The sequence below is a fragment of the Megachile rotundata genome, chromosome 4 (assembly GCF_050947335.1).
Source record: "Megachile rotundata isolate GNS110a chromosome 4, iyMegRotu1, whole genome shotgun sequence".
Lineage (NCBI taxonomy): Eukaryota > Metazoa > Arthropoda > Insecta > Hymenoptera > Megachilidae > Megachile > Megachile rotundata.
Window position 1 is genome coordinate 224641 of NC_134986.1, and position 71840 is coordinate 296480.

A 71840-nucleotide genomic window follows, 5' to 3' on the forward strand; every position below is an offset into this window, starting at 1 on the left:
CCCAAAGGCCGAAATCCCAAATGTCGAAATCCCAAAGGTCAAAATCCCAATAGCCGACATCCCAAAGGCCGAAATCCCAAAGGCTGAAATTCCAAAGACCGATATCCAAAAGACCGAAATCCCAAAGGCCGAAATCCCAAAGGCCGAAATCCCAAAGGCCGAAATCCCAAAGGTGGAAATCCCAATAGCCGACATCCCAAAGGCCGAAATCCCAAAGGCCGAAATCCCAAAGGCCGAAATCCCAAAGGCCGAAATCCCAAAGGCTGAAATCCCAAAGGCCGAAATCCCAAAGGCTGAAATTCCAAAGACCGACATCCAAAAGACCGAAATCCCTAAGCCTGAAATCCCAAAGGCCGTAGTCCCAAAGACCGAAATACTAAAAGCCGATATCTTAAAGGTCGAAATCCTAAAGGCCGAAATCCCAAATACCGAAATCCCAAAGCCCGAAATACCAAAAGCCGAAATACCAAAAGCCGATATCTTAAAGGCCGAAATCCCAAAGGCCGACATCCCAAAGGCCGAAATCCCAAAGGCCGAAATCCCAAAGGCCGAAATCCCAAAGGCCGAAATCCCAAAGGCCGAAATCCCAAAGGCCGAAATCCCAAAGGCCGAAATCCCAAAGGCCGACATCCCAAAGACCGAAATCCTAAAGGCCGAAATCCCAAAGACCGAAATACCAAAAGCCGAAATACCAAAAGCCGATATCTTAAAGGCCGAAATCCTAAAGGTCGACATCCCAAAGGCCGTAATCCCAAAGGCCGAAATCCCAAACTCCGAAAACCCAAAGGCCGAAATCCCAAAGGCCAAAATCCCAAATGTCGAAATCCCAAAGGTCAAAATCCCAATAGCCGACATCCCAAAGGCCGAAATCCCAAAGGCTGAAATTCCAAAGCCCGACATCCAAAAGACCGAAATCCCAAAGGCTGAAATTCCAAAGGCCGACATCCAAAAGACCGAAATCCCAAAGGCCGGATTTCCAAAAGCCGAAATCCCAAAAGCCGAAATCCCAAAGGCCGAAATCCCAAAGACCGAAATCGCAAAAGCCGATATCTTAAAGGTCGAAATCCTAAAGGCCGAAACCCCAAAGGTCGACATTCCAAAGGCCGAAATCCCAAATGTCGAAATCCCCAAGGTCAAAATCCCAAATACCGAAATCCCAAAGGCCGATATCCCAAAAGCCGATATCCTAAAGGCTGAAATTCCAAAGGGCGACATCCCAAATGCCGATATCCCAAAGGCCGAAATCCGAAAGGTCGAAATCCCTAAGGCCGAAATCCCAAAGGCCGAAATCCCAAGGGCCGAAATCCCAAAGGCAGAAATCCCAAAGGCCGAAATACCAAAAGCCGATATCCTAAAGGTCGAAATCCCAAAGGCCGAAATCGCAAAGGCCGAAATCCCAAAATCCGAAATCCCAAATGCGGAAATCCCAAAGGCCGAAATCCGAAAGGCCGAAATCCCAAAGACCGAAATCCCAAAAGCCGAAATCTTAAAGGTCGAAATCCTGAAGGCCGAAATCCCAAAGGCCGAAATCCCAAAGGCCGAAATCCCAATGGCCGAAATCCCAAAGGTCGAAATCCCAAGGCCGATATCCCAAAGTTCGCCATCCCAAAAGCCGATATCCTAAAGGCTGAAATTCCAAAGGGCGACATCACAAATGCCGATATCCCAAAGGCCGAAATCCGAAAGGTCGAAATCCCAAAGGCCGAAATCCCAAAGGCCGAAATCCCAAAGGCTGAAATCCCAAGTGCCGAAATCCAAAAGGCCGAAATACCAAAGGACGATATCCCAAAGGTGCAAATCCCAAAGGCCGAAATCCCAAAGGCCGAATTTCCAAAGGCAGAAATCCCAAAGGCTGAAATCCCAAAGGCCGAAATGCCAAAGGCCGAAATCCCAAAGGCCGAAATCCCAAAGGCCGAAATCCCAAATGTCGAAATCCCAAAGGTCAAAATCCCAAAAGCCGAAATCTTAAAGGTCGAAATCCCTAAGGCCGAAATCCCAAAGGCCGAAATCCCAAGGGCCGAAATCCCAAAGGCCGAAATCCCAAAGGTCGAAATCCCAAGGCCGATATCCCAAAGGTCAAAATCCCAATAGACGACATCCCAAAGACCGAAATCCCAAAGGTCGAAATCCCAAGGCCAATATCCCAAAGTTCGCCATCCCAAAAGCCGATATCCTAAAGGCTGAAATTCCAAAGGCCGACATCCCAAATGCCGATATCCCAAAGGCCGAAATCCGAAAGGTCGAAAACCCAAAGGCCGAAATCCCAAAGGCCGAAATCCCAAATGTCGAAATCCCAAAGGCTGAAATCCCAAAGGCCGAAATCCCAAAGGCCGAAATCCCAAAGGCCGACATCCCAAAGACCGAAATCCCAAAGGCCGAAATCCCAAAGGTCAAAATCCCATAGGTTACAATTCCAAAGACCGACATCCCGATGACCGAAATCACAATGGTCGAAATCCCAAAGGCCGAAATCCTAAAGGCCGAAATCCCAAAGACCGAAATACCAAAAGCCGAAATACCAAAGCCGATATCTTAAAGGCCGAAATCCCAAAGTTCAAAATCCCAATAGCCGACATCCCAAAGGCCGAAATCCCAAAGGCTGAAATTCCAAAGACCGACATCCAAAAGACTGAAATCCCAAAGGCTGAAATTCCAAAGGCCGACATCCAAAAGACCGAAATCCCAAAGGCCGGATTTCCAAAAGCCGAAATCCCAAAAGCCGAAATCCAAAAGGCCGACATCCCAAAGGCCGAAATCCCAAAGACCGAAATCGCAAAAGCCGATATCTTAAAGGTCGAAATCCTAAAGGCCGAAATCCCAAAGGTCGACATTCCAAAGGCCGAAATCCCAAATGTCGAAATCCCCAAGGTCAAAATCCCAAATACCGAAATCCCAAAGGCCGAAATCCTAAAGGCCGAAATCCCAAAGGTCGAAATCCCAAGGCCGATATCCCAGAGTTGGTCATCCCAAAAGCCGATATCCTAAAGGCTGAAATTCCAAAGGCTGACATCCCAAATGCCGATATCCCAAAGGCCGAAATCCAAAAGGCCGAAATACCAAAGGCCGAAATCGCAAATGTCGAAATCCGAAAGGTCAAAATCCCAAATACCGAAATCCCAAAGGCCGAAATCCCAAAGGCCGAAATCCCAAACGCCGAAATTCCAAAGGCCGAAATCCCAAAGGCCGAAATCCCAAAGGCCGAAATCCCAAAGGCCGAAATCCCAAAGGCCGACATCCCAAAGACCGAAATCCCAAAGGCCGAAATCCCAAAGGTCAAAATCCCATAGGTTACAATTCCAAAGACCGACATCCCAATGACCGAAATCACAATGGTCGAAATCCCAAAGGCCGGAATCCTAAAGGCCGAAATAACAAAGACCGAAATACCAAAAGCCGATATCTTAAAGGCCGAAATCCTAAAGGCCGAAATCCCAAAGGCCGTAATCCCAAAGGCCGAAATCCCAAACTCCGAAAACCCAAAGGCCGAAATCCCAAAGGCCGAAATCCCAAATGTCGAAATCCCAAAGTTCAAAATCCCAATAGCCGACATCCCAAAGGCCGAAATCCCAAAGGCTGAAATTCCAAAGACCGACACCCAAAAGACCGAAATCCCAAAGGCCGAAATCCCAAAGGCCGAAATCCCAAAGGCCGAAATCCCAAAGGCCGAAATCCCAAAGGTGGAAATCCCAATAGCCGACATCCCAAAGGCCGAAATCCCAAAGGACGAAATCCCAAAGGCCGAATTCCCAAAGGTGGAAATCCCAATAGCCGACATCCCAAAGGCCGAAATCCCAAAGGACGAAATCCCAAAGGCCGAATTCCCAAAGGCCGAAATCCCAAAGGCCGAAATCCCAAAGGCCGAAATCCCAAAGGCCGAAATCCCAAACGCCGAAATCCCAAAGGCCGAAATCCCAAAGGCCGAAATCCCAAAGGCCGAAATCCCAAAGGCCGACATCCCAAAGACCGAAATCCCAAAGGCCGAAATCCCAAAGGTCAAAATCCCATAGGTTACAATTCCAAAGACCGACATCCCGATGACCGAAATCACAATGGTCGAAATCCCAAAGGCCGAAATCCTAAAGGCCGAAATCCCAAAGACCGAAATACCAAAAGCCGAAATGCCAAAAGCCGATATCTTAAAGGCCGAAATCCTAAAGGCCGAAATCCCAAAGGCCGCAATCCCAAAGGCCGAAATCCCAAACTCCGAAAACCCAAAGGCCGAAATCCCAAAGGCCGAAATCCCAAATGTCGAAATCCCAAAGGTCAAAATCCCAATAGCCGACATCCCAAAGGCCGAAATCCCAAAGGCTGAAATTCCAAAGACCGACATCCAAAAGACCGAAATCCCAAAGGCCGAAATCCCAAAGGCCGAATTTCCAAAGGCCGAAATCCCAAAGGCCGAAATCCCAAAGGCCGAAATACCAAAAGCCGATATCTTAAAGGTCGAATTCCTAAAGGCCGAAATCCCAAATACCGAAATCCCAAAGGCCGAAATACCAAAAGCCGAAATACCAAAAGCCGATATCTTAAAGGCCGAAATCCCAAACGCCGAAATCCCAAAGGCCGAAATCCCAAACGCCGAAATCCCAAAGGTCGAAATCCCAAAGGTCGAAATCCCAAAGGCCGAAATACGAAAAGCCGATATCTTAAAGGTCGAAATCCTAAAAGCCGAAATCCCAAAGGTCGACATTCCAAAGGCCGAAATCCCAAAGACCGAAATCCCAAAGGCCGAAATCCCAAACGCCGAAATCCCAAAGGCCGAAATCCCAAAGGCCGAAATCCAAAAGGCCGACATCCCAAAGACCGAAATCCCAAAGGCCGAAATCCCAAAGGTCAAAATCCCATAGGTTACAATTCCAAAGACCGACATCCCAATGACCGAAATCACAATGGTCGAAATCCCAAAGGCCGAAATCCTAAAGGCCGAAATCCCAAAGGCCGTAATCCCAAAGGCCGAAATCCCAAACTCCGAAAACCCAAAGGCCGAAATCCCAAAGGCCGAAATCCCAAATGTCGAAATCCCAAAGGTCAAAATCCCAATAGCCGACATCCCAAACGCCGAAATCCCAAAGGCTGATATTCCAAAGACCGACATCCAAAAGACCGAAATCCCAAAGGCCGAAATCCCAAAGGCCGAAATCCCACAGGCCGACATCCCAAAGACCGAAATCCCAAAGGCCGAAATCCCAATGGTCAAAATCCCATAGGTTACAATTCCAAAGACCGACATCCCGATGACCGAAATCACAATGGTCGAAAACCCAAAGGCCGAAATCCTAAAGGCCGAAATCCCAAAGACCGAAATACCAAAAGCCGAAATACCAAAAGCCGATATCTTAAAGGCCGAAATCCTAAAGGTCGACATCCCAAAGGCCGTAATCCCAAAGGCCGAAATCCCAAACTCCGAAAACCCAAAGGCCGAAATCCCAAAGGCCGAAATCCAAAAGGCCGAAATACCAAAGGACGATATCCCAAAGGTGGAAATCCCAAAGGCCGAAATCCCAAAGGCCGAATTTCCAAAGGCCGAAATCGCAAATGTCGAAATCCGAAAGGTTAAAATCCCAAATACCGAAATCCCAAAGGCCGAAATCCCAAAGGCCGAAATCCCAAAGGCCGAAATCCCAAAGGCCGAAATCCCAAAGGCCGAAATCCCACAGGCCGAAATCCCAAAGGCCGTAATCCCAAAGGCCGAAATCCCAAACTCCGAAAACCCAAAGGCCGAAATCCCAAAGGCCGAAATCCCAAATCTCGAAATCCCAAAGGTCAAAATCCCAATAGCTGACATCCCAAAGGCCGAAATCCCAAAGGCTGAAATTCCAAAGACCGACATCCAAAAGACCGAAATCCCAAATGTCGAAATCCCCAAGGTCAAAATCCCAAATACCGAAATCCCAAAGGCCGATATCCCAAAAGCCGATATCCTAAAGGCTGAAATTCCAAAGGGCGACATCCCAAATGCCGATATCCCAAAGGCCGAAATCCGAAAGGTCGAAATCCCTAAGGCCGAAATCCCAAAGGCCGAAATCTCTAAGGCCGAAATCCCAAAGGCCGAAATCCCAAAGGCCGAAATCCCAAAGGCAGAAATCCCAAAGGCCGAAATACCAAAAGCCGATATCCTAAAGGTCGAAATCCCAAAGGCCGAAATCGCAAAGGCCGAAATCCCAAAATCCGAAATCCCAAATGCGGAAATCCCAAAGGCCGAAATCCCAAAGGCCGAAATCCCAAAGACCGAAATCCCAAAAGCCGAAATCTTAAAGGTCGAAATCCTGAAGGCCGAAATCCCAAAGGCCGAAATCCCAAAGGCCGAAATCCCAAAGGTCGAAATCCCAAGGCCGATATCCCAAAGTTCGCCATCCCAAAAGCCGATATCCTAAAGGCTGAAATTCCAAAGGGCGACATCACAAATGCCGATATCCCAAAGGCCGAAATCCGAAAGGTCGAAATCCTAAAGGCCGAAATCCCAAAGGCCGAAATCCCAAAGGCCGAAATCCCAAGTGCCGAAATCCAAAAGGCCGAAATACCAAAGGACGATATCCCAAAGGTGCAAATCCCAAAGGCCGAAATCCCAAAGGCCGAATTTCCAAAGGCAGAAATCCCAAAGGCTGAAATCCCAAAGGCCAAAATGCCAAAGGCCGAAATCCCAAAGGCCGAAATCCCAAAGGCCGAAATCCCAAATGTCGAAATCCCAAAGGTCAAAATCCCAATAGCCGACATCCAAAGACCGAAATCCCAAAGGTCGAAATCCCAAGGCCGATATCCCAAAGTTCGCCACCCCAAAAGCAGATATCCTAAAGGCTGAAATTCCAAAGGCCGACATCCCAAATGCCGATATCCCAAAGGCCGAAATCCGAAAGGTCGAAAACCCAAAGGCCGAAATCCCAAAGGCCGAAATCCCAAATGTCGAAATCCCAAAAGTCAAAATCCCAATAGCCGACATCCCAAAGGCCGAAATCCCAAAGGCTGAAATTACAAAGACCGACATCCAAAAGACCGAAATCCCAAAGGCCGAAATCCCAAAGGCCGAAATCCCAAATGCCGAAATCCCAAAGGCCGAAATCCCAAAGGCCGGATTTCCAAAAGCCGAAATCCCAAAAGCCGAAATCCCAAAGGCCGAAATCCCAAATGCCGAAATCCCAAAGACCGAAATCGCAAAAGCCGATATCTTAAAGGTCGAAATCCTAAAGGCCGAAATCCCAAAGGTCGACATTCCAAAGGCCGAAATCCCAAATGTCGAAATCCCCAAGGTCAAAATCCCAAATACCGAAATCCCAAAGGCCGATATCCCAAAAGCCGATATCCTAAAGGCTGAAATCCCAAAGGCCGAAATCCCAAAGGCCGGATTTCCAAAAGCCGAAATCCCAAAAGCCGAAATCCCAAAGGCCGAAATCCCAAAGGCCGAAATCCCAAAGACCGAAATCCCAAAAGCCGAAATCTTAAAGGTCGAAATCCTGAAGGCCGAAATCCCAAAGGCCGAAATCCCAAAGGCCGAAATCCCAAAGGCCGAAATCCCAAAGGTCGAAATCCCAAGGCCAATATCCCAAAGTTCGCCATCCCAAAAGCCGATATCCTAAAGGCTGAAATTCCAAAGGGCGACATCACAAATGCCGATATCCCAAAGGCCGAAATCCGAAAGGTCGAAATCCCAATAGCCGACATCCCAAAGGCTGAAATCCCAAAGGCCGAAATCCCAAAGGCTGAAATTCCAAAGGCCGACATCCAAAAGACCGAAATCCCAAAGGCCGAAATCCCAAAGGCCGGATTTCCAAAAGCCGAAATCCCAAAAGCCGAAATCCCAAAGGCCGAAATCCCAAAGGCCGAAATCCCAAAGACCGAAATCGCAAAAGCCGATATCTTAAAGGCCGAAATCCTAAAGGCCGAAATCCCAAAGGCCGTAATCCCAAAGGCCGAAATCCCAAACTCCGAAAACCCAAAGGCCGAAATCCCAAAGGCCGAAATCCCAAATGTCGAAATCCCAAAGGTCAAAATCCCAATAGCTGACATCCCAAAGGCCGAAATCCCAAAGGCCGAAATCCCAAAGGCCGAAATCCCAAAGGCCGAAATCCCAAAGGTCGAAATCCCAATAGCCGGCATCCCAAAGGCTGAAATCCCAAAGGCTGAAATTCCAAAGGCCGACATCCAAAAGACCGAAATCCCAAAGGCCGAAATCCCAAAATCCGGATTTCCAAAAGCCGAAATCCCAAAAGCCGAAATCCCAAAGGCCGAAATCCCAAAGGCCGAAATCCCAAAGACCGAAATCGCAAAAGCCGATATCTTAAAGGACGAAATCCTAAAGGCCGAAATCCCAAAGGTCGACATTCCAAAGGCCGAAATCCCAAATGTCGAAATCCCCAAGGTCAAAATCCCAAATACCGAAATCCCAAAGGCCGAAATCCTAAAGGCCGAAATCCCAAAGGTCGAAATCCCAAGGCCGATATCCCAGAGTTGGTCATCCCAAAAGCCGATATCCTAAAGGCTGAAATTCCAAAGGCTGACATCCCAACTGCCGATATCCCAAAGGCCGAAATCCAAAAGGTCGAAATACCAAAGGCCGAAATCCCAAAGGCCGAAATCCCAAATGTCGAAATCCCAAAAGTCAAAATCCCAATAGCCGACATCCCAAAGGCCGAAATCCCAAAGGCTGAAATTACAAAGACCGACATCCAAAAGACCGAAATCCCAAAGGCCGAAATCCCAAATGTCGGAATCCCAAAGGTCAAAATCCCAATAGCTGACATCCCAAAGGCCGAAATCCCAAAGGCTGAAATTCCAAAGACCGACATCCAAAAGACCGAAATCCCAAAGGCCGAAATCCCAAAGGTCGAAATCCCAATAGCCGACATCCCAAAGCCTGAAATCCCAAAGGCCGAAATCCCAAAGGCTGAAATTCCAAAGGCCGACATCCAAAAGACCGAAATCCCAAAGGCCGAAATCCCAAAGGCCGAAATCCCAAAGGCCGGATTTCCAAAAGCCGAAATCCCAAAAGCCGAAATCCCAACGGCCGAAATCCCAAAGGCCGAAATCCCAAAGACCGAAATCGCAAAAGCCGATATCTTAAAGGTCGAAATCCTAAAGGCCGAAATCCCAAAGGTCGACATTCCAAAGGCCGAAATCCCAAATGTCGAAATCCCCAATGTCAAAATCCCAAATACCGAAATCCCAAAGGCCGAAATCCTAAAGGCCGAAATCCCAAAGGTCGAAATCCCAAGGCCGATATCCCAGAGTTGGTCATCCCAAAAGCCGATATCCTAAAGGCTGAAATTCCAAAGGCTGACATCCCAAATGCCGATATCCCAAAGGCCGAAATCCAAAAGGCCGAAATACCAAAGGCCGAAATCCCAATAGCCGACATCCCAAAGGCCGAAATCCCAAAGGCCGAAATCCCAAAGGCCGAAATCCCAAAGGCCGAAATCCCAAAGGCTGAAATCCCAAAGGCCGAAATCCCAAAGGCTGAAATTCCAAAGACCGACATCCAAAAGACCGAAATCCCAAAGGCCGAAATCCCAAAGGCCGTAGTCCCAAAGACCGAAATACTAAAAGCCGATATCTTAAAGGTCGAAATCCTAAAGGCCGAAATCCCAAATACCGAAATCCCAAAGCCCGAAATACCAAAAGCCGAAATACCAAAAGCCGATATCTTAAAGGCCGAAAGCCTAAAGGCCGAAATCCCAAAGGCCGTAATCCCGAAGGCCGAAATCCCAAACTCCGAAAACCCAAAGGCCGAAATCCCAAAGGCCGAATTCCCAAATGTCGAAATCCCAAAGGTCAAAATCCCAATAGCCGACATCCCAAAGGCCGAAATCCCAAAGGCTGAAATTCCAAAGACCGACATCCAAAAGACCGAAATCCCAAAGGCCGAAATCCCAAAGGCCGAAATCCCAAAGGCCGACATCCCAAAGACCGAAATCCCAAAGGCCGAAATCCCAATGGTCAAAATCCCACAGGTTACAATTCCAAAGACCGACATCCCGATGACCGAAATCACAATGGTCGAAATCCCAAAGGCCGAAATCCTAAAGGCCGAAATCCCAAAGACCGAAATACCAAAAGCCGAAATACCAAAAGCCGATATCTTAAAGGCCGAAATCCCAAAGGTCAAAATCCCAATAGCCGACATCCCAAAGGCCGAAATCCCAAAGGCTGAAATTCCAAAGACCGACATCCAAAAGACTGAAATCCCAAAGGCTGAAATTCCAAAGGCCGACATCCAAAAGACCGAAATCCCAAAGGCCGGATTTCCAAAAGCCGAAATCCCAAAAGCCGAAATCCAAAAGGCCGACATCCCAAAGGCCGAAATCCCAAAGGCCGAAATCCCAAAGACCGAAATCGCAAAAGCCGATATCTTAAAGGTCGAAATCCTAAAGGCCGAAATCCCAAAGGTCGACATTCCAAAGGCCGAAATCCCAAATGTCGAAATCCCCAAGGTCAAAATCCCAAATACCGAAATCCCAAAGGCCGAAATCCTAAAGGCCGAAATCCCAAAGGTCGAAATCCCAAGGCCGATATCCCAGAGTTGGTCATCCCAAAAGCCGATATCCTAAAGGCTGAAATTCCAAAGGCTGACATCCCAAATGCCGATATCCCAAAGGCCGAAATCCAAAAGGCCGAAATACCAAAGGCCGAACTCGCAAATGTCGAAATCCGAAAGGTCAAAATCCCAAATACCGAAATCCCAAAGGCCGAAATCCCAAAGGCCGAAATCCCAAACGCCGAAATTCCAAAGGCCGAAATCCCAAAGGCCGAAATCCCAAAGGCCGAAATCCCAAAGGCCGAAATCCCAAAGGCCGACATCCCAAAGACCGAAATCCCAAAGGCCGAAATCCCAAAGGTCAAAATCCCATAGGTTACAATTCCAAAGACCGACATCCCAATGACCGAAATCACAATGGTCGAAATCCCAAAGGCCGGAATCCTAAAGGCCGAAATAACAAAGACCGAAATACCAAAAGCCGATATCTTAAAGGCCGAAATCCTAAAGGCCGAAATCCCAAAGGCCGTAATCCCAAAGGCGGAAATCCCAAACTCCGAAAACCCAAAGGCCGAAATCCCAAAGGCCGAAATCCCAAATGTCGAAATCCCAAAGTTGAAATCCCAATAGCCGACATCCCAAAGGCCGAAATCCCAAAGGCTGAAATTCCAAAGACCGACACCCAAAAGACCGAAATCCCAAAGGCCGAAATCCCCAAGGTCAAAATCCCAAATACCGAAATCCCAAAGGCCGATATCCCAAAAGCCGATATCCTAAAGGCTGAAATTCCAAAGGGCGACATCCCAAATGCCGAAATCCGAAAGGTCGAAATCCCTTAGGCCGAAATCCCAAAGGCCGAAATCCCTAAGGCCGAAATCCCAAAGGCCGAAATCCCAAAGGCCGAAATCCCAAAGGCAGAAATCCCAAAGGCCGAAATACCAAAAGCCGATATCCTAAAGGTCGAAATCCCAAAGGCCGAAATCGCAAAGGCCGAAATCCCAAAATCCGAAATCCCAAATGCGGAAATCCCAAAGGCCGAAATCCCAAAGGCCGAAATCCCAAAGACCGAAATCCCAAAAGCCGAAATCTTATAGGTCGAAATCCTGAAGGCCGAAATCCCAAAGGCCGAAATCCCAAAGGTCGAAATCCCAAGGCCGATATCCCAAAGTTCGCCATCCCAAAAGCCGATATCCTAAAGGCTGAAATTCCAAAGGGCGACATCACAAATGCCGATATCCCAAAGGCCGAAATCCGAAAGGTCGAAATCCCAAAGGCCGAAATCCCAAAGGCCGAAATCCCAAAGGCCGAAATCCCAAGTGCCGAAATCCAAAAGGCCGAAATACCAAAGGACGATATCCCAAAGGTGCAAATCCCAAAGGCCGAAATCCCAAAGGCCGAATTTCCAAAGGCAGAAATCCCAAAGGCTGAAATCCCAAACGCCAAAATGCCAAAGGCCGAAATCCCAAAGGCCGAAATCCCAAAGGCCGAAATCCCAAATGTCGAAATCCCAAAGGTCAAAATCCCAATAGCCGACATCCAAAGACCGAAATCCCAAAGGTCGAAATCCCAAGGCCGATATCCCAAAGTTCGCCACCCCAAAAGCAGATATCCTAAAGGCTGAAATTCCAAAGGCCGACATCCAAAAGACCGAAATCCCAAAGGCCGAAATCCCAAAGGCCGAAATCCCAAAGGCCGACATCCCAAAGACCGAAATCCCAAAGGCCGAAATCCCAATGGTCAAAATCCCACAGGTTACAATTCCAAAGACCGACATCCCGATGACCGAAATCACAATGGTCGAAATCCCAAAGGCCGAAATCCTAAAGGCCGAAATCCCAAAGACCGAAATACCAAAAGCCGATATCTTAAAGGCCGAAATCCCAAAGGTCAAAATCCCAATAGCCGACATCCCAAAGGCCGAAATCCCAAAGGCTGAAATTCCAAAGACCGACATCCAAAAGACTGAAATCCCAAAGGCTGAAATTCCAAAGGCCGACATCCAAAAGACCGAAATCCCAAAGGCCGGATTTCCAAAAGCCGAAATCCCAAAAGCCGAAATCCAAAAGGCCGACATCCCAAAGGCCGAAATCCCAAAGGCCGAAATCCCAAAGACCGAAATCGCAAAAGCCGATATCTTAAAGGTCGAAATCCTAAAGGCCGAAATCCCAAAGGTCGACATTCCAAAGGCCGAAATCCCAAATGTCGAAATCCCCAAGGTCAAAATCCCAAATACCGAAATCCCAAAGGCCGAAATCCTAAAGGCCGAAATCCCAAAGGTCGAAATCCCAAGGCCGATATCCCAGAGTTGGTCATCCCAAAAGCCGATATCCTAAAGGCTGAAATTCCAAAGGCTGACATCCCAAATGCCGATATCCCAAAGGCCGAAATCCAAAAGGCCGAAATACCAAAGGCCGAACTCGCAAATGTCGAAATCCGAAAGGTCAAAATCCCAAATACCGAAATCCCAAAGGCCGAAATCCCAAAGGCCGAAATCCCAAACGCCGAAATTCCAAAGGCCGAAATCCCAAAGGCCGAAATCCCAAAGGCCGAAATCCCAAAGGCCGAAATCCCAAAGGCCGACATCCCAAAGACCGAAATCCCAAAGGCCGAAATCCCAAAGGTCAAAATCCCATAGGTTACAATTCCAAAGACCGACATCCCAATGACCGAAATCACAATGGTCGAAATCCCAAAGGCCGGAATCCTAAAGGCCGAAATAACAAAGACCGAAATACCAAAAGCCGATATCTTAAAGGCCGAAATCCTAAAGGCCGAAATCCCAAAGGCCGTAATCCCAAAGGCGGAAATCCCAAACTCCGAAAACCCAAAGGCCGAAATCCCAAAGGCCGAAATCCCAAATGTCGAAATCCCAAAGTTGAAATCCCAATAGCCGACATCCCAAAGGCCGAAATCCCAAAGGCTGAAATTCCAAAGACCGACACCCAAAAGACCGAAATCCCAAAGGCCGAAATCCCCAAGGTCAAAATCCCAAATACCGAAATCCCAAAGGCCGATATCCCAAAAGCCGATATCCTAAAGGCTGAAATTCCAAAGGGCGACATCCCAAATGCCGATATCCCAAAGGCCGAAATCCGAAAGGTCGAAATCCCTAAGGCCGAAATCCCAAAGGCCGAAATCCCTAAGGCCGAAATCCCAAAGGCCGAAATCCCAAAGGCCGAAATCCCAAAGGCAGAAATCCCAAAGGCCGAAATACCAAAAGCCGATATCCTAAAGGTCGAAATCCCAAAGGCCGAAATCGCAAAGGCCGAAATCCCAAAATCCGAAATCCCAAATGCGGAAATCCCAAAGGCCGAAATCCCAAAGGCCGAAATCCCAAAGACCGAAATCCCAAAAGCCGAAATCTTATAGGTCGAAATCCTGAAGGCCGAAATCCCAAAGGCCGAAATCCCAAAGGCCGAAATCCCAAAGGTCGAAATCCCAAGGCCGATATCCCAAAGTTCGCCATCCCAAAAGCCGATATCCTAAAGGCTGAAATTCCAAAGGGCGACATCACAAATGCCGATATCCCAAAGGCCGAAATCCGAAAGGTCGAAATCCCAAAGGCCGAAATCCCAAAGGCCGAAATCCCAAAGGCCGAAATCCCAAGTGCCGAAATCCAAAAGGCCGAAATACCAAAGGACGATATCCCAAAGGTGCAAATCCCAAAGGCCGAAATCCCAAAGGCCGAATTTCCAAAGGCAGAAATCCCAAAGGCTGAAATCCCAAAGGCCAAAATGCCAAAGGCCGAAATCCCAAAGGCCGAAATCCCAAAGGCCGAAATCCCAAATGTCGAAATCCCAAAGGTCAAAATCCCAATAGCCGACATCCAAAGACCGAAATCCCAAAGGTCGAAATCCCAAGGCCGATATCCCAAAGTTCGCCACCCCAAAAGCAGATATCCTAAAGGCTGAAATTCCAAAGGCCGACATCCCAAATGCCGATATCCCAAAGGCCGAAATCCGAAAGGTCGAAAACCCAAAGGCCGAAATCCCAAAGGCCGAAATCCCAAATGTCGAAATCCCAAAAGTCAAAATCCCAATAGCCGACATCCCAAAGGCCGAAATCCCAAAGGCTGAAATTACAAAGACCGACATCCAAAAGACCGAAATCCCAAAGGCCGAAATCCCAAAGGCCGAAATCCCAAATGCCGAAATCCCAAAGGCCGAAATCCCAAAGGCCGGATTTCCAAAAGCCGAAATCCCAAAAGCCGAAATCCCAAAGGCCGAAATCCCAAATGCCGAAATCCCAAAGACCGAAATCGCAAAAGCCGATATCTTAAAGGTCGAAATCCTAAAGGCCGAAATCCCAAAGGTCGACATTCCAAAGGCCGAAATCCCAAATGTCGAAATCCCCAAGGTCAAAATCCCAAATACCGAAATCCCAAAGGCCGATATCCCAAAAGCCGATATCCTAAAGGCTGAAATTCCAAAGGGCGACATCCCAAATGCCGATATCCCAAAGGCCGAAATCCGAAAGGTCGAAATCCCTAAGGCCGAAATCCCAAAGGCCGAAATCCCAAAGGCCGAAATCCCAAAGGCAGAAATCCCAAAGGCCGAAATACCAAAAGCCGATATCCTAAAGGTCGAAATCCCAAAGGCCGAAATCGCAAAGGCCGAAATCCCAAAATCCGAAATCCCAAATGCGGAAATCCCAAAGGCCGAAATCCCAAAGGCCGAAATCCCAAAGACCGAAATCCCAAAAGCCGAAATCTTAAAGGTCGAAATCCTGAAGGCCGAAATCCCAAAGGCCGAAATCCCAAAGGCCGAAATCCCAAAGGCCGAAATCCCAAAGGTCGAAATCCCAAGGCCAATATCCCAAAGTTCGCCATCCCAAAAGCCGATATCCTAAAGGCTGAAATTCCAAAGGGCGACATCACAAATGCCGATATCCCAAAGGCCGAAATCCGAAAGGTCGAAATCCCAATAGCCGACATCCCAAAGGCTGAAATCCCAAAGGCCGAAATCCCAAAGGCTGAAATTCCAAAGGCCGACATCCAAAAGACCGAAATCCCAAAGGCCGAAATCCCAAAGGCCGGATTTCCAAAAGCCGAAATCCCAAAAGCCGAAATCCCAAAGGCCGAAATCCCAAAGGCCGAAATCCCAAAGACCGAAATCGCAAAAGCCGATATCTTAAAGGCCGAAATCCTAAAGGCCGAAATCCCAAAGGCCGTAATCCCAAAGGCCGAAATCCCAAACTCCGAAAACCCAAAGGCCGAAATCCCAAAGGCCGAAATCCCAAATGTCGAAATCCCAAAGGTCAAAATCCCAATAGCTGACATCCCAAAGGCCGAAATCCCAAAGGCTGAAATTCCAAAGACCGACATCCAAAAGACCGAAATCCCAAAGGCCGAAATCCCAAAGGTCGAAATCCCAATAGCCGGCATCCCAAAGGCTGAAATCCCAAAGGCTGAAATTCCAAAGGCCGACATCCAAAAGACCGAAATCCCAAAGGCCGAAATCCCAAAATCCGGATTTCCAAAAGCCGAAATCCCAAAAGCCGAAATCCCAAAGGCCGAAATCCCAAAGGCCGAAATCCCAAAGACCGAAATCGCAAAAGCCGATATCTTAAAGGACGAAATCCTAAAGGCCGAAATCCCAAAGGTCGACATTCCAAAGGCCGAAATCCCAAATGTCGAAATCCCCAAGGTCAAAATCCCAAATACCGAAATCCCAAAGGCCGAAATCCTAAAGGCCGAAATCCCAAAGGTCGAAATCCCAAGGCCGATATCCCAGAGTTGGTCATCCCAAAAGCCGATATCCTAAAGGCTGAAATTCCAAAGGCTGACATCCCAACTGCCGATATCCCAAAGGCCGAAATCCAAAAGGTCGAAATACCAAAGGCCGAAATCCCAAAGGCCGAAATCCCAAATGTCGAAATCCCAAAAGTCAAAATCCCAATAGCCGACATCCCAAAGGCCGAAATCCCAAAGGCTGAAATTACAAAGACCGACATCCAAAAGACCGAAATCCCAAAGGCCGAAATCCCAAATGTCGGAATCCCAAAGGTCAAAATCCCAATAGCTGACATCCCAAAGGCCGAAATCCCAAAGGCTGAAATTCCAAAGACCGACATCCAAAAGACCGAAATCCCAAAGGCCGAAATCCCAAAGGTCGAAATCCCAATAGCCGACATCCCAAAGCCTGAAATCCCAAAGGCCGAAATCCCAAAGGCTGAAATTCCAAAGGCCGACATCCAAAAGACCGAAATCCCAAAGGCCGAAATCCCAAAGGCCGAAATCCCAAAGGCCGGATTTCCAAAAGCCGAAATCCCAAAAGCCGAAATCCCAACGGCCGAAATCCCAAAGGCCGAAATCCCAAAGACCGAAATCGCAAAAGCCGATATCTTAAAGGTCGAAATCCTAAAGGCCGAAATCCCAAAGGTCGACATTCCAAAGGCCGAAATCCCAAATGTCGAAATCCCCAATGTCAAAATCCCAAATACCGAAATCCCAAAGGCCGAAATCCTAAAGGCCGAAATCCCAAAGGTCGAAATCCCAAGGCCGATATCCCAGAGTTGGTCATCCCAAAAGCCGATATCCTAAAGGCTGAAATTCCAAAGGCTGACATCCCAAATGCCGATATCCCAAAGGCCGAAATCCAAAAGGCCGAAATACCAAAGGCCGAAATCCCAATAGCCGACATCCCAAAGGCCGAAATCCCAAAGGCCGAAATCCCAAAGGCCGAAATCCCAAAGGCCGAAATCCCAAAGGCTGAAATCCCAAAGGCCGAAATCCCAAAGGCTGAAATTCCAAAGACCGACATCCAAAAGACCGAAATCCCAAAGGCCGAAATCCCAAAGGCCGTAGTCCCAAAGACCGAAATACTAAAAGCCGATATCTTAAAGGTCGAAATCCTAAAGGCCGAAATCCCAAATACCGAAATCCCAAAGCCCGAAATACCAAACTCCGAAAACCCAAAGGCCGAAATCCCAAAGGCCGAAATCCCAAATGTCGAAATCCCAAAGGTCAAAATCCCAATAGCCGACACCCAAAAGGCCGAAATCCCAAAGGATGAAATTCCAAAGACCGACATCCAAAAGACCGAAATCCCAAAGGCCGAAATCCCAAAGGCCGAAATCCCAAAGGTGGAAATCCCAATAGCCGATATCCCAAAGGCCGAAATCCCAAAGGCCGAAATCCCAAAGGCTGAAATTCCAAAGACCGACATCCAAAAGACCGAAATCCCAAAGGCCGAAATCCCAAAGGCCGAAATCCCAAAGGCCGACATCCCAAAGACCGAAATCCCAAAGGCCGAAATCCCAAAGGTCAAAATCCCATAGGTTACAATTCCAAAGACCGACATCCCGATGACCGAAATCACAATGGCCGAAATCCCAATGGCCGAAATCCCAAAGGTCGAAATCCCAAAAGCCGCATTCCCAAAGGCCGGAATCCCAAAGGCCGAAATCCCAAAGGCCGAAATCCCAAAGGCCGAAATCCCAAAGGCCGAAATCCCAAAGGCCGAAATCCCAAACGCCGAAATCCCAAAAGCCGAAATCCCAAAGGCCGAAATCCCAAAGGCCGAAATCCCAAAGGCCGAAATCCCAAAGGCCGACATCCCAAAGACCGAAATCCCAAAGGCCGAAATCCCAAAGGTCAAAATCCCCTAGGTTACAATTCCAAAGACCGACATCCCGATGACCGAAATCACAATGGTCGAAATCCCAAAGACCGAAATCCTAAAGGCCGAAATCCCAAAGACCGAAACACCAAAGGCCGAAATACCAAAAGCCGATATCTTAAAGGCCGAAATCCTAAAGGCCGAAATCCCAAAGGCCGTAATCCCGAAGGCCGAAATCCCAAACTCCGAAAACCCAAAGGCCGAAATCCCAAAGGCCGAATTCCCAAATGTCGAAATCCCAAAGGTCAAAATCCCAATAGCCGACATCCCAAAGGCCGAAATCCCAAAGGCTGAAATTCCAAAGACCGACATCCAAAAGACCGAAATCCCAAAGGCCGAAATCCCAAAGGCCGAAATCCCAAAGGCCGACATCCCAAAGACCGAAATCCCAAAGGCCGAAATCCCAATGGTCAAAATCCCACAGGTTACAATTCCAAAGACCGACATCCCGATGACCGAAATCACAATGGTCGAAATCCCAAAGGCCGAAATCCTAAAGGCCGAAATCCCAAAGACCGAAATACCAAAAGCCGAAATACCAAAAGCCGATATCTTAAAGGCCGAAATCCCAAAGGTCAAAATCCCAATAGCCGACATCCCAAAGGCCGAAATCCCAAAGGCTGAAATTCCAAAGACCGACATCCAAAAGACTGAAATCCCAAAGGCTGAAATTCCAAAGGCCGACATCCAAAAGACCGAAATCCCAAAGGCCGGATTTCCAAAAGCCGAAATCCCAAAAGCTGAAATCCAAAAGGCCGACATCCCAAAGGCCGAAATCCCAAAGGCCGAAATCCCAAAGACCGAAATCGCAAAAGCCGATATCTTAAAGGTCGAAATCCTAAAGGCCGAAATCCCAAAGGTCGACATTCCAAAGGCCGAAATCCCAAATGTCGAAATCCCCAAGGTCAAAATCCCAAATACCGAAATCCCAAAGGCCGAAATCCTAAAGGCCGAAATCCCAAAGGTCGAAATCCCAAGGCCGATATCCCAGAGTTGGTCATCCCAAAAGCCGATATCCTAAAGGCTGAAATTCCAAAGGCTGACATCCCAAATGCCGATATCCCAAAGGCCGAAATCCAAAAGGCCGAAATACCAAAGGCCGAACTCGCAAATGTCGAAATCCGAAAGGTCAAAATCCCAAATACCGAAATCCCAAAGGCCGAAATCCCAAAGGCCGAAATCCCAAACGCCGAAATTCCAAAGGCCGAAATCCCAAAGGCCGAAATCCCAAAGGCCGAAATCCCAAAGGCCGAAATCCCAAAGGCCGACATCCCAAAGACCGAAATCCCAAAGGCCGAAATCCCAAAGGTCAAAATCCCATAGGTTACAATTCCAAAGACCGACATCCCAATGACCGAAATCACAATGGTCGAAATCCCAAAGGCCGGAATCCTAAAGGCCGAAATAACAAAGACCGAAATACCAAAAGCCGATATCTTAAAGGCCGAAATCCTAAAGGCCGAAATCCCAAAGGCCGTAATCCCAAAGGCCGAAATCCCAAACTCCGAAAACCCAAAGGCCGAAATCCCAAAGGCCGAAATCCCAAATGTCGAAATCCCAAAGTTGAAATCCCAATAGCCGACATCCCAAAGGCCGAAATCCCAAAGGCTGAAATTCCAAAGACCGACACCCAAAAGACCGAAATCCCAAAGGCCGAAATCCCAAAGGCCGAAATCCCAAAGGCCGAAATTCCAAAGGCCGAAATCCCAAAGGTGGAAATCCCAATAGCCGACATCCCAAAGGCCGAAATCCCAAAGGACGAAATCCCAAAGGCCGAATTCCCAAAGGCCGAAATCCCAAAGGCCGAAATCCCAAAGGCCGAAATCCCAAACGCCGAAATCCCAAAGGCCGAAATCCCAAAGGCCGAAATCCCAAAGGCCGAAATCCCAAAGGCCGAAATCCCAAAGGCCGACATCCCAAAGACCGAAATCCCAAAGGCCGAAATCCCAAAGGTCAAAATCCCATAGGTTACAATTCCAAAGACCAACATCCCGATGACCGAAATCACAATGGTCGAAATCCCAAAGGCCGAAATCCTAAAGGCCGAAATCCCAAAGGCCGATATCCCAAAGGCCGACATCCCAAAGACCGAAATCCCAAAGGCCGAAATCCCAAAGGTCAAAATCCCATAGGTTACAATTCCAAAGACCAACATCCCGATGACCGAAATCACAATGGTCGAAATCCCAAAGGCCGAAATCCTAAAGGCCGAAATCCCAAAGACCGAAATACCAAAAGCCGAAATACCAAAAGCCGATATCTTAAAGGCCGAAATCCTAAAGGCCGAAATCCCAAAGGCCGTAATCCCAAAGGCCGAAATCCCAAACTCCGAAAACCCAAAGGCCAAAATCCCAAATGTCGAAATCCAAAAGGTCAAAATCCCAATAGCTGACATCCCAAAGGCCGAAATCCCAAAGGCTGAAATTCCAAAGACCGACATCCAAAAGACCGAAATCCCAAAGGCCGAAATCCCAAAGGTCGAAATCCCAATAGCCGACATCCCAAAGGCTGAAATCCCAAAGGCCGAAATCCCAAAGGCTGAAATTCCAAAGGCCGACATCCAAAAGACCGAAATCCCAAAGGCCGAAATCCAAAAGGCCGGATTTCCAAAAGCCGAAATCCCAAAAGCCGAAATCCCAAAGGCCGAAATCCCAAAGGCCGAAATCCCAAAGACCGAAATCGCAAAAGCCGATATCTTAAAGGACGAAGTCCTAAAGGCCGAAATCCCAAAGGTCGACATTCCCAAGGCCGAAATCCCAAATGTCGAAATCCCCAAGGTCAAAATCCCAAATACCGAAATCCCAAAGGCCGAAATCCTAAAGGCCGAAATCCCAAAGGTCGAAATCCCAAGGCCGATATCCCAGAGTTGGTCATCCCAAAAGCAGATATCCTAAAGGCTGAAATTCCAAAGGCTGACATCCCAACTGCCGATATCCCAAAGGCCGAAATCCAAAAGGCCGAAATACCAAAAGCCGAAATCCCAAAGGCCGAAATCCCAAATTTCGAAATCCCAAAAGTCAAAATCCCAATAGCCGACATCCCAAAGGCCGAAATCCCAAAGGCTGAAATTACAAAGACCGACATCCAAAAGACCGAAATCCCAAAGGCCGAAATCCTAAAGGCCGAAATCCCAAATGTCGAAATCCCAAAGGTCAAAATCCCAATAGCTGACATCCCAAAGGCCGAAATCCCAAGGGCTGAAATTCCAAAGACCGACATCCAAAAGACCGAAATCCCAAAGGCCGAAATCCCAAAGGTCGAAATGCCAATAGCCGACATCCCAAAGCCTGAAATCCCAAAGGCCGAAATCCCAAAGGCTGAAATTCCAAAGGCCGACATCCAAAAGACCGAAATCCCAAAGGCCGAAATCCCAAAGGTCGAAATCCCAATAGCCGACATCCCAAAGGCTGAAATCCCAAAGGCCGAAATCCCAAAGGCTGAAATTCCAAAGGCCGACATCCAAAAGACCGAAATCCCAAAGGCCGAAATCCAAAAGGCCGGATTTCGAAAAGCCGAAATCCCAAAAGCCGAAATCCCAAAGGCCGAAATCCCAAAGGCCGAAATCCCAAAGACCGAAATCGCAAAAGCCGATATCTTAAAGGACGAAGTCCTAAAGGCCGAAATCCCAAAGGTCGACATTCCCAAGGCCGAAATCCCAAATGTCGAAATCCCCAAGGTCAAAATCCCAAATACCGAAATCCCAAAGGCCGAAATCCTAAAGGCCGAAATCCCAAAGGTCGAAATCCCAAGGCCGATATCCCAGAGTTGGTCATTCCAAAAGCCGATATCCTAAAGGCTGAAATTCCAAAGGCTGACATCCCAACTGCCGATATCCCAAAGGCCGAAATCCAAAAGGCCGAAATACCAAAGGCCGAAATCCCAAAGGCCGAAATCCCAAATGTCGAAATCCCAAAAGTCAAAATCCCAATAGCCGACATCCCAAAGGCCGAAATCCCAAAGGCTGAAATTACAAAGACCGACATCCAAAAGACCGAAATCCCAAAGGCCGAAATCCCAAAGGCCGAAATCCCAAATGTCGAAATCCCAAAGGTCAAAATCCCAATAGCTGACATCCCAAAGGCCGAAATCCCAAGGGCTGAAATTCCAAAGACCGACATCCAAAAGACCGAAATCCCAAAGGCCGAAATCCCAAAGGTCGAAATGCCAATAGCCGACATCCCAAAGCCTGAAATCCCAAAGGCCGAAATCCCAAAGGCTGAAATTCCAAAGGCCGACATCCAAAAGACCGAAATCCCAAAGGCCGAAATCCCAAAGGCCGAAATCCCAAAGGCCGGATTTCCAAAAGCCGAAATCCCAAAAGCCGAAATCCCAAAGGCCGAAATCCCAAAGGCCGAAATCCCAAAGACCGAAATCGCAAAAGCCGATATCTTAAAGGTCGAAATCCTAAAGGCCGAATTCCCAAAGGTCGACATTCCAAAGGCCGAAATCCCAAATGTCGAAATCCCCAAGGTCAAAATCCCAAATACCGAAATCCCAAAGGCCGAAATCCTAAAGGCCGAAATCCCAAAGGTCGAAATCCCAAGGCCGATATCCCAGATTTGGTCATCCCAAAAGCCGATATCCTAAAGGCTGAAATTCCAAAGGCTGATATCCCAAATGCCGATATCCCAAAGGCCGAAATCCAAAAGGCCGAAATACCAAAGGCCGAAATCGCAAATGTCGAAATCCGAAAGGTCAAAATCCCAAATACCGAAATCCCAAAGGCCGAAATCCCAAACGCCGAAATCCCAAAGGCCGAAATCCCAAAGGCCGAAATCCCAAAGGCCGAAATCCCAAAGGCCGAAATCCCAAAGGCCGAAATCCCAAAGGCCGAAATCCCAAAGGCCGACATCCCAAAGACCGAAATCCCAAAGGCCGAAATCCCAAAGGTCAAAATCCCATAGGTTACAATTCCAAAGACCGACATCCCAATGACCGAAATCACAATGGTCGAAATCCCAAAGGCCGAAATCCTAAAGGCCGAAATCCCAAAGGCCGTAATCCCAAAGGCCGAAATCCCAAACTCCGAAAACCCAAAGGCCGAAATCCCAAATGTCGAAATCCCAAAGGTCAAAATCCCAATAGCCGACATCCCAAAGGCCGAAATCCCAAAGGCTGAAATTCCAAAGACCGACATCCAAAAGACCGAAATCCCAAAGGCCGAAATCCCAAAGGCCGAAATCCCAAAGGCCGAAATCCCAAAGGCCGAAATCCCAAAGGTGGAAATCCCAATAGCCGAAATCCCAAAGGCCGAAATCCCAAAGGCCGAAATCCCAACGGCCGAAATCCCAAAGGCCGAAATCCCAAAGGCTGAAATCCCAAAGGCCGAAATCCCAAAGGCTGAAATTCCAAAGACCGACATCCAAAAGACCGAAATCCCAAAGGCCGAAATCCCAAAGGCCGAAGTCCCAAAGACCGAAATACTAAAAGCCGATATCTTAAAGGTCGAAATCCTAAAGGCCGAAATCCCAAATACCGAAATCCCAAAGGCCGAAATACCAAAAGCCGAAATACCAAAAGCTGATATCTTAAAGGCCGAAATCCTAAAGGCCGAAATCCTAAAGGCCGACATCCCAAAGACCGAAATCCCAAAGGCCGAAATCCCATAGGTTACAATTCCAAAGACCGACATCCCAAAGACCGAAATCACAATGGCCGAAATCCCGATGGCCGAAATCCCAAAGGTCGAAATCCCAAAAGCCGAATTCCCAAAGGCCGACATCCCAAAGGCCGAAATCCCAAAGGCCGAAATCCCAAAGGCCGAAATCCCAAACGCCGAAATCCCAAAGGCCGAAATCCCAAAGGCCGAAATCCCAAAGGCCGAAATCCCAAAGGCCGAAATCCCAAAGGCCGAAATCCCAAAGGCCGCAATCCCAAAGGCCGACATCCCAAAGACCGAAATCCTAAAGGCCGAAATCCCAAAGACCGAAATACCAAAAGCCGAAATACCAAAAGCCGATATCTTAAAGGCCGAAATCCCAAACTCCGAAAACCCAAAGGCCGAAATCCCAAAGGCAGCAATCCCAAATGGCGAAATCCCAAAGGTCAAAATCCCAATAGCCGACATCCCAAGGGCCGAAATCCCAAAGGCTGAAATTCCAAAGACCGACATCCAAAAGACCGAAATCCCAAAGGCCGAAATCCCAAAGGCCGAAATCCCAAAGGCCGAAATCCCACAGGCCGACATCCCAGAGACCGAAATCCCAAAGGCCGAAATCCCAATGGTCAAAATCCCATAGGTTACAATTCCAAAGACCGACATCCCGATGACCGAAATGACGATGGTCGAAATCCCAAAGGCCGAAATCCTAAAGGCCGAAATCCCAAAGACCGAAATACCAAAAGCCGAAATACCAAAAGCCGATATCTTAAAGGCCGAAATCCTAAAGGTCGACATCCCAAAGGCCGTAATCCCAAAGGCCGAAATCCCAAACTCCGAAAACCCAAAGGCCGAAATCCCAAAGGCCGAAATCCCAAATGTCGAAATCCCAAAGGTCAAAATCCCAATAGCCGACATCCCAAAGGCCGAAATCCCAAAGGCTGAAATTCCAAAGACCGACATCCAAAAGACCGAAATCCCAAAGGCTGAAATTCCAAAGGCCGACATCCAAAAGACCGAAATCCCAAAGGCCGGATTTCCAAAAGCCGAAATCCCAAAAGCCGAAATCCCAAAGGCCGAAATCCCAAAGGCCGAAATCCCAAAGACCGAAATCGCAAAAGCCGATATCTTAAAGGTCGAAATCCTAAAGGCCGAAATCCCAAAGGTCGACATTCCAAAGGCCGAAATCCCAAATGTCGAAATCCCCAAGGTCAAAATCCCAAATACCGAAATCCCAAAGGCCGATATCCCAAAAGCCGATATCCTAAAGGCTGAAATTCCAAAGGGCGACATCCCAAATGCCGATATCCCAAAGGCCGAAATCCGAAAGGTCGAAATCCCTAAGGCGGAAATCCCAAAGGCCGAAATCCCAAAGGCCGAAATCCCAAAGGCAGAAATCCCAAAGGCCGAAATACCAAAAGCCGATATCCTAAAGGTCGAAATCCCAAAGGCCGAAATCGCAAAGGCCGAAATCCCAAAATCCGAAATCCCAAATGCGGAAATCCCAAAGGCCGAAATCCCAAAGGCCGAAATCCCAAAGACCGAAATCCCAAAAGCCGAAATCTTAAAGGTCGAAATCCTGAAGGCCGAAATCCCAAAGGCCGAAATCCCAAAGGCCGAAATCCCAAAGGCCGAAATCCCAAAGGTCGAAATCCCAAGGCCGATATCCCAAAGTTCGCCATCCCAAAAGCCGATATCCTAAAGGCTGAAATTCCAAAGGGCGACATCACAAATGCCGATATCCCAAAGGCCGAAATCCGAAAGGTCGAAATCCCAAGTGCCGAAATCCAAAAGGCCGAAATACCAAAGGACGATATCCCAAAGGTGGAAATCCCAAAGGCCGAAATCCCAAAGGCCGAATTTCCAAAGGCAGAAATCCCAAAGGCTGAAATCCCAAAGGCCGAAATGCCAAAGGCCGAAATCCCAAAGGCCGAAATCCCAAAGGCCGAAATCCCAAATGTCGAAAACCCAAAGGTCAAAATCCCAATAGCCGACATCCCAAAGACCGAAATCCCAAAGGTCGAAATCCCAAGGCCGATATCCCAAAGTTCGCCATCCCAAAAGCCGATATCCTAAAGGCTGAAATTCCAAAGGCCGACATCCCAATTGCCGATATCCCAAAGGCCGAAATCCGAAAGGTCGAAAACCCAAAGGCCGAAATCCCAAAGGCCGAAATCCCAAATGTCGAAATCCCAAAAGTCAAAATCCCAATAGCCGACATCCCAAAGGCCGAAATCCCAAAGGCTGAAATTACAAAGACCGACATCCAAAAGACCGAAATCCCAAAGGCCGAAATCCCAAAGGCCGAAATCCCAAAGGCCGAAATCCCAAAGGCCGAAATCCCAAAGACCGAAATCGCAAAAGCCGATATCTTAAAGGCCGAAATCCCAAAGGCCGAAATCCCAAAGGCCGAAATCCCAAAGGCCGAAATCCCAAAGGTGGAAATCCCAATAGCCGACATCCCAAAGGCCGAAATCCCAAAGGCCGAAATCCCAAAGGCCGAAATCCCAAAGGCCGAAATCCCAAAGGCCGAAATCCCAATGGCCGAAATCCCAAAGGTCGAAATCCCAAAAGCCGAATTCCCAAAGGCCGACATCCCAAAGGCCGAAATCCCAAAGGCCGAAATCCCAAAGGCCGAAATCCCAAACGCCGAAATCCCAAAGGCCGAAATCCCATAGACCGAAATCGCAAAAGCCGATATCTTAAAGGCCGAAATCCCAAAGGCCGAAATCCCAAAGGCCGAAATCCCAAAGGTGGAAATCCCAATAGCCGACATCCCAAAGGCCGAAATCCCAAAGGCCGAAATCCCAAAGGCCGAAATCCCAAAGGCCGAAATCCCAAAGGCCGAAATCCCAAAGGTCGAAATCCCAAAAGCCGAATTCCCAAAGGCCGACATCCCAAAGGCCGAAATCCCAAAGGCCGAAATCCCAAAGGCCGAAATCCCAAACGCCGAAATCCCAAAGGCCGAAATCCCAAAGACCGAAATCGCAAAAGCCGATATCTTAAAGGCCGAAATCCCAAAGGCCGAAATCCCAAAGGCCGAAATCCCAAAGGTGGAAATCACAATAGCCGACATCCCAATGGCCGAAATCCCAAAGGCCGAAATCCCAAAGGCCGAAATCCCAAAGGCCGAAATCCCAATGGCCGAAATCCCAAAGGTCGAAATCCCAAAAGCCGAATTCCCAAAGGCCGACATCCCAAAGGCCGAAATCCCAAAGGCCGAAATCCCAAAGGCCGAAATCCCAAACGCCGAAATCCCAAAGGCCGAAATCCCAAAGGCCGAAATCCCAAAGGCCGAAATCCCAAAGGCCGAAATCCCAAAGGCCGAAATCCCAAAGGCCGACATCCCAAAGACCGAAATCCTAAAGGCCGAAATCCCAAAGACCGAAATACCAAAAGCCGAAATACCAAAAGCCGATATCTTAAAGGCCGAAATCCCAAACTCCGAAAACCCAAAGGCCGAAATCCCAAAGGCAGCAATCCCAAATGGCGAAATCCCAAAGGTCAAAATCCCAATAGCCGACATCCCAAAGGCCGAAATCCCAAAGGCTGAAATTCCAAAGACCGACATCCAAAAGACCGAAATCCCAAAGGCCGAAATCCCAAAGGCCGAAATCCCAAAGGCCGAAATCCCACAGGCCGACATCCCAGAGACCGAAATCCCAAAGGCCGAAATCCCAATGGTCAAAATCCCATAGGTTACAATTCCAAAGACCGACATCCCGATGACCGAAATGACGATGGTCGAAATCCCAAAGGCCGAAATCCTAAAGGCCGAAATCCCAAAGACCGAAATACCAAAAGCCGAAATACCAAAAACCGATATCTTAAAGGCCGAAATCCTAAAGGTCGACATCCCAAAGGCCGTAATCCCAAAGGCCGAAATCCCAAACTCCGAAAACCCAAAGGCCGAAATCCCAAAGGCCGAAATCCCAAATGTCGAAATCCCAAAGGTCAAAATCCCAATAGCCGACATCCCAAAGGCCGAAATCCCAAAGGCTGAAATCCCAAAGGCTGAAGTTCCAAAGACCGACATCCAAAAGACCGAAATCCCAAAGGCTGAAATTCCAAGGGCCGACATCCAAAAGACCGAAATCCCAAAGGCCGGATTTCCAAAAGCCGAAATCCCAAAAGCCGAAATCCCAAAGGCCGAAATCCCAAAGGCCGAAATCCCAAAGACCGAAATCGCAAAAGCCGATATCTTAAAGGTCGAAATCCTAAAGGCCGAAATCCCAAAGGTCGACATTCCAAAGGCCGAAATCCCAAATGTCGAAATCCCCAAGGTCAAAATCCCAAATACCGAAGTCCCAAAGGCCGATATCCCAAAAGCCGATATCCTAAAGGCTGAAATTCCAAAGGGCGACATCCCAAATGCCGATATCCCAAAGGCCGAAATCCGAAAGGTCGAAATCCCTAAGGCCGAAATCCCAAAGGCCGAAATCCCAAAGGCCGAAATCCCAAATGCAGAAATCCCAAAGGCCGAAATACCAAAAGCCGATATCCTAAAGGTCGAAATCCCAAAGGCCGAAATCGCAAAGGCCGAAATCCCAAAATCCGAAATCCCAAATGCGGAAATCCCAAAGGCCGAAATCCCAAAGGCCGAAATCCCAAAGACCGAAATCCTAAAAGCCGAAATCTTAAAGGTCGAAATCCTGAAGGCCGAAATCCCAAAGGCCGAAATCCCAAAGGCCGAAATCCCAAAGGCCGAAATCCCAAAGGCCGAAATCCCAAAGGTCGAAATCCCAAGGCCGATATCCCAAAGTTCGCCATCCCAAAAGCCGATATCCTAAAGGCTGAAATTCCAAAGGGCGACATCACAAATGCCGATATCCCAAAGGCCGAAATCCGAAAGGTCGAAATCCCAAGTGCCGAAATCCAAAAGGCCGAAATACCAAAGGACGATATCCCAAAGGTGGAAATCCCAAAGGCCGAATTTCCAAAGGCAGAAATCCCAAAGGCTGAAATCCCAAAGGCCGAAATGCCAAAGGCCGAAATCCCAAAGGCCGAAATCCCAAAGGCCGAAATCCCAAATGTCGAAAACCCAAAGGTCAAAATCCCAATAGCCGACATCCCAAAGACCGAAATCCCAAAGGCCGAAATCCCAAAGGCCGAAATCCCAAAGGCCGAAATCCCAAAGGCCGAAATCCCAATGGCCGAAATCCCAAAGGTCGAAATCCCAAAAGCCGAATTCCCAAAGGCCGACATCCCAAAGGCCGAAATCCCAAAGGCCGAAATCCCAAAGGCCGAAATCCCAAACGCCGAAATCCCAAAGGCCGAAATCCCAAAGGCCGAAATCCCAAAGGCCGAAATCCCAAAGGCCGAAATCCCAAAGGCCGAAATCCCAAAGGCCGACATCCCAAAGACCGAAATCCTAAAGGCCGAAATCCCAAAGACCGAAATACCAAAAGCCGAAATACCAAAAGCCGATATCTTAAAGGCCGAAATCCCAAACTCCGAAAACCCAAAGGCCGAAATCCCAAAGGCAGCAATCCCAAATGGCGAAATCCCAAAGGTCAAAATCCCAATAGCCGACATCCCAAAGGCCGAAATCCCAAAGGCTGAAATTCCAAAGACCGACATCCAAAAGACCGAAATCCCAAAGGCCGAAATCCCAAAGGCCGAAATCCCAAAGGCCGAAATCCCACAGGCCGACATCCCAGAGACCGAAATCCCAAAGGCCGAAATCCCAATGGTCAAAATCCCATAGGTTACAATTCCAAAGACCGACATCCCGATGACCGAAATGACGATGGTCGAAATCCCAAAGGCCGAAATCCTAAAGGCCGAAATCCCAAAGACCGAAATACCAAAAGCCGAAATACCAAAAACCGATATCTTAAAGGCCGAAATCCTAAAGGTCGACATCCCAAAGGCCGTAATCCCAAAGGCCGAAATCCCAAACTCCGAAAACCCAAAGGCCGAAATCCCAAAGGCCGAAATCCCAAATGTCGAAATCCCAAAGGTCAAAATCCCAATAGCCGACATCCCAAAGGCCGAAATCCCAAAGGCTGAAATCCCAAAGGCTGAAGTTCCAAAGACCGACATCCAAAAGACCGAAATCCCAAAGGCTGAAATTCCAAGGGCCGACATCCAAAAGACCGAAATCCCAAAGGCCGGATTTCCAAAAGCCGAAATCCCAAAAGCCGAAATCCCAAAGGCCGAAATCCCAAAGGCCGAAATCCCAAAGACCGAAATCGCAAAAGCCGATATCTTAAAGGTCGAAATCCTAAAGGCCGAAATCCCAAAGGTCGACATTCCAAAGGCCGAAATCCCAAATGTCGAAATCCCCAAGGTCAAAATCCCAAATACCGAAGTCCCAAAGGCCGATATCCCAAAAGCCGATATCCTAAAGGCTGAAATTCCAAAGGGCGACATCCCAAATGCCGATATCCCAAAGGCCGAAATCCGAAAGGTCGAAATCCCTAAGGCCGAAATCCCAAAGGCCGAAATCCCAAAGGCCGAAATCCCAAATGCAGAAATCCCAAAGGCCGAAATACCAAAAGCCGATATCCTAAAGGTCGAAATCCCAAAGGCCGAAATCGCAAAGGCCGAAATCCCAAAATCCGAAATCCCAAATGCGGAAATCCCAAAGGCCGAAATCCCAAAGGCCGAAATCCCAAAGACCGAAATCCTAAAAGCCGAAATCTTAAAGGTCGAAATCCTGAAGGCCGAAATCCCAAAGGCCGAAATCCCAAAGGCCGAAATCCCAAAGGCCGAAATCCCAAAGGCCGAAATCCCAAAGGTCGAAATCCCAAGGCCGATATCCCAAAGTTCGCCATCCCAAAAGCCGATATCCTAAAGGCTGAAATTCCAAAGGGCGACATCACAAATGCCGATATCCCAAAGGCCGAAATCCGAAAGGTCGAAATCCCAAGTGCCGAAATCCAAAAGGCCGAAATACCAAAGGACGATATCCCAAAGGTGGAAATCCCAAAGGCCGAATTTCCAAAGGCAGAAATCCCAAAGGCTGAAATCCCAAAGGCCGAAATGCCAAAGGCCGAAATCCCAAAGGCCGAAATCCCAAAGGCCGAAATCCCAAATGTCGAAAACCCAAAGGTCAAAATCCCAATAGCCGACATCCCAAAGACCGAAATCCCAAAGGCCGAAATCCCAAAGGCCGAAATCCCAAAGGCCGAAATCCCAAAGGCCGAAATCCCAATGGCCGAAATCCCAAAGGTCGAAATCCCAAAAGCCGAATTCCCAAAGGCCGACATCCCAAAGGCCGAAATCCCAAAGGCCGAAATCCCAAAGGCCGAAATCCCAAACGCCGAAATCCCAAAGGCCGAAATCCCAAAGGCCGAAATCCCAAAGGCCGAAATCCCAAAGGCCGAAATCCCAAAGGCCGAAATCCCAAAGGCCGACATCCCAAAGACCGAAATCCTAAAGGCCGAAATCCCAAAGACCGAAATACCAAAAGCCGAAATACCAAAAGCCGATATCTTAAAGGCCGAAATCCCAAACTCCGAAAACCCAAAGGCCGAAATCCCAAAGGCAGCAATCCCAAATGGCGAAATCCCAAAGGTCAAAATCCCAATAGCCGACATCCCAAAGGCCGAAATCCCAAAGGCTGAAATTCCAAAGACCGACATCCAAAAGACCGAAATCCCAAAGGCCGAAATCCCAAAGGCCGAAATCCCACAGGCCGACATCCCAGAGACCGAAATCCCAAAGGCCGAAATCCCAATGGTCAAAATCCCATAAGTTACAATTCCAAAGACCGACATCCCGATGACCGAAATGACGATGGTCGAAATTCCAAAGGCCGAAATCCTAAAGGCCGAAATCCCAAAGACCGAAATACCAAAAGCCGAAATACCAAAAGCCGATATCTTAAAGGCCGAAATCCTAAAGGTCGACATCCCAAAGGCCGTAATCCCAAAGGCCGAAATCCCAAACTCCGAAAACCCAAAGGCCGAAATCCCAAAGGCCGAAATCCCAAATGTCGAAATCCCAAAGGTCAAAATCCCAATAGCCGACATCCCAAAGGCCGAAATCCCAAAGGCTGAAATTCCAAAGACCGACATCCAAAAGACCGATACCCAAAGGCTGAAATTCCAAAGGCCGACATCCAAAAGACCGAAATCCCAAAGGCCGGATTTCCAAAAGCCGAAATCCCAAAAGCCGAAATCCCAAAGGCCGAAATCCCAAAGGCCGAAATCCCAAAGACCGAAATCGCAAAAGCCGATATCTTAAAGGTCGAAATCCTAAAGGCCGAAATCCCAAAGGTCGACATTCCAAAGGCCGAAATCCCAAATGTCGAAATCCCCAAGGTCAAAATCCCAAATACCGAAATCCCAAAGGCCGATATCCCAAAAGCCGATATCCTAAAGGCTGAAATTCCAAAGGGCGACATCCCAAATGCCGATATCCCAAAGGCCGAAATCCGAAAGGTCGAAATCCCTAAGGCCGAAATCCCAAAGGCCGAAATCCCAAAGGCCGAAATCCCAAAGGCCGAAATCCCAAAGGCAGAAATCCCAAAGGCCGAAATACCAAAAGCCGATATCCTAAAGGTCGAAATCCCAAAGGCCGAAATCGCAAAGGCCGAAATCCCAAAATCCGAAATCCCAAATGCGGAAATCCCAAAGGCCGAAATCCCAAAGGCCGAAATCCCAAAGACCGAAATCCCAAAAGCCGAAATCTTAAAGGTCGAAATCCTGAAGGCCGAAATCCCAAAGGCCGAAATCCCAAAGGCCGAAATCCCAAAGGCCGAAATCTCAAAGGCCGAAATCCCAAAGGCCGAAATCCCAAAGGTCGAAATCCCAAGGCCGATATCCCAAAGTTCGCCATCCCAAAAGCCGATATCCTAAAGGCTGAAATTCCAAAGGGCGACATCACAAATGCCGATATCCCAAAGGCCGAAATCCGAAAGGTCGAAATCCCAAGTGCCGAAATCCAAAAGGCCGAAATACCAAAGGACGATATCCCAAAGGTGGAAATCCCAAAGGCCGAAATCCCAAAGGCCGAATTTCCAAAGGCAGAAATCCCAAAGGCTGAAATCCCAAAGGCCGAAATGCCAAAGGCCGAAATGCCAAAGGCCGAAATCCCAAAGGCCGAAATCCCAAAGGCCGAAATCCCAAATGTCGAAAACCCAAAGGTCAAAATCCCAATAGCCGACATCCCAAAGACCGAAATCCCAAAGGTCGAAATCCCAAGGCCGATATCCCAAAGTTCGCCATCCCAAAAGCCGATATCCTAAAGGCTGAAATTCCAAAGGCCGACATCCCAATTGCCGATATCCCAAAGGCCGAAATCCGAAAGGTCGAAAACCCAAAGGCCGAAATCCCAAAGGCCGAAATCCCAAATGTCGAAATCCCAAAAGTCAAAATCCCAATAGCCGACATCCCAAAGGCCGAAATCCCAAAGGCTGAAATTACAAAGACCGACATCCAAAAGACCGAAATCCCAAAGGCCGAAATCCCAAAGGCCGAAATCCCAAAGGCCGAAATCCCAAAGGCCGAAATCCCAAAGACCGAAATCGCAAAAGCCGATATCTTAAAGGCCGAAATCCCAATGGCCGAAATCCCAAAGGTCGAAATCCGAAAAGCCGAATTCCCAAAGGCCGACATCCCAAAGGCCGAAATCCCAAAGGCCGAAATCCCAAAGGCCGAAATCCCAAACGCCGAAATCCCAAAGGCCGAAATCCCAAAGACCGAAATCGCAAAAGCCGATATCTTAAAGGCCGAAATCCCAAAGGCCGAAATCCCAAAGGTGGAAGTCCCAATAGCCGACATCCCAAAGGCCGAAATCCCAAAGGCCGAAATCCCAAAGGCCGAAATCCCAAAGGCCGAAATCCCAATGGCCGAAATCCCAAAGGTCGAAATCCCAAAAGCCGAATTCCCAAAGGCCGACATCCCAAAGGCCGAAATCCCAAAGGCCGAAATCCCAAAGGCCGAAATCCCAAACGCCGAAATCCCAAACGCCGAAATCCCAAACGCCGAAATCCCAAAGGCCGAAATCCCAAAGGCCGAAATCCCAAAGGCCGAAATCCCAAAGGCCGAAATCCCAAAGGCCGAAATCCCAAAGGCCGACATCCCAAAGACCGAAATCCTAAAGGCCGAAATCCCAAAGACCGAAATACCAAAAGCCGAAATACCAAAAGCCGATATCTTAAAGGCCGAAATCCCAAACTCCGAAAACCCAAAGGCCGAAATCCCAAAGGCCGAAATCCCAAATGTCGAAATCCCAAAGGTCAAAATCCCAATAGCCGACATCCCAAAGGCCGAAATCCCCAAGGCTGAAATTCCAAAGACCGACATCCAAAAGACCGAAATCCCAAAGGCCGAAATCCCAAAGGCCGAAATCCCAAAGGCCGAAATCCCAAAGGCCGAAATCCCAAAGGCCGAAATCCCAAAGGTGGAAATCCCAATAGCCGAAATCCCAAAGGCCGAAATCCCAAAGGCCGAAATCCCAACGGCCGAAATCCCAAAGGCCGAAATCCCAAAGGCTGAAATCCCAAAGGCCGAAATCCCAAAGGCTGAAATTCCAAAGACCGACATCCAAAAGACCGAAATCCCAAAGGCTGAAATTCCAAATGCCGACATCCAAAAGACCGAAATCCCAAAGGCCGGATTTCCAAAAGCCGAAATCCCAAAAGCCGAAATCCCAAAGGCCGGAATCCCAAAGACCGAAATCGCAAAAGCCGATATCTTAAAGGTCGAAATCCTAAAGGCCGAAATCCCAAAGGTCGACATTCCAAAGGCCGAAATCCCAAATGTCGATATCCCCAAGGTCAAAATCCCAAATACCGAAATCCCAAAGGCCGATATCCCAAAAGCCGATATCCTAAAGGCTGAAATTCCAAAGGGCGACATCCCAAATGCCGATATCCCAAAGGCCGAAATCCGAAAGGTCGAAATCCCTAAGGCCGAAATCCCAAAGGCCGAAATCCCAAAGGCCGAAATCCCAAAGGCAGAAATCCCAAAGGCCGAAATACCAAAAGCCGATATCCTGAAGGTCGAAATCCCAAAGGCCGAAATCGCAAAGGCCGAAATCCCAAAATCCGATATCCCAAATGCGGAAATCCCAAAGGCCGAAATCCCAAAGGCCGAAATCCCAAAGACCGAAATCCCAAAAGCCGAAATCTTAAAGGTCGAAATCCTGAAGGCCGAAATCCCAAAGGCCGAAATCCCAAAGGCCGAAATCCCAAAGGCCGAAATCCCAAAGGCCGAAATCCCAAAGGCCGAAATCCCAAAGGTCGAAATCCCAAGGCCGATATCCCAAAGTTCGCCATCCCAAAAGCCGATATCCTAAAGGCTGAAATTCCAAAGGGCGACATCACAAATGCCGATATCCCAAAGGCCGAAATCCGAAAGGTCGAAATCCCAAGTGCCGAAATCCAAAAGGCCGAAATACCAAAGGACGATATCCCAAAGGTGGAAATCCCAAAGGCCGAAATCCCAAAGGCCGAATTTCCAAAGGCAGAAATCCCAAAGGCTGTAATCCCAAAGGCCGAAATGCCAAAGGCCGAAATCCCAAAGGCCGAAATCCCAATGGCCGAAATCCCAAAGGTCGAAATCCCAAAAGCCGAATTCCCAAAGGCCGACATCCCAAAGGCCGAAATCCCAAAGGCCGAAATCCCAAAGGCCGAAATCCCAAACGCCGAAATCCCAAAGGCCGAAATCCCATAGACCGAAATCGCAAAAGCCGATATCTTAAAGGCCGAAATCCCAAAGGCCGAAATCCCAAAGGCCGAAATCCCAAAGGTGGAAATCCCAATAGCCGACATCCCAAAGGCCGAAATCCCAAAGGCCGAAATCCCAAAGGCCGAAATCCCAAAGGCCGAAATCCCAAAGGCCGAAATCCCAAAGGCCGAAATCCCAAAGGTCGAAATCCCAAAAGCCGAATTCCCAAAGGCCGACATCCCAAAGGCCGAAATCCCAAAGGCCGAAATCCCAAAGGCCGAAATCCCAAACGCCGAAATCCCAAAGGCCGAAATCCCAAAGACCGAAATCGCAAAAGCCGATATCTTAAAGGCCGAAATCCCAAAGGCCGAAATCCCAAAGGCCGAAATCCCAAAGGTGGAAATCACAATAGCCGACATCCCAATGGCCGAAATCCCAAAGGCCGAAATCCCAAAGGCCGAAATCCCAAAGGCCGAAATCCCAATGGCCGAAATCCCAAAGGTCGAAATCCCAAAAGCCGAATTCCCAAAGGCCGACATCCCAAAGGCCGAAATCCCAAAGGCCGAAATCCCAAAGGCCGAAATCCCAAACGCCGAAATCCCAAAGGCCGAAATCCCAAAGGCCGAAATCCCAAAGGCCGAAATCCCAAAGGCCGAAATCCCAAAGGCCGAAATCCCAAAGGCCGACATCCCAAAGACCGAAATCCTAAAGGCCGAAATCCCAAAGACCGAAATACCAAAAGCCGAAATACCAAAAGCCGATATCTTAAAAGCCGAAATCCCAAACTCCGAAAACCCAAAGGCCGAAATCCCAAAGGCAGCAATCCCAAATGGCGAAATCCCAAAGGTCAAAATCCCAATAGCCGACATCCCAAAGGCCGAAATCCCAAAGGCTGAAATTCCAAAGACCGACATCCAAAAGACCGAAATCCCAAAGGCCGAAATCCCAAAGGCCGAAATCCCAAAGGCCGAAATCCCACAGGCCGACATCCCAGAGACCGAAATCCCAAAGGCCGAAATCCCAATGGTCAAAATCCCATAGGTTACAATTCCAAAGACCGACATCCCGATGACCGAAATGACGATGGTCGAAATCCCAAAGGCCGAAATCCTAAAGGCCGAAATCCCAAAGACCGAAATACCAAAAGCCGAAATACCAAAAGCCGATATCTTAAAGGCCGAAATCCTAAAGGTCGACATCCCAAAGGCCGTAATCCCAAAGGCCGAAATCCCAAACTCCGAAAACCCAAAGGCCGAAATCCCAAAGGCCGAAATCCCAAATGTCGAAATCCCAAAGGTCAAAATCCCAATAGCCGACATCCCAAAGGCCGAAATCCCAAAGGCTGAAATTCCAAAGACCGACATCCAAAAGACCGAAATCCCAAAGGCTGAAATTCCAAAGGCCGACATCCAAAAGACCGAAATCCCAAAGGCCGGATTTCCAAAAGCCGAAATCCCAAAAGCCGAAATCCCAAAGGCCGAAATCCCAAAGGCCGAAATCCCAAAGACCGAAATCGCAAAAGCCGATATCTTAAAGGTCGAAATCCTAAAGGCCGAAATCCCAAAGGTCGACATTCCAAAGGCCGAAATCCCAAATGTCGAAATCCCCAAGGTCAAAATCCCAAATACCGAAATCCCAAAGGCCGATATCCCAAAAGCCGATATCCTAAAGGCTGAAATTCCAAAGGGCGACATCCCAAATGCCGATATCCCAAAGGCCGAAATCCGAAAGGTCGAAATCCCTAAGGCGGAAATCCCAAAGGCCGAAATCCCAAAGGCCGAAATCCCAAAGGCAGAAATCCCAAAGGCCGAAATACCAAAAGCCGATATCCTAAAGGTCGAAATCCCAAAGGCCGAAATCGCAAAGGCCGAAATCCCAAAATCCGAAATCCCAAATGCGGAAATCCCAAAGGCCGAAATCCCAAAGACCGAAATCCCAAAAGCCGAAATCTTAAAGGTCGAAATCCTGAAGGCCGAAATCCCAAAGGCCGAAATCCCAAAGGCCGAAATCCCAAAGGCCGAAATCCCAAAGGTCGAAATCCCAAGGCCGATATCCCAAAGTTCGCCATCCCAAAAGCCGATATCCTAAAGGCTGAAATTCCAAAGGGCGACATCACAAATGCCGATATCCCAAAGGCCGAAATCCGAAAGGTCGAAATCCCAAGTGCCGAAATCCAAAAGGCCGAAATACCAAAGGACGATATCCCAAAGGTGGAAATCCCAAAGGCCGAAATCCCAAAGGCCGAATTTCCAAAGGCAGAAATCCCAAAGGCTGAAATCCCAAAGGCCGAAATGCCAAAGGCCGAAATCCCAAAGGCCGAAATCCCAAAGGCCGAAATCCCAAATGTCGAAAACCCAAAGGTCAAAATCCCAATAGCCGACATCCCAAAGACCGAAATCCCAAAGGTCGAAATCCCAAGGCCGATATCCCAAAGTTCGCCATCCCAAAAGCCGATATCCTAAAGGCTGAAATTCCAAAGGCCGACATCCCAATTGCCGATATCCCAAAGGCCGAAATCCGAAAGGTCGAAAACCCAAAGGCCGAAATCCCAAAGGCCGAAATCCCAAATGTCGAAATCCCAAAAGTCAAAATCCCAATAGCCGACATCCCAAAGGCCGAAATCCCAAAGGCTGAAATTACAAAGACCGACATCCAAAAGACCGAAATCCCAAAGGCCGAAATCCCAAAGGCCGAAATCCCAAAGGCCGAAATCCCAAAGGCCGAAATCCCAAAGACCGAAATCGCAAAAGCCGATATCTTAAAGGCCGAAATCCCAAAGGCCGAAATCCCAAAGGCCGAAATCCCAAAGGCCGAAATCCCAAAGGTGGAAATCCCAATAGCCGACATCCCAAAGGCCGAAATCCCAAAGGCCGAAATCCCAAAGGCCGAAATCCCAAAGGCCGAAATCCCAAAGGCCGAAATCCCAATGGCCGAAATCCCAAAGGTCGAAATCCCAAAAGCCGAATTCCCAAAGGCCGACATCCCAAAGGCCGAAATCCCAAAGGCCGAAATCCCAAAGGCCGAAATCCCAAACGCCGAAATCCCAAAGGCCGAAATCCCATAGACCGAAATCGCAAAAGCCGATATCTTAAAGGCCGAAATCCCAAAGGCCGAAATCCCAAAGGCCGAAATCCCAAAGGTGGAAATCCCAATAGCCGACATCCCAAAGGCCGAAATCCCAAAGGCCGAAATCCCAAAGGCCGAAATCCCAAAGGCCGAAATCCCAAAGGCCGAAATCCCAAAGGTCGAAATCCCAAAAGCCGAATTCCCAAAGGCCGACATCCCAAAGGCCGAAATCCCAAAGGCCGAAATCCCAAAGGCCGAAATCCCAAACGCCGAAATCCCAAAGGCCGAAATCCCAAAGACCGAAATCGCAAAAGCCGATATCTTAAAGGCCGAAATCCCAAAGGCCGAAATCCCAAAGGCCGAAATCCCAAAGGTGGAAATCACAATAGCCGACATCCCAATGGCCGAAATCCCAAAGGCCGAAATCCCAAAGGCCGAAATCCCAAAGGCCGAAATCCCAATGGCCGAAATCCCAAAGGTCGAAATCCCAAAAGCCGAATTCCCAAAGGCCGACATCCCAAAGGCCGAAATCCCAAAGGCCGAAATCCCAAAGGCCGAAATCCCAAACGCCGAAATCCCAAAGGCCGAAATCCCAAAGGCCGAAATCCCAAAGGCCGAAATCCCAAAGGCCGAAATCCCAAAGGCCGAAATCCCAAAGGCCGACATCCCAAAGACCGAAATCCTAAAGGCCGAAATCCCAAAGACCGAAATACCAAAAGCCGAAATACCAAAAGCCGATATCTTAAAGGCCGAAATCCCAAACTCCGAAAACCCAAAGGCCGAAATCCCAAAGGCAGCAATCCCAAATGGCGAAATCCCAAAGGTCAAAATCCCAATAGCCGACATCCCAAAGGCCGAAATCCCAAAGGCTGAAATTCCAAAGACCGACATCCAAAAGACCGAAATCCCAAAGGCCGAAATCCCAAAGGCCGAAATCCCAAAGGCCGAAATCCCACAGGCCGACATCCCAGAGACCGAAATCCCAAAGGCCGAAATCCCAATGGTCAAAATCCCATAGGTTACAATTCCAAAGACCGACATCCCGATGACCGAAATGACGATGGTCGAAATCCCAAAGGCCGAAATCCTAAAGGCCGAAATCCCAAAGACCGAAATACCAAAAGCCGAAATACCAAAAACCGATATCTTAAAGGCCGAAATCCTAAAGGTCGACATCCCAAAGGCCGTAATCCCAAAGGCCGAAATCCCAAACTCCGAAAACCCAAAGGCCGAAATCCCAAAGGCCGAAATCCCAAATGTCGAAATCCCAAAGGTCAAAATCCCAATAGCCGACATCCCAAAGGCCGAAATCCCAAAGGCTGAAATCCCAAAGGCTGAAGTTCCAAAGACCGACATCCAAAAGACCGAAATCCCAAAGGCTGAAATTCCAAGGGCCGACATCCAAAAGACCGAAATCCCAAAGGCCGGATTTCCAAAAGCCGAAATCCCAAAAGCCGAAATCCCAAAGGCCGAAATCCCAAAGGCCGAAATCCCAAAGACCGAAATCGCAAAAGCCGATATCTTAAAGGTCGAAATCCTAAAGGCCGAAATCCCAAAGGTCGACATTCCAAAGGCCGAAATCCCAAATGTCGAAATCCCCAAGGTCAAAATCCCAAATACCGAAGTCCCAAAGGCCGATATCCCAAAAGCCGATATCCTAAAGGCTGAAATTCCAAAGGGCGACATCCCAAATGCCGATATCCCAAAGGCCGAAATCCGAAAGGTCGAAATCCCTAAGGCCGAAATCCCAAAGGCCGAAATCCCAAAGGCCGAAATCCCAAATGCAGAAATCCCAAAGGCCGAAATACCAAAAGCCGATATCCTAAAGGTCGAAATCCCAAAGGCCGAAATCGCAAAGGCCGAAATCCCAAAATCCGAAATCCCAAATGCGGAAATCCCAAAGGCCGAAATCCCAAAGGCCGAAATCCCAAAGACCGAAATCCTAAAAGCCGAAATCTTAAAGGTCGAAATCCTGAAGGCCGAAATCCCAAAGGCCGAAATCCCAAAGGCCGAAATCCCAAAGGCCGAAATCCCAAAGGCCGAAATCCCAAAGGTCGAAATCCCAAGGCCGATATCCCAAAGTTCGCCATCCCAAAAGCCGATATCCTAAAGGCTGAAATTCCAAAGGGCGACATCACAAATGCCGATATCCCAAAGGCCGAAATCCGAAAGGTCGAAATCCCAAGTGCCGAAATCCAAAAGGCCGAAATACCAAAGGACGATATCCCAAAGGTGGAAATCCCAAAGGCCGAATTTCCAAAGGCAGAAATCCCAAAGGCTGAAATCCCAAAGGCCGAAATGCCAAAGGCCGAAATCCCAAAGGCCGAAATCCCAAAGGCCGAAATCCCAAATGTCGAAAACCCAAAGGTCAAAATCCCAATAGCCGACATCCCAAAGACCGAAATCCCAAAGGCCGAAATCCCAAAGGCCGAAATCCCAAAGGCCGAAATCCCAAAGGCCGAAATCCCAATGGCCGAAATCCCAAAGGTCGAAATCCCAAAAGCCGAATTCCCAAAGGCCGACATCCCAAAGGCCGAAATCCCAAAGGCCGAAATCCCAAAGGCCGAAATCCCAAACGCCGAAATCCCAAAGGCCGAAATCCCAAAGGCCGAAATCCCAAAGGCCGAAATCCCAAAGGCCGAAATCCCAAAGGCCGAAATCCCAAAGGCCGACATCCCAAAGACCGAAATCCTAAAGGCCGAAATCCCAAAGACCGAAATACCAAAAGCCGAAATACCAAAAGCCGATATCTTAAAGGCCGAAATCCCAAACTCCGAAAACCCAAAGGCCGAAATCCCAAAGGCAGCAATCCCAAATGGCGAAATCCCAAAGGTCAAAATCCCAATAGCCGACATCCCAAAGGCCGAAATCCCAAAGGCTGAAATTCCAAAGACCGACATCCAAAAGACCGAAATCCCAAAGGCCGAAATCCCAAAGGCCGAAATCCCACAGGCCGACATCCCAGAGACCGAAATCCCAAAGGCCGAAATCCCAATGGTCAAAATCCCATAAGTTACAATTCCAAAGACCGACATCCCGATGACCGAAATGACGATGGACGAAATTCCAAAGGCCGAAATCCTAAAGGCCGAAATCCCAAAGACCGAAATACCAAAAGCCGAAATACCAAAAGCCGATATCTTAAAGGCCGAAATCCTAAAGGTCGACATCCCAAAGGCCGTAATCCCAAAGGCCGAAATCCCAAACTCCGAAAACCCAAAGGCCGAAATCCCAAAGGCCGAAATCCCAAATGTCGAAATCCCAAAGGTCAAAATCCCAATAGCCGACATCCCAAAGGCCGAAATCCCAAAGGCTGAAATTCCAAAGACCGACATCCAAAAGACCGAAATCCCAAAGGCTGAAATTCCAAAGGCCGACATCCAAAAGACCGAAATCCCAAAGGCCGGATTTCCAAAAGCCGAAATCCCAAAAGCCGAAATCCCAAAGGCCGAAATCCCAAAGGCCGAAATCCCAAAGACCGAAATCGCAAAAGCCGATATCTTAAAGGTCGAAATCCTAAAGGCCGAAATCCCAAAGGTCGACATTCCAAAGGCCGAAATCCCAAATGTCGAAATCCCCAAGGTCAAAATCCCAAATACCGAAATCCCAAAGGCCGATATCCCAAAAGCCGATATCCTAAAGGCTGAAATTCCAAAGGGCGACATCCCAAATGCCGATATCCCAAAGGCCGAAATCCGAAAGGTCGAAATCCCTAAGGCCGAAATCCCAAAGGCCGAAATCCCAAAGGCCGAAATCCCAAAGGCCGAAATCCCAAAGGCAGAAATCCCAAAGGCCGAAATACCAAAAGCCGATATCCTAAAGGTCGAAATCCCAAAGGCCGAAATCGCAAAGGCCGAAATCCCAAAATCCGAAATCCCAAATGCGGAAATCCCAAAGGCCGAAATCCCAAAGGCCGAAATCCCAAAGACCGAAATCCCAAAAGCCGAAATCTTAAAGGTCGAAATCCTGAAGGCCGAAATCCCAAAGGCCGAAATCCCAAAGGCCGAAATCCCAAAGGCCGAAATCTCAAAGGCCGAAATCCCAAAGGCCGAAATCCCAAAGGTCGAAATCCCAAGGCCGATATCCCAAAGTTCGCCATCCCAAAAGCCGATATCCTAAAGGCTGAAATTCCAAAGGGCGACATCACAAATGCCGATATCCCAAAGGCCGAAATCCGAAAGGTCGAAATCCCAAGTGCCGAAATCCAAAAGGCCGAAATACCAAAGGACGATATCCCAAAGGTGGAAATCCCAAAGGCCGAAATCCCAAAGGCCGAATTTCCAAAGGCAGAAATCCCAAAGGCTGAAATCCCAAAGGCCGAAATGCCAAAGGCCGAAATGCCAAAGGCCGAAATCCCAAAGGCCGAAATCCCAAAGGCCGAAATCCCAAATGTCGAAAACCCAAAGGTCAAAATCCCAATAGCCGACATCCCAAAGACCGAAATCCCAAAGGTCGAAATCCCAAGGCCGATATCCCAAAGTTCGCCATCCCAAAAGCCGATATCCTAAAGGCTGAAATTCCAAAGGCCGACATCCCAATTGCCGATATCCCAAAGGCCGAAATCCGAAAGGTCGAAAACCCAAAGGCCGAAATCCCAAAGGCCGAAATCCCAAATGTCGAAATCCCAAAAGTCAAAATCCCAATAGCCGACATCCCAAAGGCCGAAATCCCAAAGGCTGAAATTACAAAGACCGACATCCAAAAGACCGAAATCCCAAAGGCCGAAATCCCAAAGGCCGAAATCCCAAAGGCCGAAATCCCAAAGGCCGAAATCCCAAAGACCGAAATCGCAAAAGCCGATATCTTAAAGGCCGAAATCCCAAAGGCCGAAATCCCAAAGGCCGAAATCCCAAAGGCCGAAATCCCAAAGGCCGAAATCCCAAAGGTGGAAATCCCAATAGCCGACATCCCAAAGGCCGAAATCCCAAAGGCCGAAATCCCAAAGGCCGAAATCCCAAAGGCCGAAATCCCAATGGCCGAAATCCCAAAGGTCGAAATCCGAAAAGCCGAATTCCCAAAGGCCGACATCCCAAAGGCCGAAATCCCAAAGGCCGAAATCCCAAAGGCCGAAATCCCAAACGCCGAAATCCCAAAGGCCGAAATCCCAAAGACCGAAATCGCAAAAGCCGATATCTTAAAGGCCGAAATCCCAAAGGCCGAAATCCCAAAGGTGGAAGTCCCAATAGCCGACATCCCAAAGGCCGAAATCCCAAAGGCCGAAATCCCAAAGGCCGAAATCCCAAAGGCCGAAATCCCAATGGCCGAAATCCCAAAGGTCGAAATCCCAAAAGCCGAATTCCCAAAGGCCGACATCCCAAAGGCCGAAATCCCAAAGGCCGAAATCCCAAAGGCCGAAATCCCAAACGCCGAAATCCCAAACGCCGAAATCCCAAACGCCGAAATCCCAAAGGCCGAAATCCCAAAGGCCGAAATCCCAAAGGCCGAAATCCCAAAGGCCGAAATCCCAAAGGCCGAAATCCCAAAGGCCGACATCCCAAAGACCGAAATCCTAAAGGCCGAAATCCCAAAGACCGAAATACCAAAAGCCGAAATACCAAAAGCCGATATCTTAAAGGCCGAAATCCCAAACTCCGAAAACCCAAAGGCCGAAATCCCAAAGGCCGAAATCCCAAATGTCGAAATCCCAAAGGTCAAAATCCCAATAGCCGACATCCCAAAGGCCGAAATCCCCAAGGCTGAAATTCCAAAGACCGACATCCAAAAGACCGAAATCCCAAAGGCCGAAATCCCAAAGGCCGAAATCCCAAAGGCCGAAATCCCAAAGGCCGAAATCCCAAAGGCCGAAATCCCAAAGGTGGAAATCCCAATAGCCGAAATCCCAAAGGCCGAAATCCCAAAGGCCGAAATCCCAACGGCCGAAATCCCAAAGGCCGAAATCCCAAAGGCTGAAATCCCAAAGGCCGAAATCCCAAAGGCTGAAATTCCAAAGACCGACATCCAAAAGACCGAAATCCCAAAGGCTGAAATTCCAAATGCCGACATCCAAAAGACCGAAATCCCAAAGGCCGGATTTCCAAAAGCCGAAATCCCAAAAGCCGAAATCCCAAAGGCCGAAATCCCAAAGACCGAAATCGCAAAAGCCGATATCTTAAAGGTCGAAATCCTAAAGGCCGAAATCCCAAAGGTCGACATTCCAAAGGCCGAAATCCCAAATGTCGATATCCCCAAGGTCAAAATCCCAAATACCGAAATCCCAAAGGCCGATATCCCAAAAGCCGATATCCTAAAGGCTGAAATTCCAAAGGGCGACATCCCAAATGCCGATATCCCAAAGGCCGAAATCCGAAAGGTCGAAATCCCTAAGGCCGAAATCCCAAAGGCCGAAATCCCAAAGGCCGAAATCCCAAAGGCAGAAATCCCAAAGGCCGAAATACCAAAAGCCGATATCCTAAAGGTCGAAATCCCAAAGGCCGAAATCGCAAAGGCCGAAATCCCAAAATCCGATATCCCAAATGCGGAAATCCCAAAGGCCGAAATCCCAAAGGCCGAAATCCCAAAGACCGAAATCCCAAAAGCCGAAATCTTAAAGGTCGAAATCCTGAAGGCCGAAATCCCAAAGGCCGAAATCCCAAAGGCCGAAATCCCAAAGGCCGAAATCCCAAAGGCCGAAATCCCAAAGGCCGAAATCCCAAAGGTCGAAATCCCAAGGCCGATATCCCAAAGTTCGCCATCCCAAAAGCCGATATCCTAAAGGCTGAAATTCCAAAGGGCGACATCACAAATGCCGATATCCCAAAGGCCGAAATCCGAAAGGTCGAAATCCCAAGTGCCGAAATCCAAAAGGCCGAAATACCAAAGGACGATATCCCAAAGGTGGAAATCCCAAAGGCCGAAATCCCAAAGGCCGAATTTCCAAAGGCAGAAATCCCAAAGGCTGTAATCCCAAAGGCCGAAATGCCAAAGGCCGAAATCCCAAAGGCCGAAATCCCAATGGCCGAAATCCCAAAGGTCGAAATCCCAAAAGCCGAATTCCCAAAGGCCGACATCCCAAAGGCCGAAATCCCAAAGGCCGAAATCCCAAAGGCCGAAATCCCAAACGCCGAAATCCCAAAGGCCGAAATCCCATAGACCGAAATCGCAAAAGCCGATATCTTAAAGGCCGAAATCCCAAAGGCCGAAATCCCAAAGGTGGAAATCCCAATAGCCGACATCCCAAAGGCCGAAATCCCAAAGGCCGAAATCCCAAAGGCCGAAATCCCAAAGGCCGAAATCCCAAAGGCCGAAATCCCAAAGGCCGAAATCCCAAAGGTCGAAATCCCAAAAGCCGAATTCCCAAAGGCCGACATCCCAAAGGCCGAAATCCCAAAGGCCGAAATCCCAAAGGCCGAAATCCCAAACGCCGAAATCCCAAAGGCCGAAATCCCAAAGACCGAAATCGCAAAAGCCGATATCTTAAAGGCCGAAATCCCAAAGGCCGAAATCCCAAAGGCCGAAATCCCAAAGGTGGAAATCACAATAGCCGACATCCCAATGGCCGAAATCCCAAAGGCCGAAATCCCAAAGGCCGAAATCCCAAAGGCCGAAATCCCAATGGCCGAAATCCCAAAGGTCGAAATCCCAAAAGCCGAATTCCCAAAGGCCGACATCCCAAAGGCCGAAATCCCAAAGGCCGAAATCCCAAAGGCCGAAATCCCAAACGCCGAAATCCCAAAGGCCGAAATCCCAAAGGCCGAAATCCCAAAGGCCGAAATCCCAAAGGCCGAAATCCCAAAGGCCGAAATCCCAAAGGCCGACATCCCAAAGACCGAAATCCTAAAGGCCGAAATCCCAAAGACCGAAATACCAAAAGCCGAAATACCAAAAGCCGATATCTTAAAGGCCGAAATCCCAAACTCCGAAAACCCAAAGGCCGAAATCCCAAAGGCAGCAATCCCAAATGGCGAAATCCCAAAGGTCAAAATCCCAATAGCCGACATCCCAAAGGCCGAAATCCCAAAGGCTGAAATTCCAAAGACCGACATCCAAAAGACCGAAATCCCAAAGGCCGAAATCCCAAAGGCCGAAATCCCAAAGGCCGAAATCCCACAGGCCGACATCCCAGAGACCGAAATCCCAAAGGCCGAAATCCCAATGGTCAAAATCCCATAGGTTACAATTCCAAAGACCGACATCCCGATGACCGAAATGACGATGGTCGAAATCCCAAAGGCCGAAATCCTAAAGGCCGAAATCCCAAAGACCGAAATACCAAAAGCCGAAATACCAAAAACCGATATCTTAAAGGCCGAAATCCTAAAGGTCGACATCCCAAAGGCCGTAATCCCAAAGGCCGAAATCCCAAACTCCGAAAACCCAAAGGCCGAAATCCCAAAGGCCGAAATCCCAAATGTCGAAATCCCAAAGGTCAAAATCCCAATAGCCGACATCCCAAAGGCCGAAATCCCAAAGGCTGAAATCCCAAAGGCTGAAGTTCCAAAGACCGACATCCAAAAGACCGAAATCCCAAAGGCTGAAATTCCAAGGGCCGACATCCAAAAGACCGAAATCCCAAAGGCCGGATTTCCAAAAGCCGAAATCCCAAAAGCCGAAATCCCAAAGGCCGAAATCCCAAAGGCCGAAATCCCAAAGACCGAAATCGCAAAAGCCGATATCTTAAAGGTCGAAATCCTAAAGGCCGAAATCCCAAAGGTCGACATTCCAAAGGCCGAAATCCCAAATGTCGAAATCCCCAAGGTCAAAATCCCAAATACCGAAGTCCCAAAGGCCGATATCCCAAAAGCCGATATCCTAAAGGCTGAAATTCCAAAGGGCGACATCCCAAATGCCGATATCCCAAAGGCCGAAATCCGAAAGGTCGAAATCCCTAAGGCCGAAATCCCAAAGGCCGAAATCCCAAAGGCCGAAATCCCAAATGCAGAAATCCCAAAGGCCGAAATACCAAAAGCCGATATCCTAAAGGTCGAAATCCCAAAGGCCGAAATCGCAAAGGCCGAAATCCCAAAATCCGAAATCCCAAATGCGGAAATCCCAAAGGCCGAAATCCCAAAGGCCGAAATCCCAAAGACCGAAATCCCAAAAGCCGAAATCTTAAAGGTCGAAATCCTGAAGGCCGAAATCCCAAAGGCCGAAATCCCAAAGGCCGAAATCCCAAAGGCCGAAATCCCAAAGGCCGAAATCCCAAAGGTCGAAATCCCAAGGCCGATATCCCAAAGTTCGCCATCCCAAAAGCCGATATCCTAAAGGCTGAAATTCCAAAGGGCGACATCACAAATGCCGATATCCCAAAGGCCGAAATCCGAAAGGTCGAAATCCCAAGTGCCGAAATCCAAAAGGCCGAAATACCAAAGGACGATATCCCAAAGGTGGAAATCCCAAAGGCCGAATTTCCAAAGGCAGAAATCCCAAAGGCTGAAATCCCAAAGGCCGAAATGCCAAAGGCCGAAATCCCAAAGGCCGAAATCCCAAAGGCCGAAATCCCAAATGTCGAAAACCCAAAGGTCAAAATCCCAATAGCCGACATCCCAAAGACCGAAATCCCAAAGGCCGAAATCCCAAAGGCCGAAATCCCAAAGGCCGAAATCCCAAAGGCCGAAATCCCAATGGCCGAAATCCCAAAGGTCGAAATCCCAAAAGCCGAATTCCCAAAGGCCGACATCCCAAAGGCCGAAATCCCAAAGGCCGAAATCCCAAAGGCCGAAATCCCAAACGCCGAAGTCCCAAAGGCCGAAATCCCAAAGGCAGCAATCCCAAATGGCGAAATCCCAAAGGTCAAAATCCCAATAGCCGACATCCCAAAGGCCGAAATCCCAAAGGCTGAAATTCCAAAGACCGACATCCAAAAGACCGAAATCCCAAAGGCCGAAATCCCAAAGGCCGAAATCCCACAGGCCGACATCCCAGAGACCGAAATCCCAAAGGCCGAAATCCCAATGGTCAAAATCCCATAAGTTACAATTCCAAAGACCGACATCCCGATGACCGAAATGACGATGGTCGAAATTCCAAAGGCCGAAATCCTAAAGGCCGAAATCCCAAAGACCGAAATACCAAAAGCCGAAATACCAAAAGCCGATATCTTAAAGGCCGAAATCCTAAAGGTCGACATCCCAAAGGCCGTAATCCCAAAGGCCGAAATCCCAAACTCCGAAAACCCAAAGGCCGAAATCCCAAAGGCCGAAATCCCAAATGTCGAAATCCCAAAGGTCAAAATCCCAATAGCCGACATCCCAAAGGCCGAAATCCCAAAGGCTGAAATTCCAAAGACCGACATCCAAAAGACCGAAATCCCAAAGGCTGAAATTCCAAAGGCCGACATCCAAAAGACCGAAATCCCAAAGGCCGGATTTCCAAAAGCCGAAATCCCAAAAGCCGAAATCCCAAAGGCCGAAATCCCAAAGGCCGAAATCCCAAAGACCGAAATCGCAAAAGCCGATATCTTAAAGGTCGAAATCCTAAAGGCCGAAATCCCAAAGGTCGACATTCCAAAGGCCGAAATCCCAAATGTCGAAATCCCCAAGGTCAAAATCCCAAATACCGAAATCCCAAAGGCCGATATCCCAAAAGCCGATATCCTAAAGGCTGAAATTCCAAAGGGCGACATCCCAAATGCCGATATCCCAAAGGCCGAAATCCGAAAGGTCGAAATCCCTAAGGCCGAAATCCCAAAGGCCGAAATCCCAAAGGCCGAAATCCCAAAGGCCGAAATCCCAAAGGCAGAAATCCCAAAGGCCGAAATACCAAAAGCCGATATCCTAAAGGTCGAAATCCCAAAGGCCGAAATCGCAAAGGCCGAAATCCCAAAATCCGAAATCCCAAATGCGGAAATCCCAAAGGCCGAAATCCCAAAGGCCGAAATCCCAAAGACCGAAATCCCAAAAGCCGAAATCTTAAAGGTCGAAATCCTGAAGGCCGAAATCCCAAAGGCCGAAATCCCAAAGGCCGAAATCCCAAAGGCCGAAATCTCAAAGGCCGAAATCCCAAAGGCCGAAATCCCAAAGGTCGAAATCCCAAGGCCGATATCCCAAAGTTCGCCATCCCAAAAGCCGATATCCTAAAGGCTGAAATTCCAAAGGGCGACATCACAAATGCCGATATCCCAAAGGCCGAAATCCGAAAGGTCGAAATCCCAAGTGCCGAAATCCAAAAGGCCGAAATACCAAAGGACGATATCCCAAAGGTGGAAATCCCAAAGGCCGAAATCCCAAAGGCCGAATTTCCAAAGGCAGAAATCCCAAAGGCTGAAATCCCAAAGGCCGAAATGCCAAAGGCCGAAATGCCAAAGGCCGAAATCCCAAAGGCCGAAATCCCAAAGGCCGAAATCCCAAATGTCGAAAACCCAAAGGTCAAAATCCCAATAGCCGACATCCCAAAGACCGAAATCCCAAAGGCCGAAATCCCAAAGACCGAAATACCAAAAGCCGAAATACCAAAAGCCGATATCTTAAAGGCCGAAATCCCAAACTCCGAAAACCCAAAGGCCGAAATCCCAAAGGCAGCAATCCCAAATGGCGAAATCCCAAAGGTCAAAATCCCAATAGCCGACATCCCAAAGGCCGAAATCCCAAAGGCTGAAATTCCAAAGACCGACATCCAAAAGACCGAAATCCCAAAGGCCGAAATCCCAAAGGCCGAAATCCCACAGGCCGACATCCCAGAGACCGAAATCCCAAAGGCCGAAATCCCAATGGTCAAAATCCCATAAGTTACAATTCCAAAGACCGACATCCCGATGACCGAAATGACGATGGTCGAAATTCCAAAGGCCGAAATCCTAAAGGCCGAAATCCCAAAGACCGAAATACCAAAAGCCGAAATACCAAAAGCCGATATCTTAAAGGCCGAAATCCTAAAGGTCGACATCCCAAAGGCCGTAATCCCAAAGGCCGAAATCCCAAACTCCGAAAACCCGAAGGCCGAAATCCCAAAGGCCGAAATCCCAAATGTCGAAATCCCAAAGGTCAAAATCCCAATAGCCGACATCCCAAAGGCCGAAATCCCAAAGGCTGAAATTCCAAAGACCGACATCCAAAAGACCGAAATCCCAAAGGCTGAAATTCCAAAGGCCGACATCCAAAAGACCGAAATCCCAAAGGCCGGATTTCCAAAAGCCGAAATCCCAAAAGCCGAAATCCCAAAGGCCGAAATCCCAAAGGCCGAAATCCCAAAGACCGAAATCGCAAAAGCCGATATCTTAAAGGTCGAAATCCTAAAGGCCGAAATCCCAAAGGTCGACATTCCAAAGGCCGAAATCCCAAATGTCGAAATCCCCAAGGTCAAAATCCCAAATACCGAAATCCCAAAGGCCGATATCCCAAAAGCCGATATCCTAAAGGCTGAAATTCCAAAGGGCGACATCCCAAATGCCGATATCCCAAAGGCCGAAATCCGAAAGGTCGAAATCCCTAAGGCCGAAATCCCAAAGGCCGAAATCCCAAAGGCCGAAATCCCAAAGGCCGAAATCCCAAAGGCCGAAATCCCAAAGGCAGAAATCCCAAAGGCCGAAATACCAAAAGCCGATATCCTAAAGGTCGAAATCCCAAAGGCCGAAATCGCAAAGGCCGAAATCCCAAAATCCGAAATCCCAAATGCGGAAATCCCAAAGGCCGAAATCCCAAAGGCCGAAATCCCAAAGACCGAAATCCCAAAAGCCGAAATCTTAAAGGTCGAAATCCTGAAGGCCGAAATCCCAAAGGCCGAAATCCCAAAGGCCGAAATCCCAAAGGCCGAAATCTCAAAGGCCGAAATCCCAAAGGCCGAAATCCCAAAGGTCGAAATCCCAAGGCCGATATCCCAAAGTTCGCCATCCCAAAAGCCGATATCCTAAAGGCTGAAATTCCAAAGGGCGACATCACAAATGCCGATATCCCAAAGGCCGAAATCCGAAAGGTCGAAATCCCAAGTGCCGAAATCCAAAAGGCCGAAATACCAAAGGACGATATCCCAAAGGTGGAAATCCCAAAGGCCGAAATCCCAAAGGCCGAATTTCCAAAGGCAGAAATCCCAAAGGCTGAAATCCCAAAGGCCGAAATGCCAAAGGCCGAAATGCCAAAGGCCGAAATCCCAAAGGCCGAAATCCCAAAGGCCGAAATCCCAAATGTCGAAAACCCAAAGGTCAAAATCCCAATAGCCGACATCCCAAAGACCGAAATCCCAAAGGTCGAAATCCCAAGGCCGATATCCCAAAGTTCGCCATCCCAAAAGCCGATATCCTAAAGGCTGAAATTCCAAAGGCCGACATCCCAATTGCCGATATCCCAAAGGCCGAAATCCGAAAGGTCGAAAACCCAAAGGCCGAAATCCCAAAGGCCGAAATCCCAAATGTCGAAATCCCAAAAGTCAAAATCCCAATAGCCGACATCCCAAAGGCCGAAATCCCAAAGGCTGAAATTACAAAGACCGACATCCAAAAGACCGAAATCCCAAAGGCCGAAATCCCAAAGGCCGAAATCCCAAAGGCCGAAATCCCAAAGGCCGAAATCCCAAAGACCGAAATCGCAAAAGCCGATATCTTAAAGGCCGAAATCCCAAAGGCCGAAATCCCAAAGGCCGAAATCCCAAAGGCCGAAATCCCAAAGGCCGAAATCCCAAAGGTGGAAATCCCAATAGCCGACATCCCAAAGGCCGAAATCCCAAAGGCCGAAATCCCAAAGGCCGAAATCCCAAAGGCCGAAATCCCAATGGCCGAAATCCCAAAGGTCGAAATCCCAAAAGCCGAATTCCCAAAGGCCGACATCCCAAAGGCCGAAATCCCAAAGGCCGAAATCCCAAAGGCCGAAATCCCAAACGCCGAAATCCCAAAGGCCGAAATCCCAAAGACCGAAATCGCAAAAGCCGATATCTTAAAGGCCGAAATCCCAAAGGCCGAAATCCCAAAGGTGGAAGTCCCAATAGCCGACATCCCAAAGGCCGAAATCCCAAAGGCCGAAATCCCAAAGGCCGAAATCCCAAAGGCCGAAATCCCAATGGCCGAAATCCCAAAGGTCGAAATCCCAAAAGCCGAATTCCCAAAGGCCGACATCCCAAAGGCCGAAATCCCAAAGGCCGAAATCCCAAAGGCCGAAATCCCAAACGCAGAAATCCCAAACGCCGAAATCCCAAACGCCGAAATCCCAAAGGCCGAAATCCCAAAGGCCGAAATCCCAAAGGCCGAAATCCCAAAGGCCGAAATCCCAAAGGCCGAAATCCCAAAGGCCGACATCCCAAAGACCGAAATCCTAAAGGCCGAAATCCCAAAGACCGAAATACCAAAAGCCGAAATACCAAAAGCCGATATCTTAAAGGCCGAAATCCCAAACTCCGAAAACCCAAAGGCCGAAATCCCAAAGGCCGAAATCCCAAATGTCGAAATCCCAAAGGTCAAAATCCCAATAGCCGACATCCCAAAGGCCGAAATCCCCAAGGCTGAAATTCCAAAGACCGACATCCAAAAGACCGAAATCCCAAAGGCCGAAATCCCAAAGGCCGAAATCCCAAAGGCCGAAATCCCAAAGGCCGAAATCCCAAAGGCCGAAATCCCAAAGGTGGAAATCCCAATAGCCGAAATCCCAAAGGCCGAAATCCCAAAGGCCGAAATCCCAACGGCCGAAATCCCAAAGGCCGAAATCCCAAAGGCTGAAATCCCAAAGGCCGAAATCCCAAAGGCTGAAATTCCAAAGACCGACATCCAAAAGACCGAAATCCCAAAGGCTGAAATTCCAAATGCCGACATCCAAAAGACCGAAATCCCAAAGGCCGGATTTCCAAAAGCCGAAATCCCAAAAGCCGAAATCCCAAAGGCCGAAATCCCAAAGACCGAAATCGCAAAAGCCGATATCTTAAAGGTCGAAATCCTAAAGGCCGAAATCCCAAAGGTCGACATTCCAAAGGCCGAAATCCCAAATGTCGATATCCCCAGGGTCAAAATCCCAAATACCGAAATCCCAAAGGCCGATATCCCAAAAGCCGATATCCTAAAGGCTGAAATTCCAAAGGGCGACATCCCAAATGCCGATATCCCAAAGGCCGAAATCCGAAAGGTCGAAATCCCTAAGGCCGAAATCCCAAAGGCCGAAATCCCAAAGGCCGAAATCCCAAAGGCCGAAATCCCAAAGGCAGAAATCCCAAAGGCCGAAATACCAAAAGCCGATATCCTAAAGGTCGAAATCCCAAAGGCCGAAATCGCAAAGGCCGAAATCCCAAAATCCGATATCCCAAATGCGGAAATCCCAAAGGCCGAAATCCCAAAGGCCGAAATCCCAAAGACCGAAATCCCAAAAGCCGAAATCTTAAAGGTCGAAATCCTGAAGGCCGAAATCCCAAAGGCCGAAATCCCAAAGGCCGAAATCCCAAAGGCCGAAATCCCAAAGGCCGAAATCCCAAAGGCCGAAATCCCAAAGGTCGAAATCCCAAGGCCGATATCCCAAAGTTCGCCATCCCAAAAGCCGATATCCTAAAGGCTGAAATTCCAAAGGGCGACATCACAAATGCCGATATCCCAAAGGCCGAAATCCGAAAGGTCGAAATCCCAAGTGCCGAAATCCAAAAGGCCGAAATACCAAAGGACGATATCCCAAAGGTGGAAATCCCAAAGGCCGAAATCCCAAAGGCCGAATTTCCAAAGGCAGAAATCCCAAAGGCTGTAATCCCAAAGGCCGAAATGCCAAAGGCCGAAATCCCAAAGGCCGAAATCCCAAAGGCCGAAATCCCAAATGTCGAAAACCCAAAGGTCAAAATCCCAATAGCCGACATCCCAAAGACCGAAATCCCAAAGGTCGAAATCCCAAGGCCGATATCCCAAAGTTCGCCATCCCAAAAGCCGATATCCTAAAGGCTGAAATTCCAAAGGCCGACATCCCAAATGCCGATATCCCAAAGGCCGAAATCCGAAAGGTCGAAAACCCAAAGGCCGAAATCCCAAAGGCCGAAATCCCAAATGTCGAAATCCCAGAAGTCAAAATCCCAATAGCCGACATCCCAAAGGCCGAAATCCCAAAGGCTGAAATTACAAAGACCGACATCCAAAAGACCGAAATCCCAAAGGCCGAAATCCAAAAGGCCGAAATCCCAAAGGCCGAAATCCCAAAGACCGAAATCGCAAAAGCCGATATCTTAAAGGCCGAAATCCCAAAGGCCGAAATCCCAAAGGCCGAAATCCCAAAGGCCGAAATCCCAAAGGTGGAAATCCCAATAGCCGACATCCCAAAGGCCGAAATCCCAAAGGCCGAAATCCCAAAGGCCGAAATCCCAATGGCCGAAATCCCAATGGCCGAAATCCCAAAGGTCGAAATCCCAAAAGCCGAATTCCCAAAGGCCGACATCCCAAAGGCCGAAATCCCAAAGGCCGAAATCCCAAAGGCCGAAATCCCAAACGCCGAAATCCCAAAGGCCGAAATCCCAAAGACCGAAATCGCAAAAGCCGATATCTTAAAGGCCGAAATCCCAAAGGCCGAAATCCCAAAGGCCGAAATCCCAAAGGCCGAAATCCCAAAGGTGGAAATCCCAATAGCCGACATCCCAAAGGCCGAAATCCCAAAGGCCGAAATCCCAAAGGCCGAAATCCCAAAGGCCGAAATCCCAAAGGCCGAAATCCCAATGGCCGAAATCCCAAAGGTCGAAATCCCAAAAGCCGAATTCCCAAAGGCCGACATCCCAAAGGCCGAAATCCCAAAGGCCGAAATCCCAAAGGCCGAAATCCCAAACGCCGAAATCCCAAAGGCCGAAATCCCAAAGGCCGAAATCCCAAAGGCCGAAATCCCAAAGGCCGAAATCCCAAAGGCCGAAATCCCAAAGGCCGACATCCCAAAGACCGAAATCCTAAAGGCCGAAATCCCAAAGACCGAAATACCAAAAGCCGAAATACCAAAAGCCGATATCTTAAAGGCCGAAATCCCAAACTCCGAAAACCCAAAGGCCGAAATCCCAAAGGCCGAAATCCCAAATGTCGAAATCCCAAAGGTCAAAATCCCAATAGCCGACATCCCAAAGGCCGAAATCCCAAAGGCTGAAATTCCAAAGACCGACATCCAAAAGACCGAAATCCCAAAGGCCGAAATCCCAAAGGCCGAAATCCCAAAGGCCGAAATCCCACAGGCCGACATCCCAGAGACCGAAATCCCATAGGTTACAATTCCAAAGACCGACATCCCGATGACCGAAATCACAATGGTGGAAATCCCAAAGGCCGAAATCCTAAAGGCCGAAATCCCAAAGACCGAAATACCAAAAGCCGAAATACCAAAAGCCGATATCTTAAAGGCCGAAATCCTAAAGGTCGACATCCCAAAGGCCGTAATCCCAAAGGCCGAAATCCCAAACTCCGAAAACCCAAAGACCGAAATCCCAAAGGCCGAAATCCCAAATGTCGAAATCCCAAAGGTCAAAATCCCAATAGCCGACATCCCAAAGGCCGAAATCCCAAAGGCTGAAATTCCAAAGACCGACATCCAAAAGACCGAAATCCCAAAGGCTGAAATTCCAAAGGCCGACATCCAAAAGACCGAAATCCCAAAGGCCGGATTTCCAAAAGCCGAAATCCCAAAAGCCAAAATCCCAAAGGCCGAAATCCCAAAGGCCGAAATCCCAAAGACCGAAATCGCAAAAGCCGATATCTTAAAGGTCGAAATCCTAAAGGCCGAAATCCCAAAGGTCGACATTCCAAAGGCCGAAATCCCAAATGTCGAAATCCCCAAGGTCAAAATCCCAAATACCGAAATCCCAAAGGCCGATATCCCAAAAGCCGATATCCTAAAGGCTGAAATTCCAAAGGGCGACATCCCAAATGCCGATATCCCAAAGGCCGAAATCCGAAAGGTCGAAATCCCTAAGGCCGAAATCCCAAAGGCCGAAATCCCAAAGGCCGAAATCCCAAAGGCAGAAATCCCAAAGACCGAAATCCCAAAAGCCGAAATCTTAAAGGTCGAAATCCTGAAGGCCGAAATCCCAAAGGCCGAAATCCCAAAGGCCGAAATCCCAAAGGCCGAAATCCCAAAGGTCGAAATCCCGAGGCCGATATCCCAAAGTTCGCCATCCCAAAAGCCGATATCCTAAAGGCTGAAATTCCAAAGGGCGACATCACAAATGCCGATATCCCAAAGGCCGAAATCCGAAAGGTCGAAATCCCAAAGGCCGAAATCCCAAAGGCCGAAATCCCAAAGGCCGAAATCCCGAAGGCCGAAATCCCAAGTGCCGAAATCCAAAAGGCCGAAATACCAAAGGACGATATCCCAAAGGTGGAAATCCCAAAGGCCGAAATCCCAAAGGCCGAATTTCCAAAGGCAGAAATCCCAAAGGCTGAAATCCCAAAGGCCGAAATGCCAAAGGCCGAAATCCCAAAGGCCGAAATCCCAAAGGCCGAAATCCCAAATGTCGAAATCCCAAAGGTCAAAATCCCAATAGCCGACATCCCAAAGACCGAAATCCCAAAGGTCGAAATCCCAAGGCCGATATCCCAAAGTTCGCCATCCCAAGAGCCGATATTCTAAAGGCTGAAATTCCAAAGGCCGACATCCCAAATGCCGATATCCCAAAGGCCGAAATCCGAAAGGTCGAAAACCCAAAGGCCGAAATCCCAAAGGCCGAAATCCCAAATGTCGAAATCCCAAAAGTCAAAATCCCAATAGCCGACATCCCAAAGGCCGAAATCCCAAAGGCTGAAATTACAAAGACCGACATCCAAAAGACCGAAATCCCAAAGGCCGAAATCCCAAAGGCCGAAATCCCACAGGCCGACATCCCAGAGACCGAAATCCCAAAGGCCGAAATCCCAATGGTCAAAATCCCATAGGTTACAATTCCAAAGACCGACATCCCGATGACCGAAATCACAATGGTCGAAATCCCAAAGGCCGAAACCCTAAAGGCCGAAATCCCAAAGACCGAAATACCAAAAGCCGAAATACCAAAAGCCGATATCTTAAAGGCCGAAATCCTAAAGGTCGACATCCCAAAGGCCGTAATCGCAAAGGCCGAAATCCCAAACTCCGAAAACCCAAAGGCCGAAATCCCAAAGGCCGAAATCCCAAAGGCCGATATCCCAAAAGCCGATATCCTAAAGGCTGAAATTCCAAAGGGCGACATCCCAAATGCCGATATCCCAAAGGCCGAAATCCGAAAGGTCGAAATCCCTAAGGCCGAAATCCCAAAGGCCGAAATCCCAAAGGCCGAAATCCCAAAGGCAGAAATCCCAAAGACCGAAATCCCAAAAGCCGAAATCTTAAAGGTCGAAATCCTGAAGGCCGAAATCCCAAAGGCCGAAATCCCAAAGGCCGAAATCCCAAAGGCCGAAATCCCAAAGGTCGAAATCCCAAGGCCGATATCCCAAAGTTCGCCATCCCAAAAGCCGATATCCTAAAGGCTGAAATTCCAAAGGGCGAAATCAAAAATGCCGATATCCCAAAGGCCGAAATCCGAAAGGTCGAAATCCCAAAGGCCGAAATCTCAAAGGCCGAAATCCCAAAGGCCGAAATCCCGAAGGCCGAAATCCCAAGTGCCGAAATCCAAAAGGCCGAAATACCAAAGGACGATATCCCAAAGGTGGAAATCCCAAAGGCCGAAATCCCAAAGGCCGAATTTCCAAAGGCAGAAATCCCAAAGGCTGAAATCCCAAAGGCCGAAATGCCAAAGGCCGAAATCCCAAAGGCCGAAATCCCAAAGGCCGAAATCCCAAATGTCGAAATCCCAAAGGTCAAAATCCCAATAGCCGACATCCCAAAGACCGAAATCCCAAAGGGCGAAATCCCAAGGCCGATATCCCAAAGTTCGCCATCCCAAGAGCCGATATCCTAAAGGCTGAAATTCCAAAGGCCGACATCCCAAATGCCGATATCCCAAAGGCCGAAATCCGAAAGGTCGAAAACCCAAAGGCCGAAATCCCAAAGGCCGAAATCCCAAATGTCGAAATCCCAAAAGTCAAAATCCCAATAGCCGACATCCCAAAGGCCGAAATCCCAAAGGCTGAAATTACAAAGACCGACATCCAAAAGACCGAAATCCCAAAGGCCGAAATCCCAAAGGCCGAAATCCCAAAGGCCGAAATCCCACAGGCCGACATCCCAGAGACCGAAATCCCAAAGGCTGAAATCCCAATGGTCAAAATCCCATAGGTTACAATTCCAAAGACCGACATCCCGATGACCGAAATCACAATGGTCGAAATCCCAAAGGTCGAAATCCCAAAAGCCGAATTCCCAAAGGCCGACATCCCAAAGGCCGAAATCCCAAAGGCCGAAATCCCAAAGGCCGAAATCCCAAAGGCCGAAATCCCAAAGGCCGAAATCCCAAAGACCGAAATACCAAAAGCCGAAATACCAAAAGCCGACATCCCAAAGGCCGAAATCCCAAAGGCTGAAATTCCAAAGACCGACATCCAAAAGACCGAAATCCCAAAGGCCGAAATCCCAAAGGCCGAAATCCCAAAGGCCGAAATCCCACAGGCCGACATCCCAGAGACCGAAATCCCATAGGTTACAATTCCAAAGACCGACATCCCGATGACCGAAATCACAATGGTGGAAATCCCAAAGGCCGAAATCCTAAAGGCCGAAATCCCAAAGACCGAAATACCAAAAGCCGAAATACCAAAAGCCGATATCTTAAAGGCCGAAATCCTAAAGGTCGACATCCCAAAGGCCGTAATCCCAAAGGCCGAAATCCCAAACTCCGAAAACCCAAAGACCGAAATCCCAAAGGCCGAAATCCCAAATGTCGAAATCCCAAAGGTCAAAATCCCAATAGCCGACATCCCAAAGGCCGAAATCCCAAAGGCTGAAATTCCAAAGACCGACATCCAAAAGACCGAAATCCCAAAGGCTGAAATTCCAAAGGCCGACATCCAAAAGACCGAAATCCCAAAGGCCGGATTTCCAAAAGCCGAAATCCCAAAAGCCGAAATCCCAAAGGCCGAAATCCCAAAGGCCGAAATCCCAAAGACCGAAATCGCAAAAGCCGATATCTTAAAGGTCGAAATCCTAAAGGCCGAGATCCCAAAGGTCGACATTCCAAAGGCCGAAATCCCAAATGTCGAAATCCCCAAGGTCAAAATCCCAAATACCGAAATCCCAAAGGCCGATATCCCAAAAGCCGATATCCTAAAGGCTGAAATTCCAAAGGGCGACATCCCAAATGCCGATATCCCAAAGGCCGAAATCCGAAAGGTCGAAATCCCTAAGGCCGAAATCCCAAAGGCCGAAATCCCAAAGGCCGAAATCCCAAAGGCAGAAATCCCAAAGACCGAAATCCCAAAAGCCGAAATCTTAAAGGTCGAAATCCTGAAGGCCGAAATCCCAAAGGCCGAAATCCCAAAGGCCGAAATCCCAAAGGCCGAAATCCCAAAGGTCGAAATCCCAAGGCCGATATCCCAAAGTTCGCCATCCCAAAAGCCGATATCCTAAAGGCTGAAATTCCAAAGGGCGACATCACAAATGCCGATATCCCAAAGGCCGAAATCCGAAAGGTCGAAATCCCAAAGGCCGAAATCCCAAAGGCCGAAATCCCAAAGGCCGAAATCCCGAAGGCCGAAATCCCAAGTGCCGAAATCCAAAAGGCCGAAATACCAAAGGACGATATCCCAAAGGTGGAAATCCCAAAGGCCGAAATCCCAAAGGCCGAATTTCCAAAGGCAGAAATCCCAAAGGCTGAAATCCCAAAGGCCGAAATGCCAAAGGCCGAAATCCCAAAGGCCGAAATCCCAAAGGCCGAAATCCCAAATGTCGAAATCCCAAAGGTCAAAATCCCAATAGCCGACATCCCAAAGACCGAAATCCCAAAGGTCGAAATCCCAAGGCCGATATCCCAAAGTTCGCCATCCCAAGAGCCGATATCCTAAAGGCTGAAATTCCAAAGGCCGACATCCCAAATGCCGATATCCCAAAGGCCGAAATCCGAAAGGTCGAAAACCCAAAGGCCGAAATCCCAAAGGCCGAAATCCCAAATGTCGAAATCCCAAAAGTCAAAATCCCAATAGCCGACATCCCAAAGGCCGAAATCCCAAAGGCTGAAATTACAAAGACCGACATCCAAAAGACCGAAATCCCAAAGGCCGAAATCCCAAAGGCCGAAATCCCAAAGGCCGAAATCCCAAAGGCCGAAATCCCAAAGGCCGAAATCCCACAGGCCGACATCCCAGAGACCGAAATCCAACAGGCCGAAATCCCAATGGTCAAAATCCCATAGGTTACAATTCCAAAGACCGACATCCCGATGACCGAAATCACAATGGTCGAAATCCCAAAGGCCGAAATCCTAAAGGCCGAAATCCCAAAGACCGAAATACCAAAAGCCGAAATACCAAAAGCCGATATCTTAAAGGCCGAAATCCTAAAGGTCGACATCCCAAAGGCCGTAATCCCAAAGGCCGAAATCCCAAACTCCGAAAACCCAAAGGCCGAAATCCCAAAGGCCGAAATCCCAAATGTCGAAATCCCAAAGGTCAAAATCCCAATAGCCGACATCCCAAAGGCCGAAATCCCAAAGGCTGAAATTCCAAAGACCGACATCCAAAAGACCGAAATCCCAAAGGCTGAAATTCCAAAGGCCGACATCCAAAAGACCGAAATCCCAAAGGCCGGATTTCCAAAAGCCGAAATCCCAAAAGCCGAAATCCCAAAGGCCGAAATCCCAAAGGCCGAAATCCCAAAGACCGAAATCGCAAAAGCCGATATCTTAAAGGTCGAAATCCTAAAGGCCGAAATCCCAAAGGTCGACATTCCAAAGGCCGAAATCCCAAATGTCGAAATCCCCAAGGTCAAAATCCCAAATACCGAAATCCCAAAGGCCGATATCCCAAAAGCCGATATCCTAAAGGCTGAAATTCCAAAGGGCGACATCCCAAATGCCGATATCCCAAAGGCCGAAATCCGAAAGGTCGAAGTCCCTAAGGCCGAAATCCCAAAGGCCGAAATCCCAAAGGCCGAAATCCCAAAGGCAGAAATCCCAAAGACCGAAATCCCAAAAGCCGAAATCTTAAAGGTCGAAATCCTGAAGGCCGAAATCCCAAAGGCCGAAATCCCAAAGGCCGAAATCCCAAAGGCCGAAATCCCAAAGGTCGAAATCCCAAGGCCGATATCCCAAAGTTCGCCATCCCAAAAGCCGATATCCTAAAGGCTGAAATTCCAAAGGGCGACATCACAAATGCCGATATCCCAAAGGCCGAAATCCGAAAGGTCGAAATCCCAAAGGCCGAAATCCCAAAGGCCGAAATCCCAAAGGCCGAAATCCCAAAGGCCGAAATCCCAAGTGCCGAAATCCAAAAGGCCGAAATACCAAAGGACGATACCCCAAAGGTGGAAATCCCAAAGGCCGTAATCCCAAAGGCCGAATTTCCAAAGGCAGAAATCCCAAAGGCTGAAATCCCAAAGGCCGAAATGCCAAAGGCCGAAATCCCAAAGGCCGAAATCCCAAAGGCCGAAATCCCAAAGGCCGAAATCCCAAATGTCGAAATCCCAAAGGTCAAAATCCCAATAGCCGACATCCCAAAGACCGAAATCCCAAAGGTCGAAATCCCAAGGCCGATATCCCAAAGTTCGCCATCCCAAAAGCCGATATCCTAAAGGCTGAAATTCCAAAGGCCGACATCCCAAATACCGATATCCCAAAGGCCGAAATCCGAAAGGTCGAAAACCCAAAGGCCGAAATCCCAAAGGCCGAAATCCCAAATGTCGAAATCCCAAAAGTCAAAATCCCAATAGCCGACATCCCAAAGGCCGAAATCCCAAAGGCTGAAATTACAAAGACCGACATCCAAAAGACCGAAATCCCAAAGGCCGAAATCCCAAAGGCCGAAATCCCAAAGGCCGAAATCCCAAAGGCCGGATTTCCAAAAGCTGAAATCCCAAAAGCCGAAATCCCAAAGGCCGAAATCCCAAAGGCCGAAATCCCAAAGACCGAAATCGCAAAAGCCGATATCTTAAAGTTCGAAATCCTAAAGGCCGAAATCCCAAAGGTCGACATTCCAAAGGCCGAAATCCCAAATGTCGAAATCCCCAAGGTCAAAATCCCAAATACCGAAATCCCAAAGGCCGAAATCCTAAAGGCCGAAATCCCAAAGGCCGTAATCCCAAAGGCCGAAATCGCAAAGGCCGAAATCCCAAAGGCCGAAATCCCAAAGGCCGAAATCCCAAAGACCGAAATCGCAAAAGCCGATATCATAAAGGCCGAAATCCCAAAGGCCGAAATCCCAAAGGCCGAAATCCCAAAGGTGGAAATCCCAATAGCCGACATCCCAAAGGCCGAAATCCCAAAGGCCGAAATCCCAAAGGCCGAAATCCCAAAGACCGAAATCGCAAAAGCCGATATCTTAAAGGTCGAAATCCTAAAGGCCGAATTCCCAAAGGTCGACATTCCAAAGGCCGAAATCCCAAATGTCGAAATCCCCAAGGTCAAAATCCCAAATACCGAAATCCCAAAGGCCGAAATCCTAAAGGCCGAAATCCCAAAGGTCGAAATCCCAAGGCCGATATCCCAGAGTTGGTCATCCCAAAAGCAGATATCCTAAAGGCTGAAATTCCAAAGGCTGACATCCCAAATGCCGATATCCCAAAGGCCGAAATCCAAAAGGCCGAAATACCAAATCCGAAATCGCAAATGTCGAAATCCGAAAGGTCAAAATCCCAAATACCGAAATCCCAAAGGCCGAAATCCCAAAGGCCGAAATGCCAAAGGCCGAAATCCCAAACGCCGAAATCCCAAAGGCCGAAATCCCAAAGGCCGAAATCCCAAAGGCCGAAATCCCAAAGGCCGACATCCCAAAGACCGAAATCCCAAAGGCCGAAATCCCAAAGGTCAAAATCCCATAGGTTACAATTCCAAAGACCGACATCCCAATGACCGAAATCACAATGGTCGAAATCCCAAAGGCCGAAATCCTAAAGGCCGAAATCCCAAAGGCCGTAATCCCAAAGGCCGAAATCCCAAACTCCGAAAACCCAAAGGCCGAAATCCCAAAGGCCGAAATCCCAAATGTCGAAATCCCAAAGGTCAAAATCCCAATAGCCGACATCCCAAAGGCCGAAATCCCAAAGGCTGAAATTCCAAAGACCGACATCCAAAAGACCGAAATCCCAATGGCCGAAATCCCAAAGGCCGAAATCCCAAAGGCCGAAATCCCAAAGGTGGAAATCCCAATAGCCGAAATCCCAAAGGCCGAAATCCCAAAGGCCGAAATCCCAACGGCCGAAATCCCAAAGGCCGAAATCCCAAAGGCTGAAATCCCAAAGGCCGAAATCCCAAAGGCTGAAATTCCAAAGACCGACATCCAAAAGACCGAAATCCCAAAGGCCGAAATCCCAAAGGCCGAAGTCCCAAAGACCGAAATACTAAAAGCCGATATCTTAAAGGTCGAAATCCTAAAGGCCGAAATCCCAAATACCGAAATCCCACAGGCCGAAATACCAAAAGCCGAAATACCAAAAGCCGATATCTTAAAGGCCGAAATCCTAAAGGCCGAAATCCTAAAGGCCGACATCCCAAAGACCGAAATCCCAAAGGCCGAAATCCCATAGGTTACAATTCCAAAGACCGACATCCCAAAGACCGAAATCACAATGGCCGAAATCCCAATGGCCGAAATCCCAAAGGTCGAAATCCCAAAAGCCGAATTCCCAAAGGCCGACATCCCAAAGGCCGAAATCCCAAAGGCCGAAATCCCAAAGACCGAAATCCCAAACGCCGAAATCCCAAAGGCCGAAATCCCAAAGGCCGAAATCCCAAAGGCCGAAATCCCAAAGGCCGAAATCCCAAAGGCCGAAATCCCAAAGGCCGACATCCCAAAGACCGAAATCCTAAAGGCCGAAATCCCAAAGACCGAAATACCAAAAGCCGAAATACCAAAAGCCGATATCTTAAAGGCCGAAATCCCAAACTCCGAAAACCCAAAGGCCGAAATCCCAAAGGCCGAAATCCCAAATGTCGAAATCCCAAAGGTCAAAATCCCAATAGCCGACATCCCAAAGGCCGAAATCCCAAAGGCTGAAATTCCAAAGACCGACATCCAAAAGACCGAAATCCCAAAGGCTGAAATTCCAAAGGCCGACATCCAAAAGACCGAAATCCCAAAGGCCGGATTTCCAAAAGCCGAAATCCCAAAAGCCGAAATCCCAAAGGCCGAAATCCCAAAGGCCGAAATCCCAAAGACCGAAATCGCAAAAGCCGATATCTTAAAGGTCGAAATCCTAAAGGCCGAAATCCCAAAGGTCGACATTCCAAAGGCCGAAATCCCAAATGTCGAAATCCCCAAGGTCAAAATCCCAAATACCGAAATCCCAAAGGCCGAAATCCTAAAGGCCGAAATCCCAAAGGTCGAAATCCCAAGGCCGATATCCCAGAGTTGGTCATCCCAAAAGCCGATATCCTAAAGGCTGAAATTCCAAAGGCTGACATCCCAAATGCCGATATCCCAAAGGCCGAAATCCAAAAGGCCGAAATACCAAATCCGAAATCGCAAATGTCGAAATCCGAAAGGTCAAAATCCCAAATACCGAAATCCCAAAGGCCGAAATCCCAAAGGCTGAAATCCCAAAGGCCGAAATCCCAAAGGCTGAAATTCCAAAGGCCGACATCCAAAAGACCGAAATCCCAAAGGCCGAAATCCCAAAGGCCGAAGTCCCAAAGACCGAAATACTAAAAGCCGATATCTTAAAGGTCGAAATCCTAAAGGCCGAAATCCCAAATACCGAAATCCCACAGGCCGAAATACCAAAAGCCGAAATACCAAAAGCCGATATCTTAAAGGCCGAAATCCTAAAGGCCGAAATCCTAAAGGCCGACATCCCAAAGACCGAAATCCCAAAGGCCGAAATCCCATAGGTTACAATTCCAAAGACCGACATCCCAAAGACCGAAATCACAATGGCCGAAATCCCAATGGCCGAAATCCCAAAGGTCGAAATCCCAAAAGCCGAATTCCCAAAGGCCGACATCCCAAAGGCCGAAATCCCAAAGGCCGAAATCCCAAAGACCGAAATCCCAAACGCCGAAATCCCAAAGGCCGAAATCCCAAAGGCCGAAATCCCAAAGGCCGAAATCCCAAAGGCCGAAATCCCAAAGGCCGACATCCCAAAGACCGAAATCCTAAAGGCCGAAATCCCAAAGACCGAAATACCAAAAGCCGAAATACCAAAAGCCGATATCTTAAAGGCCGAAATCCCAAACTCCGAAAACCCAAAGGCCGAAATCGCAAAGGCCGAAATCCCAAATGTCGAAATCCCAAAGGTCAAAATCCCAATAGCCGACATCCCAAAGGCCGAAATCCCAAAGGCTGAAATTCCAAAGACCGACATCCAAAAGACCGAAATCCCAAAGGCTGAAATTCCAAAGGCCGACATCCAAAAGACCGAAATCCCAAAGGCCGGATTTCCAAAAGCCGAAATCCCAAAAGCCGAAATCCCAAAGGCCGAAATCCCAAAGGCCGAAATCCCAAAGACCGAAATCGCAAAAGCCGATATCTTAAAGGTCGAAATCCTAAAGGCCGAAATCCCAAAGGTCGACATTCCAAAGGCCGAAATCCCAAATGTCGAAATCCCCAAGGTCAAAATCCCAAATACCGAAATCCCAAAGGCCGATATCCCAAAAGCCGATATCCTAAAGGCTGAAATTCCAAAGGGCGACATCCCAAATGCCGATATCCCAAAGGCCGAAATCCGAAAGGTCGAAATCCCTAAGGCCGAAATCCCAAAGGCCGAAATCCCAAAGGCCGAAATCCCAAAGGCCGAAATCCCAAAGGTCGAAATCCCAAGGCCGATATCCCAAAGTTCGCCATCCCAAAAGCCGATATCCTAAAGGCTGAAATTCCAAAGGGCGACATCACAAATGCCGATATCCCAAAGGCCGAAATCCGAAAGGTCGTAATCCCAAAGGCCGAAATCCCAAAGGCCGAAATCCCAAAGGCCAAATCCCAAAGGCCGAAATCCCAAGTGCCGAAATCCAAAAGGCCGAAATACCAAAGGACGATATCCCAAAGGTGGAAATCCCAAAGGCCGTAATCCCAAAGGCCGGATTTCCAAAGGCAGAAATCCCAAAGGCTGAAATCCCAAAGGCCGAAATGCCAAAGGCCGAAATCCCAAAGGCCGAAATCCCAAAGGCCGAAATCCCAAATGTCGAAATCCCAAAGGTCAAAATCCCAATAGCCGACATCCCAAAGACCGAAATCCCAAAGGTCGAAATCCCAAGGCCGATATCCCAAAGTTCGCCATCCCAAAAGCCGATATCCTAAAGGCTGAAATTCCAAAGGCCGACATCCCAAATACCGATATCCCAAAGGCCGAAATCCGAAAGGTCGAAAACCCAAAGGCCGAAATCCCAAAGGCCGAAATCCCAAATGTCGAAATCCCAAAAGTCAAAATCCCAATAGCCGACATCCCAAAGGCCGAAATCCCAAAGGCTGAAATTACAAAGACCGACATCCAAAAGACCGAAATCCCAAAGGCCGAAATCCCAAAGGCCGGATTTCCAAAAGCTGAAATCCCAAAAGCCGAAATCCCAAAGGCCGAAATCCCAAAGGCCGAAATCCCAAAGACCGAAATCGCAAAAGCAGATATCTTAAAGGTCGAAATCCTAAAGGCCGAAATCCCTAAGGTCGACATTCCAAAGGCCGAAATCCCAAATGTCGAAATCCCCAAGGTCAAAATCCCAAATACCGAAATCCCAAAGGCCGAAATCCTAAAGGCCGAAATCCCAAAGGCCGTAATCCCAAAGGCCGAAATCGCAAAGGCCGAAATCCCAAAGGCCGAAATCCCAAAGGCCGAAATCCCAAAGGCCGAAATCCCAAAGACCGAAATCGCAAAAGCCGATATCATAAAGGCCGAAATCCCAAAGGCCGAAATCCCAAAGGCCGAAATCCCAAAGGCCGAAATCCCAAAGGTGGAAATCCCAATAGCCGACATCCCAAAGGCCGAAATCCCAAAGGCCGAAATCCCAAAGGCCGAAATCCCAAAGGCCGAAATCCCAAATACCGAAATCCCAAAGGCCGAAATCCCTAAGGCCGAAATCCCAAAGGCCGAAATCCCAAAGGCCGAAATCCCAAAGGCAGAAATCCCAAAGACCGAAATCCCAAAAGCCGAAATCTTAAAGGCCGAAATCCCAAAGGCCGAAGTCCCAAAGACCGAAATACTAAAAGCCGATATCTTAAAGGTCGAAATCCTAAAGGCCGAAATCCCAAATACCGAAATCCCACAGGCCGAAATACCAAAAGCCGAAATACCAAAAGCCGATATCTTAAAGGCCGAAATCCTAAAGGCCGAAATCCTAAAGGCCGACATCCCAAAGACCGAAATCCCAAAGGCCGAAATCCCATAGGTTACAATTCCAAAGACCGACATCCCAAAGACCGAAATCACAATGGCCGAAATCCCAATGGCCGAAATCCCAAAGGTCGAAATCCCAAAAGCCGAATTCCCAAAGGCCGACATCCCAAAGGCCGAAATCCCAAAGGCCGAAATCCCAAAGACCGAAATCCCAAACGCCGAAATCCCAAAGGCCGAAATCCCAAAGGCCGAAATCCCAAAGGCCGAAATCCCAAAGGCCGAAATCCCAAAGGCCGACATCCCAAAGACCGAAATCCTAAAGGCCGAAATCCCAAAGACCGAAATACCAAAAGCCGAAATACCAAAAGCCGATATCTTAAAGGCCGAAATCCCAAACTCCGAAAACCCAAAGGCCGAAATCGCAAAGGCCGAAATCCCAAATGTCGAAATCCCAAAGGTCAAAATCCCAATAGCCGACATCCCAAAGGCCGAAATCCCAAAGGCTGAAATTCCAAAGACCGACATCCAAAAGACCGAAATCCCAAAGGCTGAAATTCCAAAGGCCGACATCCAAAAGACCGAAATCCCAAAGGCCGGATTTCCAAAAGCCGAAATCCCAAAAGCCGAAATCCCAAAGGCCGAAATCCCAAAGGCCGAAATCCCAAAGACCGAAATCGCAAAAGCCGATATCTTAAAGGTCGAAATCCTAAAGGCCGAAATCCCAAAGGTCGACATTCCAAAGGCCGAAATCCCAAATGTCGAAATCCCCAAGGTCAAAATCCCAAATACCGAAATCCCAAAGGCCGATATCCCAAAAGCCGATATCCTAAAGGCTGAAATTCCAAAGGGCGACATCCCAAATGCCGATATCCCAAAGGCCGAAATCCGAAAGGTCGAAATCCCTAAGGCCGAAATCCCAAAGGCCGAAATCCCAAAGGCCGAAATCCCAAAGGCCGAAATCCCAAAGGTCGAAATCCCAAGGCCGATATCCCAAAGTTCGCCATCCCAAAAGCCGATATCCTAAAGGCTGAAATTCCAAAGGGCGACATCACAAATGCCGATATCCCAAAGGCCGAAATCCGAAAGGTCGTAATCCCAAAGGCCGAAATCCCAAAGGCCGAAATCCCAAAGGCCAAATCCCAAAGGCCGAAATCCCAAGTGCCGAAATCCAAAAGGCCGAAATACCAAAGGACGATATCCCAAAGGTGGAAATCCCAAAGGCCGTAATCCCAAAGGCCGGATTTCCAAAGGCAGAAATCCCAAAGGCTGAAATCCCAAAGGCCGAAATGCCAAAGGCCGAAATCCCAAAGGCCGAAATCCCAAAGGCCGAAATCCCAAATGTCGAAATCCCAAAGGTCAAAATCCCAATAGCCGACATCCCAAAGACCGAAATCCCAAAGGTCGAAATCCCAAGGCCGATATCCCAAAGTTCGCCATCCCAAAAGCCGATATCCTAAAGGCTGAAATTCCAAAGGCCGACATCCCAAATACCGATATCCCAAAGGCCGAAATCCGAAAGGTCGAAAACCCAAAGGCCGAAATCCCAAAGGCCGAAATCCCAAATGTCGAAATCCCAAAAGTCAAAATCCCAATAGCCGACATCCCAAAGGCCGAAATCCCAAAGGCTGAAATTACAAAGACCGACATCCAAAAGACCGAAATCCCAAAGGCCGAAATCCCAAAGGCCGGATTTCCAAAAGCTGAAATCCCAAAAGCCGAAATCCCAAAGGCCGAAATCCCAAAGGCCGAAATCCCAAAGACCGAAATCGCAAAAGCCGATATCTTAAAGGTCGAAATCCTAAAGGCCGAAATCCCTAAGGTCGACATTCCAAAGGCCGAAATCCCAAATGTCGAAATCCCCAAGGTCAAAATCCCAAATACCGAAATCCCAAAGGCCGAAATCCTAAAGGCCGAAATCCCAAAGGCCGTAATCCCAAAGGCCGAAATCGCAAAGGCCGAAATCCCAAAGGCCGAAATCCCAAAGGCCGAAATCCCAAAGGCCGAAATCCCAAAGACCGAAATCGCAAAAGCCGATATCATAAAGGCCGAAATCCCAAAGGCCGAAATCCCAAAGGCCGAAATCCCAAAGGCCGAAATCCCAAAGGTGGAAATCCCAATAGCCGACATCCCAAAGGCCGAAATCCCAAAGGCCGAAATCCCAAAGGCCGAAATCCCAAAGGCCGAAATCCCAAATACCGAAATCCCAAAGGCCGAAATCCCTAAGGCCGAAATCCCAAAGGCCGAAATCCCAAAGGCCGAAATCCCAAAGGCAGAAATCCCAAAGACCGAAATCCCAAAAGCCGAAATCTTAAAGGTCGAAATCCTGAAGGCCGAAATCCCAAAGGCCGAAATCCCAAAGGCCGAAATCCCAAAGGTCGAAATCCCAAGGCCAATATCCCAAAGTTCGCCATCCCAAAAGCCGATATCCTAAAGGCTGAAATTCCAAAGGGCGACATCACAAATGCCGATATCCCAAGGGCCGAAATCCGAAAGGTCGAAATCCCAAAGGCCGAAATCCCAAAGGCCGAAATCCCAAAGGCCGAAATCCCAAAGGCCGAAATCCCAAGTGCCGAAATCCAAAAGGCCGAAATACCAAAGGACGATATCCCAAAGGTGGAAATCCCAAAGGCCGAAATCCCAAAGGCCGAATTTCCAAAGGCAGAAATCCCAAAGGCTGAAATCCCAAAGGCGAAATGCCAAAGGCCGAAATCCCAAAGGCCGAAATCCCAAAGGCCGAAATCCCAAATGTCGAAATCCCAAAGGTCAAAATCCCAATAGCCGACATCCCAAAGACCGAAATCCCAAAGGTCGAAATCCCAAGGCCGATATCCCAAAGTTCGCCATCCCAAAAGCCGATATCCTAAAGGCTGAAATTCCAAAGGCCGACATCCCAAATGCCGATATCCCAAAGGCCGAAATCCGAAAGGTCGAAAACCCAAAGGCCGAAATCCCCAAGGTCGAAATCCCAAATGTCGAAATCCCAAAAGTCAAAATCCCAATAGCCGACATCCCAAAGGCCGAAATCCCAAAGGCTGAAATTACAAAGACCGACATCCAAAAGACCGAAATCCCTTAAGGCCGAAATCCCAAAGGCCGAAATCCCAAAGGCCGAAATCCCAAAGGCCGAAATCCCAAAGGCCGGATTTCCAAAAGCTGAAATCCCAAAAGCCGAAATCCCAAAGGCCGAAATCCCAAAGGCCGAAATCCCAAAGACCGAAATCGCAAAAGCCGATATCATAAAGGTCGAAATCCTAAAGGCCGAAATCCCAAAGGTCGACATTCCAAAGGCCGAAATCCCAAATGTCGAAATCCCCAAGGTCAAAATCCCAAATACCGAAATCCCAAAGGCCGAAATCCTAAAGGTCGAAATCCCAAAGGCCGTAATCCCAAAGGCCGAAATCGCAAAGGCCGAAATCCCAAAGGCCGAAATCCCAAAGGCCGAAATCCCAAAGACCGAAATCGCAAAAGCCGATATCTTAAAGGTCGAAATCCTAAAGGCCGAAATCCCAAAGGTCGACATTCCAAAGGCCGAAATCCCAAATGTCGAAATCCCCAAGGTCAAAATCCCAAATCCCGAAATCCCAAGGGCCGAAATCCTAAAGGCCGAAATCCCAAAGGCCGTAATCCCAAAGGCCGAAATCGCAAAGGCCGAAATCCCAAAGGCCGACATCCCAAAGACCGAAATCCCAAAAGCCGAAATCTCAAAGTTCAAAATCCCAAATACCGAAATCCCAAATGCCGAAATCCCAAAAACCGAATTTCCAAAGGCCGAAATCCCGAAGGACGAAATACCAAAGGCCGAAATCCCAAAGGCCGAAATCCCAAAGACCGAAATCCCAAAAGCCGATATCTTAAAGGTCGAAATCCTAAAGGCCGAAATCCTAAAATGTCCAGAACCCAAAGTCCGAAATCCCAAAGGTCGAAATCCCAAAGGTCGACATCCCAAAGCTCGACATCCCAAAGGCCGAATTTCCAAAGGCCGAAATCCCAAAGGCCGAAATCCCAAAGGCCGAAATACCAAAAGCCGATATCTTAAAGGTCGAAATCCTAAAGGCCGAAATCCCAAATACCGAAATCCCAAAGGCCGAAATACCAAAAGCCGAAATACCAAAAGCCGATATCTTAAAGGCCGAAATCCCAAACGCCGAAATCCCAAAGGCCGAAATCCCAAACGCCGAAATCCCAAAGGTCGAAATCCCAAAGGTCGAAATCCCAAAGGCCGAAATACCAAAAGCCTATATCTTAAAGGCCGAAATCCCAAACGCCGAAATCCCAAAGGCCGAAATCCCAAAGGCCGAA